We start from the raw sequence: 72,089 nt of genomic DNA, 5'->3' as shown, positions 1-72,089 counted from the left end.
ACACCAAGAGAGTGGAAACGTCTCCAGTCATTCAAATCGTGCACCACCACCCCCATGACTATCCAACAACAGTTGTAGTCCATGGCAGCAACGATGGCAAAACTGACACAACAGAACCAGGAGTTAACTAGAGAAGTTAATAGACAACGTCAGCAGCCATGTGGTGAAGAACAAGGCCAAAATTCAGAGTATGAAGGGCTGAGAATAATGCTGAAAGAGACCAGTCTAGAGGTACCGTTACTCGTAGGGTATCACATTTGGAAAAGGAGATGGACCAGATGAATAGAGCCATGGAGGAGATGAAGGATTCCATGAGGAGTTCAAATCATGTGGATGACCTCGTCCATAGGACTGATTACCCCTTCATTGTGTCCATCACGAGTCATCCCCTGCCTTCCAAGTTCAAAATGCCTACCCAGGATTCATATGATGGGACGTGTGGCACTTGCGATCATATTGCCATGTTCAAGACAACCATGCATCTCCAAGATGTTACAAACGAAATCATATGCAAAGCCTTTCCTACTACATTGAAAGGCCCAGCCAGAGTATGGTTTGGTAAACTATCACCAAACACCATAACTTTGTTCCAGGAGCTAAGTAAGTTCTTGGTCAACAACTTTATAGGGGGACAAAAGCAGAAGCATTCCTCATCCAGCCTATTGAACATAGAACAAGGAGAAAACAAAAGCTTGCGTACTTTCATTAGCCGTTTTAACAGAAAAGCCCTATTGGTGGACGAGATGGATGACAAAATCCTCTTAGTAGCTTTCTACAATGGAGTTAGTTTAGACCTGTTCATCCATAAGCTATATGACCAGGAGCCGCAAATGATGGCTGAATTAATACATTCAACCCAAAGTTTCATGAACACAGAAGACGCGATTATTGCTAAGAAAAAGAAGAAAGGTGAATGGCTGGACAATGTATAAACACCATCCAGAGTACGGTCTTCATCCAAAGAAAGCCAAAGTAGGGGAGAAAAGGGATCGCGATGGCAAGAAAGTAGGGTCATCCTCAAGACGATACTTTAACCACACTCCCTTAATTACTCCGCTTGACCAAGTGTTAATGCAGATCAAAGACGATCCATCCTTGAAGTGGCCCGAGAGGATGAAAAGAGATCCTAACAAGCAGAACAAAAGCAAGTACTATCGTTTTCACCAGCGACCATAGACATGATATGGACAAATGCTATGACTTGAAGTACCAGATTAAAGCTCTCATTAAGTAAGGAAAGTTAAAAAAATTTCTTGGGCGAGACCACAAGGATGAGAGACAGCCAATGAAGGGTAAAGCAGAAGAACCAATGCGTCCACCGCTTAGAGAAATAAGGATCATTGTAGGGGATACATCAACAGGAAGCTCGTCCAAAGCCAAAAAGACTTACTTATAGGAAGTCCAGAATGTTCAAATATCTGGACGACTACCATGAATGATCAAAGAAGATGAGCCAGCCATTATTTTCATAGGCGAAGATGCAAGACGACTGCACCATCCTCATGATGATGCGATTGTCATTACATTGGCGATTGCAAATTATACAAGTAGAAGGGTGTTAATAGACAATATGAGTTCAACAAACATCTTATAGTATCCACCCTTTTAGCAAATGAGGATTAATAAGGAATTACTATGTCCAGTGAATGTGCCATTGATCGAGTTTGGAGGAATGAAGGTTCTACCAGTAGGCACCATCTCCTTGCCAGTCATGGTTGGCTCTTACCCACGGGAAATCAATAAGGAAGTGAATTTCCTTGTTGTAAACTGTTCATCCTCATATAATGCCATTATTAGACGACCAATTTTGAACAGTTTAAGGGTTGCAACGTCCACCTACCACTTGTCTGTCAAGTTCCCAATAGAGTGTGGCATTGGAGAAGTACAAAGAGATCAATTAGCTGCTAAAGAATGTTACTTAGCAATGTTGGCCATGGACAAGCAGATACAAACAATGAACATTGAAGAAAGATGAACATTGGCTTACCCAATTGAGGTATTAGAAGATGTACCATTGGATGACTCCAACCTAGAGAAGTTTACTAGAATTGGGACGAGTATGGGGGAGAAGACAAAACAGAATCTCGTTGGATTCCTCAAGAAGAGCACAAATGTTTTTGCTTGGAGCCATGAAAACATGCCTGAGATTGACCCAAGTGTGATCACTCACTGTTTAAACGTGTCCCCATCTTATAAGCCCGTCCATCAGAAGAAGAGAGTGCTTGCCTTGGAATGAGATAATGCCATCAAAGAAGAAGTTCATAAGTTAGTCACCGCAAAGTTCGTCCGTGAAGTTTACTACCTTGATTGGCTAGCTAATGTATTGATGGTTAAGAAGGCTAATGGCAAATGGTGGATGTGCGTGGATTTCACAAATTTGAACAAAGCATGCCCCAAGGATAGTATCATCTTCTACACATTGATCAGTTGGTAGACTTAACGGCAGGACACTAGCTGCTAAACTTCATGGATGCATTCTCAAGGTACAACTAGATTAAGATGGACGAGGTAGACCAGAAGAAAACATCTTTCATCACAAGCCAAGGTTTGTTTTGTTACAAAGTGATGCCATTTGGTCTGAAAAAATGTAGGAGCTACCTACCAGAGGCTAGTCAACCAAATGTTTCATCCATAAATTGGGCAAAACATTAAAGTGTATGTAGATGACATATTGGTCAAGAGTGCAAGGGAGATGCAACATTTGGACGACCTTTAAGAAACCTTTGATACACTTAGGTGATATAAAATGAAACTAAATCTAAGCAAATGTGCCTTCGAAGTTGCATCAGGAAAATTCCTTGGTTTTATGGTTTCACAGAGAAGGATTGAAGCAAACCTTGATAAGATGCAAGCAATCTTGAACATGGAGCCCCTGAAAAATATCAAGGACGTCCAAAGCATCAATGGACGAGTAACTACCCTTAACAGGTTTGTTTTGAAAGCTACTGACAAGTGTTTACCATTTTTCAAAGTGTTAAGGAAAGCATTTGAATGGACAAACGAGTGCTAACAAGCATTTGAAGACTCGAAGGCTTATCTCGTTTCAACTTTACTCTTAAGCCCATCTAAACCAGGAAAAGAGTTGTATCTCTACCTAGCAGTGTCCCCTCATGCAATGAGTTTGGCCTTGATCAGAGAAGAGGGAAAGGTACAGAAGCCCGTCTACTACACTAGCAAAGCTTTAAGAGAAGCTGAAGGATGATATCCGCCAATGGAAAAGTTAGCTTTTTCATTGGTAACAGCAGCAAGAAAAGTCAAGCCTTATTTTCAAGCTCATGTGATCAAAGTACTAACAAATCACTCGTTAAAGAAGGCCATGAACAAACTGGAGGCCACTAGAGAATTGATCTAGGGGGCAGTGGAACTTAGTGAGTTTGACGTGTGGTATAGACCAAAAGAAGCAATAAAAGCTCAAGTCCTTATAGACTTCATTGCTGAATTTGCTCTTGCCAATGGGCTACAAGGTGAAGACTAGGGGACAAAGCAGTGGATCGTTCATGTAGATGGCTCATCCACACAGCATGCAGGAGGAATTGGGATAGTTTTACGCTCACTAGAAGGAGATCATTTGGAGTACACAGTCCGTCTACAGTTCCAAAGAACCAATAATGAAGCTGAATATAAAACTCTACTTTAGGGCTTGGAGTTAGCTAAATCACTTGGAGCAGATTTAGTCCTCGTCCAAGGAGACTCACAGTTGGTGATAGGCCAAGTAAATGGAACGTATGAGGCCAAGGAAGAACGAATGAAGAAGTATTTGGGCAAATTTAAGCAGTGCATCAAAAGCTTCACAACAACCTAGTTCTAACAAATACCAAGGGAAGAGAATGCAGAAGCTAATGTCTTAGCCAAGATGGCATCTGCGGATGAGATAATGGGTGATCAAGTTAAAGTCCAGTATATTCCAAGTATAAACATTCCGGAAGTGAATCAAATAGACGAAGTTGCCAACTGGACCTCCTTCATTGTATCTTATCTCAAGGATGAAGTTCTTCCTGAAGACAAGAATAAGCAAGGAAGTCAAGGGTCAGAGCAGCAAAGTTTGTTCTTATAGACGAAGTGTTATATAAAAGGGGTTTTCCTCAGTCCTACCTAAGGTGTTTAAATGCAGACGAGTCCCTTTACGTCCTGCGAGACGTCCATGAAGGGGCTTATGGAAACCATTCAGGGGCTAGGTCCCTCATCTATAAGATAGTCCACGCAAGATATTACTAGCCGTCCATGCAAGCAGATGCTAAAACTTATGTTTAGGTGTGTGACAAGTGTCAGCGCTACAGCAATATTCCTAGACAACCATCAGAGTATCTCACTCCAATGGTGGCCCCTTGGCCCTTTGCTTAGTAAGGACTTGACATCCTTAGTCCATTTTCCATGGGAACGAGACAAATGAAGTTCTTGGTAGTATGGATTGATTATTTTACCAAATGGGTGGAAGCAGAGCCCATGGCAAGAATCACTGAATAGAATGTCAGAAACTTCGTCTGGAAGAACATAATCTACCGTTTTGGAATCCCTAGGGTGCTCGTTTCGGACAATGGACATCAATTTGACAATACACATTTCAAAGAGTTTTGCGAGCAGTTAGGAATCAAGAATCACTACTCCTCACCTTTATACCCACAAGCCAACGAATAAGCTGAAGTTGCAAACCGATTTTTGCTAAAGATCATCAAGACTTAGCTTGAGGGGGCAAAAGGGATATGGCCAAATGGGGACTAAGTTAAGGATTTTTGTCCATGATGGTTGTCCACAGTTGTCAACGCCCCGACCTCAAGATGGAGAACCGTCGGGGCCTTCGTTCGACCACCCACTGTGGCGACGCTCCCATTGAAGGCCCCTCTCGATGATTGTGCGATTGTTTGCATGGAGTTTTGGGTGTCTCCCTCAGTGGAGGAGGGTATTTGTCTACCTTTGGAGGTATGATAGGAATCTTGTCTAAATTTTAAGAGAATTATCAAAGGTAAGTGAGGTCGCCACCAATCATTGGGTTTTTCTAAGGTGTGATTGGTCACTTGTTTCTAGTTGATTTTATTACCAATCCTAGGCTAAGAAAAAGGGCATTTTTCCTAATCTAATGTGGATGACAAAAAAAAATCTTAATTCTTGAATCTGGAAGTTTGGTTACGTGTGGGGAAGGTGTTAGGCACCCCACAACGCCTATCCAAGGACAGTCCTTTGTTTTGATAAAACCTTAATTTTCGGAGCTTGGCAGTAAAAACATGATTTTGGCATTGGTTTTCGGGGCTTTGCATGCATGGGGGCTTTGAGGTTTGGCTTTTGAATGGGTGTGGTCCCAATCTATGCTTTCCTAAGGCATTCGAGCAAAGTATTAGATTTTCATAGCGAAAATCCGGCGACATGTCACCTCACTTTCATGGCGGAAATTAGGCATTGCTTCGCCTTAGGTGACATGGATTGTGACAATCACATCGGAAAAGGTGAGCAAGCGTATATATATATATATACATACATCATGCACAATGCAAGCACACAAAGAAGGAAAGTAAATGCCTACATCCCTAGAGCATGGCCCAAAATATAGGTGTAGGAAAGTAAACAGGGGTTGCCATACTCTAGAGATGAGGACAAATGGTACATAGCATGATATACCTAATACAACCCATCTAAGAGAGAAAGGAGGGTGGAAGGGAGGGGGTTTGAAAGAGTACATAACCAAATGGGAGAAGCTAGACCCCTAAATCTACCGAACATAGCTGCTTGGCTTATATCCACATGCTCACATCCTCGCCCTTTTTGTTTGCACCAAGGAGATCGTGCCCTAACTCCATGCATCCTCACTCCATGTGTGTACATGCAAAGGGAAAGACAAGAAACCAACAAACCAACAATGGAGGGAAAAAGATGCAAAAAGCATAAGAAAGAGGTATAAAGCAACTAAGCATGATAGACTTGGCAAGCAAAGAAACAAGAATGCAAGCAAACAAGTGAGAAGGCAAACAAGTAAGAAAGCAAACAAAAGGTGGTGTTCACGAGGGACAAATGTAGGTTTAGATCGGATGTCCATGACTTCATTGTGTTGAAGTGTGGACGACAAACTAGCAAGCAAGACTCATGCATGAACATGTGAGAGTGTAAAGATGCATAGAAAGCCAATAGGTGGCACAAACAAGCATGGCAAGTGTATCATTGCATGGAGCAGAAAAGGGGAAAGGTATACACGAAGAAACCGACATCATGGTGATACATCCTAAATGGTTACATCCAAACAAGACCTCATGGGCGTCGGATGTAACCACATAACCATAAACTCGCTAAGGGCATCAAGTGTGGCAAAGCCTAGTACAAGAGAGGATATCACAAGCATAAAGCATAGAAGCAAGCAAACATAGACATGCAAATAGGATGATCCAAACCCTTTGATGTGGGCCTTGGTGTATGGACAATGACAAAGACCATAAGGTCTAGATCAGATCCTAACCATTAGGCCAAAACACAAGAAAATGCAACAAAAAGGAACAAAATGGTTACAACAACACATGGCATAACAAACAAGGTCTAGGCCTAAGCACATAAACAAGGCATAAAGCACGCAAGCACATAGATGATGGCATTAAGCATGTAGAGAACATCGATCTAAGCATGTAAACACACCGATCTACACATATAAGCGTGGAAATATGCATGTAGGCATGTAAAAGTACATCTAAGCATGTGGATGTAAGCATGAAAGCATGGAAGAACACAAATCCAAGCATACAAGTATGTGAAGGCATAGACATAGGCATAGGAGCATAGAACATGCACACAAACGTATAGATCTAAGCAAGGCATAGCCGAAGACATGATATCAAGCATGTGAGCATGTAGACCCAAACATCAACTCATAAGAAAGAAGGATCTAAACATGGCATAAAGCATAAAGCATGAAGAAAAGGCAACTAGCACTTAAACAAACATGGAAGCATATGGAAACAAGCTAAAAAAGCATGCTAAAGCAAGATAAAGCAAGAATCATGCTAGATAAAGTAATAAATCATATTATTAAGGCAAAAAGAGTAAGATAAATGCTAGAAAAGATTTAGAAAGTTAGAGGTGTGGTTAGTAGCTATAAAGCTACGTCCACACCTCTAAACCCCAAATCCAAGGTGTAGAACCAAAGCAAAGAAGATTGGGTATAAGAACAATACCTTGTATTTTTGGTGAAGAGAAGAATCAAGAGACTTTGATGTGTATTTGTGTATTTTTTGTGTTTGAAAGAGAGGAGAAAAGCTTAGAATTCGTCCAGGCGGAAAGCAGGGAGCCTTTTTTTTTCTTTTTGGTCTGGAGGGTGTCTGGGGCCTTTTATAACCTTGGCGCGATTTACGAGGTGGTGGCCCTTGTAGGGCCGCCACCTTCAAAAGGCCTTGGATCGGGTTGATCTTGACACCCTTAGAAAGATCTTCACTTTATGTTTCTGAAAAGGTATGGAACTTGAAAATCCAATGGTTGAATCAAAAGTTATGACTCTCGGAAGTTAGCGATGCATTAATCAGTGCGTTAACCTAGTTTTCATGATATCTTGGCCGTTCTAACTCCAATTTCGACCCATGAATAGTCATTGGACTGAGAATTTGATAATCTTTACAATGACGTTAGTTTCAACCCGTTTTGACAGTTGGATCAAAATTAGAGTTTTTGGGGCCCGCCAAGAGTCAACTCCGGGTCAACTTTGTCAAACTTATCGCCGACCCATGCAAGCCACGCCCCATCGTCGTCTTTGTGTGTGTTTTTTTATGTTGTTGTTGATTCTGCTTTGGGATTATTCAAAAGATCTTACATTTTTTGAAGTTTTGTTTGTGATTAGTGATTTTTGATGGTCTGGGTTGAGGAAAAAGATTGGGGATTTGGGTTGGGGTCATGCAACCCTTTTGTTTGGTTACTGAGAAAATAGAGGATATATCAATAATTTGATTTTTAATTGAAATTGGGTTTTGCTAGGTCAAATGGTATTAATGATTTGATTGTTGTGCTTATTATTTTTCAGCTTGTAAATGTTTGTATAGGAATTTTTTATGTGCAGACTATGGTTGTGGTGGATGTTTATGGTAGTGGATATATATTATTTTATTATAGTAACTATATTATTTTATTGTATTGTTTATATTATTTTATTGTATTGAAAGCTAAAATAGATCCACTGATGCTGAATGTTTTGTAAAGTGAGTAGGTAAAATAGATAAAGTAACTTTTTCTAGTACCAAATAGCTAAAAAAAATAGCTCCACCAATGTGGATGCTCTTATTTAAGTCTGGGTACATAATTTCAGCTCCACTTCCCTGATCTACCAAGACTTTTTTTTACATCATATCCCCCAATACGAAGGGTCACAACCAGGGCATCATCATGGGGTTGGAAAGTCCCAACTTTATCTTCTTCCGAGAAGCCTAAGGTTGGTAGTGCTTCAGACCTGACCCTCTTAGATTCTCAGACTTGCACCTCAAGCTCTGGTTTTGAGGCCACAAACATAACACCTGGACATGAACCTGAATTGTGACTAGGGGTGGCAAAAATCACATTGATAGTCCCCAAGGATGGTCGAGTAGCAATTTCCCTTTGGTACCCTACTTTGGTCTGACTCGCTTGTCCCAAAGGTTGGTGCATGAATTGCTTCAACTTCCTAGCTTTCACCACTTGGTCCAGATGATCACTCAAGGTTCTATAGTCCTCGATAGTGTGCCCTCTGTCTTGATGGTACCAGCAGTAAAGACTTTGATTACGCTTGGATGGATCTCTTCCCATTTTATTGGGCCACTTGAAATAAGGTTCATTCTTAATCTTCTCGAGGATCTGATACACCGACTCTTTAAACACTGAGTTAACTACTTGCGCATTAGCCTTTCATGATTGGTTAGCAAACTCTCTCCTGGTTCGACTATGATTATACCTCTCTGGCCGAGGATCTCTCCTTTTAGGGGGGAAGACTTTGGTTTTTCCCTTTCCTTGGGTTTAATCCTCCTCGACCCACTTATGCTCGTTAATGCGGTCTATGAGCTGACATATACTTCGGGCGGGTTTCATAGTTAAAGATTTTCTCAAGTTGTGTTCCATTTGGAGCCCAACCTTGAAGGTTCTTATGGCCACATCTTCAAAATTCCCGTCTATTTCATTAAACGTTTCCCAATACCTGTCAGAGTAAGTTTTTAAAGTCTCCCCTTCTCTCATCACCATGGATAATAAAGATTCCAAAGTTCAGGGAACCCTGCTACATGCCACGAATCTTGCTCCAAAGGCTTTAGTCAGTTCTTCATAAGATCTTATTGAACCTTCTTCCAGCCCGTCAAACCATCTCATGGCAACAGGCCCGAGGCTAAATGGAAAAACCTTGCACATAAGGGCCTCATTCCTCAAGTGAATGGCCATCCTCTGGTTGAAGTGACTCACATGTTCCACGGGGTCAGTCTTTCCATTATAAATAGTAAAGGTAGGCTGAGTAAAGCGATGGGGAAGCTTGGCCCTATCAATCCTTTATGTGAAAGGTGACTTAGAAATTTGGTGTAAAGCTTTACTCATTGCATCATTTCCCGTATTCCTGGAGGATGAGCTCTCACCTCGCCTTCTACTATGTTTCTTCATCTTATCTAAGCATGAAGATGCAGAGAAAAATTCACTGGTGGGAGTCATTGACCTCGGTCTATAGCTATGGTCTCCTTCATCATCAGATCCTGAGCTTAATAGGGGTGTTGGGTCTCCCCTAAGATGCGCCCTACGGTGTAGCTTTTTGCGTAAATGATCAATCTCCAATATGAGATTTCGGGTCTCTTGCTTATGTGATACGTGACTTCCAATCCTTGACTAACTCCTATCAGTGTGCTCTGTATGTTGCGTTTCCGCCCTAACGCTTGGAGATCGATTATGCTTTCAATCTCTCCTCCGCTCTAAATTGACAAAATGATCCACACATTGCAAGCCAACAGACTCCTCTCTATTTTATCAAGAGTTGGCCATAGCTTGGATAAAAAAGATTGCAGATGATCCCCATAGACAACACCAATTTTAAGGGCTCAGAAAATAAAGGCCCAAGCCCCCCTAGAACAGTGGTATCTTATTCCTTAAATCAATCCTAAACAATAGAATTTTTAAGAGAGTGGGCCACAAACTCAAGTGCAATACAAGTTTAGGTCCAAGTCTAAGACTGAACAATCCAAAGTAGTAAATAATGCAATTGGAACAATAGTTGAGGATAATATCCTTCCCGGGCAAATCTGAGGATCAGTTTTTGTATATAAGTTTAATTATGGTTCTTTACAAGGTCCTTCTCAATTCTCCTCACTGTTTTCTTTTTACTTAGAAATTGTTCATCCACTTTTTCTGGGGGGTTACCTTCCTTTTATAGTCCCTTCCTTTGCATCTGTGCCCTCCACATGTACATTCCAGGGCATTTCTTAGGATACTTGTCCCATCAGGACACTTTTGGAGATGGTAGAATGAGTTGCTAGCTGTGAAGTTATTGTTTAGGGGTCATTTCCACATTAATGCAACTAATGAGGTTGGTACTGGGCATTCAATGTAGAGGTGGGAGGTGTCTCCTTTTGGAAACTTCCTCCCACCAACCTTGTTTCAGTTGCTATCTTTTCTCCTATCCTTGGACTTCTAAAGGGTGTTAGTTGTCCTGATTTTCTTGCTCTCCTCAGGTAGGCAGAATCCTCGGAGTTTGCTTACCCATCTTGGTCTGGTTTGGGCAAATTAATCCTCGACTGAGATTCCTCGGTCCTCAGACCCCCCCACAGTATCCATATAGTACTAACAAAATATCAACCAAGATAAATACACAAAATCATTGTTTCTTAATACATTAAGATGTAATTATCTACCAACAAAGACAAAATAATATTATTTCTTAAGAGCATTAGCTGTTGCAAAAAAAATTTATTTTCATAAACCAAAACTTACTTTTGCTACTATAATATAGCATTTGAAATGTCTCGTACAATGATGTTTTTGGTATTTGGTGCTCTAAATACTAAATATTTATCATTTAGAACACCTGATACTAGTACTCTAATATTGGGCTAACTACGATTTTTTATTTTCTATTTTAAAGTTTTATTTTTGTTAAGTTTTTAAGTTTGATAGTTACTAGTTGGGCTAGACTAATTAAAAAGGAGGAGTCTAAGTTTTTGGAAGAGGGAGATGTAGCTCTAATATATATATATATATATAACCAATAAAGAATTTTTCTCTTTTTTTCTTTGGGCCAAGGGGGTCCAAATATTTTTTACCTTTTTTTCTTTGGGCCTGGGGGCTTGGGCCTCCTTGGGCTCCCCTTGGGTCCGTCCCTAATTTTATATGATAATAATCATTTATTTAGTTAGAAATGAGTTCTAAAATTATATAATAATAACTTGTAGGGACACGATCCTCGAACGGCCCAACGATGAGGTTGGGCTCGCGCGTGATGGATCCCACACAATAAAATTTGTAGAGAGTGGGCTTGAAAGGCCAGCGTTTGGTCACGGGGCGTTGATCCAGGCCGGACCTTAGATAAACCTAGACCAAAAAAGGCTTTAGTCCGGGTATCCAAGCCCAATAACTTTATAAATTGAGGGATTGGACTCCTCGGATCATGTCCGAGGAGCACTTGTGTTCCTCTCCGGTTACCCGGCGATAGGTTTTTCATGGTGATGCACGTATATAATCCGGGCATTCTCATTCCTGGAGTTTTTTCCAGGAAATGGGATGGGGGCCTCCTTCTAATTAGTTTACCTTTCCTTTTATACTAGCCTACGTTTGTTGTCCCTCGTCCACGTGTAGGGTCAATTTTTCCAGGACTGATATTTGTCCCGTCAATCTAATCCCAGAATTGCTGGGGATTGTTAATAAAGCCTAAAAATCAGGTTCTGTTAGGTGCAATGTCATATCAATGAGGGGTATTAAGGACAGTTTCCCCGAGATATTTTCTGATCTTTTAAATTTACTTATATTCCACTTTCATCTATGAGGCTTTGGGTCTGCCGAGGACTAAGCATTCCTCGGCTGTATCTTCGGGCCACTTTGGGCTTACTATTTTTGAGCTTGGGCCCTAGCCTTCTTTAGTTTGGGACCTGTGGACTCCTCATAAGCGAGCAGGCCGAGCCCACAAACTATTGTGCCCCACATAACTCATTTAGTTTTTATTTCTCAAAAAGAATTTTAAAAAAGCATGATTAAAGCCATGCAACAAACGGTACTTTCACAAGTTACTTTGAATAAATAGGGTTTTAAAATAATAATAATAATAATATGTACCGAAAGACTAGAAGGGTTTAGATAATCAGTCAAGTAATGACTATCAACATAACTTAATAAATCTAGGATATAAGAGCAATAAATGAATATTACCATTTTTTATAACTTTATTCGTACTGGGATTTTTTACCAAATTCTTCCAAGAAACAAAGCGTTGTACAAAACAATAGACTGTAAAGTCATTTTGAAATTATCTACCAATCGTTTAAATTCTTCTAAAACCTAACAAAAAAGTGAATGAAAGTCCAAAACAAGTCGTAGCTAGATGGTCATAGGACAAGACCGAAGTCCTCACTCACCCGCTAATTGTGGTATCTAGAACTAGAAGCAAGTTAGGCGGAAGCTACTAGATTAGCGTTTTGGACCTTTTGGTGCCATCAGTTCAGCCTGACAAGTATAGGTTACATTTATTTATATATACTAGTCACTAACTTACAAGTATAGGTTACATTTATTTATATATACTAGTCACTAACTTATGTGATATACAGAAAAACTATTGAATATAAATTATTATTTAATATTTGTTTATTTACTACCATCATCATTTCATCGTAATTTAACATGAAAACTTAATATTGTAATTTATTTATGAATGAATGTTGCACATTAGGATTCCAATCTCAGATATCCCTATTCTTGATATGAAACATTTGTTACTAAATGGAAAATAAATTACATAAATCTCTATCATTAGAAATCTTATAGTAGCCTTGATTGATGGCTATTACATAAATCTCCATCATTAGAAATTTTCACTTTCTTTTCAGGGATCCTTTTTTTTTGGGAGGGGGGGGGGGGGGTGAAGAACCTAAAAAATTTCACCACTAACCTAAAGCATCACCATTTTTCATTTTGGAAACATGGTCCTACAACTATACTTCTTAAGCAAAGTGATTCATCAAAATCAAAAGGTAGCCAAAACAAAACAAAAAGGAAAGGAAAAAAAATCAAAATCAAAATTCCAGAGGTAAAGAAGCAAATAGCCATTCCACATCCACAAGAAGTATAAGAAAAATAGTCATTGCAGTTTTAAAACTAATATTCACAAACAAATATCCTCACCAAAACTTTAGCTTTGGTAATTGATTTTTTGTTTTGGAATCAATAGCATAATTCTTCTCAAAATCAAGCACGAACTCTGGGTCATCCAACCTCCGGTTCCTATAGTGCTTCATCAAGAAAACCTAGAACAAAAATGCAGCTTGGTGATGTTGTTACTAATAGTAAAGAATCAGAAAAAGAACTTCATCCATTCAGTTCTTAATATTATTTAATTAGCATCTTAAGAGAAATCAACTACAATATTAAAGGCATTGTTAAAATGACCAAATTATCCTATCATGCCATGCTATCAAATAGACATCCTGAAATTTATTGGGTAGTTGAAGGTTTGGCCATACTGATATATTCAATTTTCTCGAAGTATTTGAACTTTAGGATTTATCAAACATATTGCATGTTTGTCCAAACAAAAGATTATGATATCAGGAGCCAATGGAATTGCCAAAATTGTTCATATGCAAATAGCAACTTTGGTTTAGACATTTCTTTAAAGCTTGAACATAAAAGAGAACCAAAAAAAAATTTTGAAAAGATATGTGCCTAATGTTTCTAATAAATCTTAAAGGTAGGTTTGCCCATGCTATGATAGAGGCTAAGGTTTTTTACTTTCTTATTAAAGAATATGATGGGTAGTTGAATATGTTTTATCGTCCATATAAGCCGTCCACAAGAACAAAGCCCGTCCAAAGATATGATCTAAAAGGGAAAGGACAGCACTAGGGAAAAGAGTCGTCCAAGGGAATTACAACAAAGAAACTCGTCCAAGAGGAAAAGATGGCAAGATTATCAAACATCGAGGAATAAGATCATCTAAGGAAAATAGGTTGTCCATACTAAGAGAGAAGGTATAGACAAACAACAAACACTTAGTAAATTCTAAGGTGTTCTTCATAAACCAAGGATGGTTGCACCATGATCCACTACCACAAAACGTGGGATGAATTACACATCTCCCATGACATTAGTGGTGCCTAACAAGTAGACCCACTCCAAACTCTCTATAAAAAGGACTCAACCTTACCAGACGAAGGTATGTTCTACTATTCATCCATTCACTACATTTGAGTCCTAGAGAAAAATCTGACTTAACCATCGGGGGGTCCTTAGCCGGTTTACCCTGGTCACCTTCGATAGTTTTTTTTCTTCTTTTTAGGTCATTCGCCCGCCGTTGAAGTCTAGAGCATACAACCAACTGATTTCACCATAATTAGTTGGTGCCATCTGTGGGAAGAAAAGGTTAGTGACTAGCCACTTTTCTCTCTAAGACAAAAGACTATATGGTTCAGACTAGGTCGATGGCCTCAAGTCTAAAACACCCAGAGAATGGAGACGCTACCAACCATTTGAACCACGTACCAGACCCGCCACCAACGTTCGTCCAATAGCAGTTGTAGTCTATGGCGACTGTAATGGTAGACTTAACACAGCAAAACTAGGACTTGACTAGGAAAGTCCACAGAAAAAAGCATTATAATAATATCGACGTATAGAAAGGGAGGAACCTAGATAGAACTAGAAGGAAAGAAAGGCAGAGAATGGTGCTAAAGGAGAAGATTAGTCCAAAGGCACTGTCACCCGGAGGGTGCCATACTTGGAGAGATAAATGGACCGGATGAAGATAGGCATGAAGGAAATGAGGGACTCCATAAGGAAGATGACTCATGTAGATGACCTCATCCACAGAACCGATTCTCTTACCGCGTCAATCACAAATCATCCCTTACCTTTCAAGTTCAAGATGCCTACTTTAGACTCATACAATGGAAAGCGAGATCCTTGTGATCACATCGCTACATTCAATTCGACAATGCACCTCCAAGGCGTTCCAAATGAGATCATGTGCAGAGCCTTTCCTACCACATTGAAAGGCCCAGCTGGGGTATGGTTCAGCAAACTACCACCAAATACCATAACTTCATCACAGGAGTTAAGTAAGTTGTTCGTCAACAACTTCTTTAGGGGCTAAAGGCACAAGCACTCCTCGTCCGACCTACTAAACATAGAGTAAGGGGAAAATGAGAGTCTACGGTCTTTCATTGGTCTCTTTAACAGAGAAGCTTTGTTGGTAGACAAGATGGATGAAAAAATCATTTTGGCGGCTTTATACAATGGAGTCACTTCTGATTTATTCATTCATAAGCTGTATGACCGAGAGCCTCAAACGATGTCTAAGTTGATACACTCGCCCTAAGACCTATGGAAACTAGACATCTAGACCTTTCCAAGGACACCAAGTTTGAAGATATTTGGGCTCGAGAAGATCTCCAAACAGCAGCCTTAAAATAGGGTTGAAAAGAGGAAAAAGGCGAAAAGTGAAATTGTTTGTGCATCAAGACAATATGCGGCTAGGTGAGATGTTGCATCTCACCCCTCTATAAATAGACCCCCCCCCCCCTCCTCTTGGAAATTCATGCAAAAATTATAAAAAAAAAAAAAAAAAAAAAAAAACTCCTCTCTTTCTCTCTCTCTCTTAGGAATTTCTCTAGCTTTTAGTTTCTCTCTTTTTTCTTTAGGAAACCCTCTTCGAAACAGAAACTCTTGGCCCTCTTCTAGCATTTTTACACCTCCAAAAACTCTTAGGTAAGCTTGGTAAGCCTTGTAATAGAAATGGGTATCTTTTTTCATAGCTACACCATTTTCTTTACTTATCTCTTTGTAGATACATCATTCTATATACATTGAAATGCTCTCTTTTTATGTTGTTCATCTATTCTTTTTGCTCTTTACATATTGTTCTATATCTCTCTATTTGTGTATGTTTATTGTTTATTGTTTATGTTCTTTATTCCTTAAAGCTTTTTCTACACTTGTAAAAAAATTGTTTTCTACCCTTTTCTCTTTGTTGTCTTCTACCCTTTTCCTCATCTTCCTAACTAGAACATTTGTGGAGGATTTCTCCTTGTGCGTGACCAACCTTAGTGGGAAGATGGTGATTTACCATAAGTGGGTCTCTCTTAAATGGGTTCTAAACCTTGTTCCTAACCACAACATAGGTATGTTTCTGAGAAAATGGTAGAGGTCTCCAAGACTCCCATTTCCCCACATGGAAAAGAACTCATAAGCTTGGACATGACAAGATTAAGGCTTATTTAGGAGAGATTTCTTTAAAAAGAATTTTAAATCAACCCTTTTACATTATTGTCTTGCCTTTAAATTCCTTTAAATTCAAGCTTCAATATTATTGTCGTGTCTTTAAATTCCTTTAAGTTCAAGCTTTTTCATTCTTGTCTTGTCTTTAAATTCCATTAAATTCTAGCTTTTACATTATGTCTTGTCTTTAAATTCAATCTTTTACATTATTGTCTTCTTTTTAAATTCCTTTAAATAAAAGCTTGCTCTTAAATTCTTTAAATTCTTGTTTTATCTTCCATTCCTTTTCTCTTGTGTAATATAGTTTAAGGGTGTTAGCTCTCTACCTAGCACCAAAAAGCTAGCAACCTTAAACCCTAGATTACCAAATAGTAAAAAGTTTGGGTAAACAAACCTCTAAAAAATTGTAAAAAAAAAGGAAAAAAAAAGAGAGGTTCCAATGGCCATTCATTTTCTTAAAAATAAACATTTTCAAAGAGAAATTTTCCTTTTAAACCCATAAAAGCCTTCCAAATGGGTATTTTTCAAAGCCTTTTCTTAAAATATTTTTTCTCAAACCCATAAAATATTTTTCAAATCCTTTTCTTTTAAAATGATTTTAAGCCTAAAAAAGTTTGGGCATCTACTTTCAAAAAAAAAAAAAAAAAAAAAACTGGAAATCCCTTTTTGAGTTTCTTTTAAATGGATCTTAAACTTAGGGTCTTAAACTTGTCCCTAAGTACAATATGGATATGTTTCCAAGAAAATGGTAGATGTCTCCAAGACTTCCATTTCCCAACATGGAAAAGACTCTATAAGCTTGGATGTGATAAGGTTTAAAACTTATTTAAGAGAAATTTCCTTAAATTTTTTTTTTTCTTAAAATAACCTTCTTATATTATGTTCTTCAAGATGAATAAAAACCATGGATTTTTAACCCTAAAACCCCTTTTATGAGAACATCCATGGAAACCATTTTCTTTAAATCAATCATTTTCTCATGTTTTAACAAAGGTTCTAAAAATCATTTTTCTAAAAAAAAAAAGATTTTTTTTCTTTGTTTTGAACTTTCTTTACAAACGATTTTTAATCTTAAACTTTATTTTCATGAAAACTTTTTGGCTACTCTTCTTTATAAAAAAGACAAAAAGTTTAGTTCACTTGGAAAGTTTGGATGAAAACTGTGGTTTTCAATAAACCATGGAAACTCTCTTAAAATAAAATGGCTTTTAATGTTTAAACATTTCATCCTTTTAAAATCTTTTTTAATCAAGTTCTTTCTATCTTCAAGACTAAAAAAAACCATGGAATCCATTTTCTTAAAAACCCAACTCTTTTTCATTAAAAAAATGCTTTTGTTTTTCAAATTCAATTCCTTAAAATTAACACATTCTTTATTCCTTTTACATCAAAGAAAACAATTTTTTGTGTTAAATTAAGAGAAGCCCCTTTTCCAAAAAAAAAAAAAAAAAAGTGTAAACCTTAGTGTGGGGACTAGAATTGTGGCCTAAGCTCACTTAGAACAGTGTGACCCAACACAACAAGCCCAAAACAATAGATTTGTAAGAGAGTGGGTTTAATGAGCCAAATAGAATGCCAAGCAAATTCAGACTTGAGAACAACTGGGTGAACGTTATTAATATAAGTGTAAGAGACACAAATTCAGTGTAAAATGTTCCTCGGGCAAGTCTAAGGAGTTTGCTGCGACTTAAATAATGCTCCGAAGTACAGGATTGTCGTGAAGTAATAACTCGATAAGTCTGAGATCGAATCCACAGGGAAAAGGAAATTAATTAGCAAACCACAAGAGAATAAAACTAAAATAATAAAGTTTAACTAAAGAGATTTGTGATAGTTTAGTAAATGTAATTTAAATTGAGAGAAAATAACAATATATTAAGGCGTTAAGGTTTAGAGATTCACACACAACACATCTATTAGTAGTCTTAACAATATTTATTTTATAACTCAACTAAAATTTATACAAAGGATGATCTTAGTCGGATGATTTAACAATAAAAACTCAAGAATTAATTGTCTATGGTAGATTCATGCACTTGATTGATTTTAAGCAAAACAAAACTAGTGAATTAGTTCGCAGAGAATACTAAGCATTTAACGTGCCCGAAGTCTATGATAAATCAAAGGATTATACAAAACTAAACACTTTTCTAGATGAGTAAAACAATCAAAAACATAAAAATATAAGCATTAAAACCAATAAATGATTGTTAAGAACATACCAATAAACGGTTGGGTTTCACCCCTTACCTTAGCAAGGCTTCTAGCAAGCCATAACACAAATAGAACTCTAAAAACTATAAAGAAACTTTAAGAAAACCTAAATTATGTTCTACAGTAGCTCTCCCCTGAATTTTGCCATAAGGAGCCTTTAAATAGGTCAAAGAATTCTATTACAAGTTGAATTCCCGTATGGAGAAAATCCCAAGTTTTTTAAGCTTCATTTAACCGACGTTTTTGGCCCATTTATATTCAGAATTAGGACTTTTGGTAAACTAAAAAGTTGTAGCCTTTTAAGTTAGCTTTCCATTGCAATTTGAATAATCTTGATTAGATATTTGAGTCAAAAGTTATGCTCCAAATACTAACTGGTGTGCAAGCTGGAATCCTAATCCAAATTGGACTTGGATTAGGTGCAAATTTCCTTTGATTCCTTACTCCAATTGGACTTGAATTTAATTGAGTTGGCCTTCTTTGACTTCATCATGGCCCTTGTAAAATTAAAGTCCATTAGCTTTCTTCTTTGCACAAATCCACTTATTAAATCTCATTATCATACAAAAGATAAATTCACGCATTAAAATTCAATTAAGCACAAAATTGATTATATAGCATTATTCCAAAATCAACTATAAAATGCACGAATTAACTCAAAATAAGTATGATAATACTTTCTAATAATGATATAAATATGCAAAATTAAGCTATTATCAGAGTTGTTCATTAAAAGATTAGGGATGTTCTTTTTACAGTGAGGTTTTGTATTCTCTCCTTTTCTCTCCCTTCGTGTCAGATCAGTATCCCCATTTTTGTGGGGATCCTTTCCTTATATAGTCCCCTCCGTTGCATCTCAGCCTTCCATCTATACAACTCAAGGAAACCCTTTGGATGCTTGTCCCATCAAGACCCTTCTAGAGGTGGTAAAGAGGGCTGTAAGCTGTGAAAACATTGTTCAAGTGTCTTTTCCTTATAAATGTGGTCAGTTCAATTGGTGCAGTGCATTAAATGTGGAGGTGGCAGTCACTTTCCCAGATATTTCTTCTTTCCGTTGCTTACACAACTCTGTTGTCTTCCCTAAAGCTCTACTTTCCGATATAGGCAATTACTTGAAGTATTCACGAAGTGCCTTTGCTCCTTGGGATCCTCGGTCAGTAGACCAGTTCACCTTTTCTCCTTAGACCTCTTACCTACATGTCAGATTTTGGTTCATGCACATATGGATCTTTAATCATCCTCGAACAGGGCCCGAGGCCTAAATATGTGCTCAGATCATTTGCTCCCACACTTAGTTTCTAATTAAATTTTTTTCAAAAGTCATGAGTGTTCCTAAAAGAAATTGCTCATCTTTCCAAAGATTAGTTTTAAAGGTCTTTTTCATGTGCATTGTTTAGAATCTGTTGGAATTGCATTCTATTTTAGGTTTGTGTCTATGGTTCTCTTCCATTGAACCAATAGACCCCAATAAAGCTAACATATTCCTCCTTCCGCTTGGCACTAATGTTTTGGTTCATTATATTTGTGCATGAGAATGAGAAAATGAAGGATAAATTTGCTAAAATGTGACATCATTCCTTCCCTTTCCTTTTATTTTATGTTGTACATATTCACTTGTTAGATATGTAATAGATATTATACTTACATGCTAGTTATACATATTTAAATTTAGTTTCTCACATGTTATGTACATATATTTCACATGTTTTGTTTGTAAATAATTCTTTGTCATAAATATTCACATGATATGTTATATGTAAATAAATACTCATATATATATATATATATATATTGTATGTACAAAAATCTTTTTCAAAAACCAAATGTCAATTATCTGATTTTTTTTATCTAAATGTTGGAATTAAAATTAAAATGGGTTATTATCCTTTGGATAGATGGTATAGGGTGCCTAACACCTTCTCCATCAGTAACCGAACTTCCAAGTCTAAGATTTTTGGTTTGAGACTTTGGTTTACCTTAATTAATTAATTACCCTTGAATTGGTTTTTAGTTAATTAGGTAACTAAAAAATGAATTAGACAAATAGGTGACCAATCACACCTAATACAAAACCAATAGTTGGTGGCAACTCTTTAGAATAAAATAATAAATAGAGACTTACACACCTCACCCTAAAAACACATGCACACAAAGTGTTACGTCTCCAAAGACCCAATGTGTGACACAAACCCTGAGAAAGCGAGAGTTCGGCATCCACAGGTGGTACTATGGATTTTGTAAATTTTTTAGGTTAGTTTAATGGGTTATATGTATTATTCTAGGGTATGTTTGGTTGGGTGGATTTTAAGGAGGATTAAAAAAAAGGAGAGAAAATATTTTTAGTGAGTGTTTGGTTGAAGGGAGGGGAGGAAAAAAAATTGGTAGGACTCGGGTGTTTTCTCCTCAGGCTCACCAAAATGTTTTCTCCCCAAATTAGGGAGAAAATTAGAGAGAACAAAAATGGACTAGAGCACCCCCGTGCAACTGTGCTGTTGCACAATGTTAACCGAGTTTTGCTTCTTTTTTTCTTTTGATAAGCAAACTGGGTTTTGCTTGGTTTCTTCTTTGGTGTTCTTTTCTTTTTCTTTTTTTTTAATTTTTAGTTTTGTCATTTTCTATTCAACTGCTACTTTATTAAAAAAAATATATTTAATTTCCTTATTTGATATAGAATGCAATGTTTTTTTTTTTTTTTTTTTGACAGAGAGTTTCAACTTATGGCGTTCGCTCCTGATGATAGCCCTTTATCATCAGACCAAGACACCAATCAGTTTTTGATATAGGTGGAGATTAAACCTCAGATCTCTTATTTAACAATTAGAGACTTTACCAATTAAGCTAGTTAGAACTTACGAGTGTAATGTTAAATGTTATGTTAAATAGATAAAGTAATTTTTTTGTGCGTTAAAATATAGTTTTTTTTTTGGAACAATTAATGCTGATGCTTTTAGGAGCTAGAGATATATTTTATAGGTTGGTTGTCCAAATCATCCAGCAAGGAGTTAGGGTCAAGCTCTCTACCGTTTTGGTATGGTAAGGAATTTGAGAGAAAGCCTTGAGTTGAAACCTCCATCTATTTGTTTTTGCTAAACCGGAATTGGGCGTATTTGTTTGGTTGCTAAGAAAAGAAACCAAAAGAAAAAAGAATTGTAGATTTTTTTCAATTACTTTTGTTCCCTTTTCTTTTAAAATTAAGGAAGTAAGTTTTCTTTTTCCTTTATGATGTGACCCATATCGAATAAAACATATTAAGCAAAATCTTATTCATTTAATAAAACCTACTTTATATTTTTTTTATTTAATTAAAATGTTAACGTAGCTTTTAATGTTAATTAAATATATTTTTATTATTTTATTGATTATGTGTGTCAGGTCAGCATGTTAGCAATTTGCTGAATAAAAAAGAGTCTTTGATATAAGAATAATACAACATGTATCACGGAATTATGAGCACAAACTATTTGTTGAAGTACTACTGTTCAAACTACTCAACTCTTTCTAAACATTATATGAAGCTATACAAGAACGACTCTTACAACCAAACTACACATCCCCTTTATGAGTAATGTTTTCAAAAATGAGTAGGGGCAGAGCTACTTAGCTCCTTAGGGGGGCCGTGGCCCCCCCAAAATTTTTAAATTTTTCCCTAGAGTGTATAAAAAAAAGACATGAGCCCCTCCAAGAATTAAATCCGGCTCCCCCAAATTATTTTCAACAACCAGTCCAATACAACTTCAAATAAAACAAAAATATTTGTTCACATTCAGCCCAGCCGACCAGCCCAAAATCCTTAATCATACAAAATTCTTCTCCTCTAAAGTAAAGACACTTCTAGTCCAGCCCAACCCCAAATTTGAAATCCCTAATCCTAATCAAACAAAAATCACCTCACGCTTCTGCCTAAATTCCTAGTCTTCATGTAGTCACACCTCTACGCTCTGCTTGACAACCTTAGTTCATGCCGCCTGAATTCCCAAACCTCACGTCATGCGGTCACGCCTCTCTGGCTTCCCGTGACACTGTAGCTCCACTAGCCGCTGACCTCACCTAGCCTTCATCGCTCAACCTCAAGTCCTAAAGCCCTCACCTCAATTCCTCAAGGTATCTCATTCAGTCATTCTCATCTCAGTTCTCTCTCTTTTTCTCTAGAACTGAACTAAATACTAAATAGCATAATAGAAATATCAAGTATGTGTATGTGATATCTTTTGCCAATAAAGCATTTATATTTATTTGACTTTATCTTTTTGTGTTTATTGTTATTGGATTCTTTATTCTTGACCCACTGACTCTATGACTCAGCCTTTTTGGCTTTTGTGTTGTTTGTCTCTTAAGTGTGTTCGGGTGGGGTGAGGGCCATGAGACTGTGTAAGAATGAATTTTATATGATAATTTATTATATCTCTCTTCCAAGTTAGCTTATCATTTTTTGAATTGATTTTGGGGGGGGGGGGGGGGGGATTGAAATTAGGTGCCAAATAATGAGCAAATGACAAACAATTAATGCATTTTTTAAGAAAAAATTGTATGTCATTCAAAACTTAGGTAATCTGTAGAAACAAATGTCGATATTTCAATGTCTGTTAAGCATCCCTCCAAATGTTCAATAATTTAATCTAAAGGGATAGACCATGATCTAGGATCATGTAAATAAATATATGAATTCTCTATCAATGAACAAGATGAAATTTGACCTGCTTATCTTATAACAGGTCCCTATCAACCTAAAAATATAGAGTATCCATACAAAGGACCGAAAAATTATCGTCGTAGTTTTCAATTTTCATGGTTTGAATCACATGAAAATTGGTTGAATTATATTTAGTATATCTCTACTACAACCCGACTCCCCAAGTAATTATTCCTAGCTACGCTCCTGAATATGAGTGACCAAAATAAAAATATTCCAAAATATAAGGATTCCCAATATATTGTAATAAACTCGTATCAAGCTTCCATGGATAAGGCCATATTAATACGAGTGCCATGTTGTCTTATTAGTTACCATTCCCCAAGGAAACAAGAACGTTACATTCCCATCCCTTGTGGACCGATCAATTCTTCTGTATTTTGAATCTTCAGCGTCCAATATTTTTGACTTTCACAATCAACACAAGATTCAGAACTTCAACGTTACATGCATATATCAAAGGCAAAGCTGTGCAGCTGTGCCACGTTGCATGCAGCACGACACGTTCTTGGTAAAAGCTGTGAACCTCATTAATTAATGGTACAGGTCCTCTTTGCAAATACTGTAATTCCATTGGGTACATTAATGGCAACCCAACTACCCATGAACAACCTTCATTTAAATCTCAGACACGGACACTTACTGAACAACTCCAAATTTATCTGAACCGTCCAATGGTAAAGGGATGCTGACGTGGTCAGCCCAGATGAAATTATAATATTCAATCTACTCTGCTACCATTAAATAGCCACCTCACTCATAGCTAAAAGTCCAGACTTCTTAATTTTCACACCTAGCCTCCTTTATTACACTATATAGCAAAGCTAGCTTTCTTCACTTTTCCAAGCGTTCAAACTTGAAAAACTAACAAAGATGATGAACAAAATGAAAGGGCAATCCCTTAAAATGTCCATCTTATTTTTTGTGTTGTTGTGTGGTTTGATTTGTGAGGTTAGTGGAGCAGGTGTGGCAGAAAAGTGTAGCCAGCAATTGTCGAATGTGGCTCAGTGCCTGAGCTTCGCATCGGGGAAAGCGGAAACGCCAACGAAGGAGTGTTGCACATCGGTGAAGGGAATGAGGGACAGTGACCCGGAGTGCTTGTGTTTCATGATTCAGCAGACTCACAATGGTAGTGAGGCTATCAAGAATTTGGGAATCCAGGAGGCTAGGCTGCTTCAGCTCCCCACTGCATGCAACTTGAAAAACTCTAGCATTAGTGATTGCCCTAGTGAGTCTCTCTCTCTCTCTCTCTCAATGTGTGTTTGATACAATGATTTTATTTCTGACTGCCTTAGCACTCTCAGGATGGTGATTTTGATTAGGGAGTTTGTAGAAATAATTTATATATACCATGCATGTGATTTTGTTTTAAACTATTTTAAAATAGATGGTAGTGTGAGGAATTGAGAATATGCAATACAGGTACAAAGTATAAATATACAAGAAGTTAGATGTGGGACAGGAAGACTAAAAATGAAGGAAAAGAAAAAAAAAAATTCATGTCACCCCAAAAAAGATGTTATTACCACTCCACTATGATTTAAAACCGAAAACTTTTGTTATTATTATCTTAGACTTGAGCATAATTTTCATATTTTATTAAGTAGGTAATTATTCTAATGTTATTTTGGGTATTCAAAAGATTTCATCCGAAAAGAGTAAAGGACTGGAATAGATTAATAAAAAAAAAAAATTGGAATAGATACATCATTCATTAAATAGTAAGGAATAAAATATTTATATTTCTGCTGGATATTTGGAAGGAAATGAATTTAAGAAAACCAGAAAGGAGCTTGTTATGTAATGTAAAAGACTAAAAGGAATGAAAATGAAAATTTTATAATAACATTGCTTATATATACCCTTGATACAATTAAAAGAAAGAAACCTGTAAGCCCAAATCCAGTCAATGCATATGCAAAATATTGTTATAATCATGTAGGCAATATTGCCCCAATTTAGTGCTCAGGTGGTCCCGTGCCACCAATTACAAGGTTAAAATGAAGTGGGGGCAATGAACACATCTGCGATTTCACCCTTTCTTTGTTAATAAAAAAAACATTTTGACAATATTGCCTTATGACTTTTATTAATTTGCTAATAACATTTTTTCTTTTGAGATATCGCTAATAACTTGCTATTAACTTCTCAGAGGTAATAAAAACATTAATGTAATTAAGGAAAAAGAAAACCCTAATGTGGTGGTATACTATATATGTGAGCATATATGATATACCACATAGGAATATTCATTAAAATTTCCATTCCATTCACCAAACCCTACTCTCATATAAACCGTAAATTAGTATAGATAGCCTGTCACCGCATGTGGTGCATGGAGAAATTTTTCTTTTAAGCAAATTGCACAATTCATGGCGGTAGTTCTGCCACAGTCCTAATGGTATGAACTATTTCACCTTCAAGGTTAAGATGAATCACTTTGACAATTGGAGACAGCATTACTCAACATAATTTATGAGGTGAGCCGTGAACTTGTTTTATATAATTCCCCAAGCCCACGCTCTAGGAAATGAGAAAATAATTGAGTTAAACCTACCTCTTTTTTTTTTTTTTTTTTTTTTTAGCAGAAGAAAATTATGCTTTTACATTTAATGTTTACATGCACTTTACATTATTGTACACTATTCATGCAAATGTAACGTAAAAATGTTTACATACACTTTACTTTATTGTACCCTGTTCATATTCATGCAAATGTAACGTAAAAATGTTTACATACACTTTACATTATTGTACACTGTTCATGCAAATGTGAACAATTTACATAAACAGTATATGTAAATATATCACTGTAGGATTGATTATTGCTGTTAGCAAAATTCCTAGAGTGATCGAGGAATAAATTTGAAAGGGCCTCTAAGAAAATTACAAGAAGTACAGTCCAACCGCTCCCAGTGTCTAACTGTCCCTCTTCGTTATTTAATGAAGGACAGCAAGACATCTAGGCAGGTAGTGGTTGCTGGTTAATAGTTAGGGCCTTTATGCTGCTGTCAGTTGTAAGTTGTGCACTTATTATCGAGTTCAAATCTTCTTTTCCACACTTTCTGCTCCATTATATATTCTACAAATAAAAACATGTCATATATCCATCTAATTTATTAAATGCTAAATTTATACCTTCTATTATTTCAATTATCTAAATATGATGGGTTATTTATTTATTTATTTTAGGAAATTGAAATAATAGAAGGCATAAATTTAGCATTTAATAAATTAGATGAACATGTAGCGTGTTTTTATTTGTGGAGTATATAGTGGAGCAGAAAGTGTGGGACAGAAGATTTGGACACCTTATTATCGGCTATATATGATGACTTAACTAATTTATTTGTAATTTGTTAATGCTGTCGATGGTTAAGTTTGCAGTGGCTATAATCAACATCATGGCTGCTAGATAAATATTGTTTCTATCATCTCCCTCAAATACAAGGGTGAACGGTGTTTTCTGCAAGAGAATATCTATGGACACAACTTTTGCTACAATTTTTATGTGCTTAATTAGAGAAAAAATGGTGAATTAATATGAAAATGATAGACATTCACAGACTACCACTTTAGAGCTATGACAAAAGTTGCGGTTTTAGAAAAAACTCCTTTTACAATTAAAAAAAAAAAAAAAAAAGTTGTAAATCAACTAATACTTCTTACTATTTCTAACAGAAACGTGTTCAAATCCTCTCCACTTTTAGCTATCGAATCATCAAAAGAAAATTAAATACAAAATCGAAATATTGAAAGTGACCTTTCAATTTTTCAAACGTTGATTCCGTCGTTAATCTTAGTATGTAGTATCAATCAATGAAAATTCAATGTCCACCATAGAATAAAGCATCTCATTTATGATGTATTAAATATATGCATATGCTTTCTTGTAGTGTCTCAAATCAATTTCATATATGAAATTATGGGACCCATATTGTGAGAAGAGTGATACATATATCTAATATAGAGATTGTGACCTTAATTTTTTTTAACCCTAATGCTGTGTAGTCAACTTCATTTAATTTAGAGCCAATAACTTTATGTCTAAGCTGTAAGAAGTTCCATACTTCCATGTTTTCATTCTCCTTTTGCCCTTTGGCCTTCTACGTATTAAAATTTGAGAGCTGACGAAGTAGAATCAAAGTGTGACAGAGTTAATTAATTGCTAACTTTGTATCGTGTCTTTTGGATTGGACAGAGCTGTTAGGGCTAGCTCCTGGCTCCCCAGACGCTGCGATCTTCACAAATGCTTCAACAGCAACACCCACTCCAACATCATCGTCGTCGTCAGAAAAAGCTAACGCTAGCGACACCAATTTCGGAACTAGGCTTGGACCTCACTTGACTGGTCTGATGGCGATGGCTATAGCCATTTTTCTCTTGGCATTCCCAGCTGGGTCTGCAGCCACTAGTATTGAGTAGAGTGGGAAAGGTTCAGCTAACAGGAGCAGCGAAGCTTGCAAGCTCCTTTATCTCGGTTGTTTTGCTCGCCTTTTTAGGACTTTTTATGCTTGATTGTATTGTCGTTGCATCAATTTGTTTTCGGGGTACTCGCTATTACATTTAGCTCAATAGTTTCCTATGTATGCGTAATTATCAACCTTTCAGACTTTTCTCATTGGGTGTGTGTGGCTGACGGGTTGTGCAAAGGTTTGAATACAAATGCACTTGTTTCACTTCATTTTATGTTTCACTAATCGTCGTATACCACTAATCATGGTAGTGTCTAAAACGTTTATAAGTAGACACTATGCTTTTTCAAGTCATGCAATTAATTTTTTTTTTTTTTTAAATATAAAATTATTCCGTAGTTTTTACGTAATCCTAAATTCCCACCATCAGCCCCACACAAATACAAACAAACAAAAAATCAGCTAATTATGGGTAAGTTCGTAAGTATGATACTCTTTAAGCATATAAACAAACAAAAAATCTCTAATATTATTCGCTGATCGTGGATAAGCTCGTAACTATGATACTCGATTTAAGCATATAAAACTGTTGGTACTTATTTTCGTAAAATCTTACAAGCCCAATGCAAGCTAAGTCCAATTTATTATTCTTGGACTCGATTCATGTTTTTTATCCCAATTTATTCTTTTTTGCATGGCCTGAGCCACTGCACCTTAAGAGGGATTTAGGGGAGAGTGGTTTGTTTGGTGTGGGTAGATTCTTTAAACCTTTTTGCATGATCCCTGAATATAGGTTGTGTTATGAAAGTTGGGGAATGCTTACATGACCTAGTTTTCATGGAAAATGTTACATGTCCAAAGTTTTCACTCAAATAGAGACTTGTAGCTCTTGTTGTATGTGGCTAAAACCTTCATACGTTGCCATTTTAGGTTTTTGGACTAAGCTGTCTTCTTGGCTGACTTTGGCTGCATCATGTCAGCATGGCTAGCTTCTCTAGAGGCCCAAAAATGGCTAGGAAAGATTACCCAATCCCAATTGGTTAAGTCTTTCCTTTTTTGATGTAAAAATCAAGCCAACCATTTGCCTAAACAAAAGCAAACTGAGCTAAAACTTCAAATTAGCACCAAAGAGGTCCATGGCCTCATCCATTATCTTTAAACCAGTCATTAGAAACCTCCAAAGCTTGATATAAAACCCCATCTTCAAATTCAAACAAAGGAATGATGTTTTCTTCACAAAACCATAATTTTAATGCAAAAACTCATACAACAACTGCATATGAGTCACATTATGAGGTAGGTAAAGATTTCCTCAATACTCATAAAACTCTATTATTCAAACTTGCTTGGACGGTATTGACAAAGAAGGATTGCAATTGTGCAAGGATCCTGAATTCAAAGTACTTGAGAGGTAAACATTTCCTTGCACTACAACAAAAGTGGGCAATGGTGACGAAATCTAGTGAGGATAAACAATTTCGTCACCAAATGATAACATTTAGTGAGGAAAAGAAGAATTCGTCACCAAATATTATAAAAAATTTAAAATTTCATCACTATAAGTCATGAAAAAAAAGGCAAACCTAGGGCAACGAAATATTCGTGTCACCAAAGACTTACCAAAGGTGACGAAATTCTGAATTCGTCACCCAATATTAGGATGTAGGTGTTTTTGGTGACAAAATAAATTTTCGTCACCTATTGTTTAACCAAAGACTAACCGAAGGTGACGAAATTCCAAATTCATTTTTATAATTTCGGGTTATTTTGGTCATTTTTTAGGTTTAGGGAGTATTTTGGTCATTTTATAAGTTGTAGGGGTATTTTGGTCATTTTTTAAAGTTTCGAGGGCATTTTCAGTTTTTTTTAGGTTTATAGGGTATTTTGGTAATTTTCATATTTAGAGGGTATTTTTGTCATTTTTAAGTTTCGGGAGTATTTTGGTCATTTTAAAAGTTTCAAGAGTATTTCGGTTATTTTTTAAGTTTAAGGGGTATTTTGTTTTTTTTTTTTTTTTTTGTTTTTTTTTTTTTTGTGTTTCTGGGGATATTTTGGTAATATTTTAAGTTTTATGGGTATTTTGGTAATTTTATGATTTTAGAGGTATTTCGGATCATTTTTTAGGTTTAGGGTGCATTTCGGCAATTTTAGAGGATTTTAGGAGTACTTTGGTTATTTGCAAGTTTTAGGGGCAATTTGGTAATTTTTATTATTGGGTAATTGGGTGGATTGAGGTTTACCCATAATAATTTGGTTGAGTTAGGTTTGGGTTAGATTTAATCAGTTAAATGGGTAATAATGGGTAAATGGGTAATATCCAAACCATATCCAAATTGTTTGCACCTAATAATGGGTAAATGGGTAAGAATTTTTTACGGACTAAAAAAGCTCTCTCAAAAAATCTTATTTTGTGATGGAAAAATAAAGTCATCGCAAATGCTTGGTAAAATGTGAAATATTTGTAACCAACAAGAAAAGTTGTCACAATTATGTGTTATAACCATCACAAATACTAATATTTTTTATGGAACTAAAATATTAGTATTTTTCATGTTTACATTATTTTCATATATTTTTCATGCTTACAAAATTTTAAGGTGATCAAAGATTAATAGGCATGTCATCAATTAATTGTCTAAATTCAAGTTTTTGTAGTTTAAAATAACGCATAAAAGATGAGTTTAAAGATCAAATAGTAAATTACATTCGATTGGCATGAAAATTAGCATGCATGTTAAGAACATATAGAACTTGTAATCCAACAGTTGGATTTTCAAAATATTCATTCAATAATAAATTATTGGGTGGCGTAACACTTTTTTGAGTTACATCAGGTGTAACTTGAACTCAATCCTATATTTCTTAATTCGATGTGAATTTTAACAAATCTACCATTAGATTACATTATCTTCATATATTTTTCATGTTTACAAAATTTCAAGGTGATGAAAGATTAATAGGCATGTCATCAATTAATTGTCTAAATTCAAGTTTTTGTAGTTTAAAATAATGCATAAAAGATGAGTTTAAATATCAAATGGTAAATTACATCCGATTGGCATGAAAATTGGTATGCACATTAAGAACATATAAAACATGTAATGCAACGGTTCGATTTTCAAAATATGTATTCAATAATAAGTTATTGGTGCTGTAACATTTTTTAGAGTTATAGTAGGTGTAACTTGAACCCAACCCTATATTTCTTAATTCAATGTGAATTTTGATAAATCTATCGTTAGATTACATTATCTTCACATATTTTTCATGTTTACAAAATTTCAAGGTAATAAAAGATTAATAGGCATGTCATCAATCAATTGTCTAAATTCAAATTTTTGTAGTTTAAAATAACGCATAAAGATGAGTTTCAAGATCAAATGGTAAATTACATTTGATTGGCATGAAAATTTGCATGCATGTTAAGAACATATAGAAAATGTAATCCAATGGTTGAATTTTCAAAATATGAATTCAATAATAAGTTATTAGGTGGTGAAACATTTTTTTGAGTTACATCAGGTGTAACTTGAACCCAACCCTATATTTCTTAATTCATTGTGAATTTTGACAAATATACCGTTAGATTGCATTGTATTCATATATTTTTTATGATTACAAAATTTCAAGGTGATCAAAGATTAATTCTCATGTCATCAATTAATTGTTTAAATTCAAGTTTTAGTAGTTTAAAATAATGCATAAAATATGAGTTTATAGATCAAATGGTAAATTATATCCAATTGGCATGAAAATTGGCATGCATGTTAAGAACATATAGAACATGTAATCCAACGGTTGGATTTTCAAAATATGTATTCAATAATAATTTATTAGGTGTTGTAACATTTTTTTGAGTTACATTAGGTGTAACTTGAACCCAATCCTATATTTCTTAATTCGATGTGAATTTTGACAAACCTACCGTTAGATTACATTATCTTTGTATATTTTTCATGCTTACAAAATTTCAAGGTGATCAAAGATTAATAGGCATGTCATCAATCAGTTGTCTAAATTTAAGTTTTTGTAGTTTAAAATAACGCATAAAAGATGAGTTTAAAGATCAAATGCTAAATTACATCTGATTGAAATGAAAATTGGCATGCATGTTAAGAACATATTGAACATGTAATCTAATAGTTGGATTTTCAAAATATGCATTCAATAATAAGTTATTGGGTAGTGTAACATTTTGTAGAGTAACGTCAGGTGTAACGTGAACCCAACCCTATATTTCTTAATTCATTGTGAATTTTGACAAATATACCGTTAGATTACATTATCTTCGTATATTTTTCATAATTACAAAATTTCATGGTGATCAAAGATTAATAAGCATGTCATCAATCAATTGTCTAAATTCAAGTTTTTATAGTTTAAAATAACGCATAAAAGATGAGTTTAAAGATCAAATGGTAAATTACATCCGATTGGCATGAAAATTGGTATGCACATTAAGAAAATATAAAAAATGTAATCCAACGGTTGGATTTTCAAAATATGTATTCAATAATAAGTTATTGGTGGTGTAACATTTTTTAGAATTACAATAGGTGTAACTTAAACCTAACCCTATATTTCTTAATTCAATGTGAATTTTCATAAATCAACCGTTAGATTATATTATCTTCATATATTTTTCATGCTTACAAAATTTCAAGGTGATCAAAGATTAATAGGCATGTCATCAATCAATTGTCTAAATTCAAGTTTTTGTAGTTTAAAATAACGCATAAAAGATGAGTTTAAAGATCAAATGGTAAATTATATCTGATTGACATGAAAATTGGCATGCATGTTAAGAACATATAGAACATATAATCTAACAGTTGGATTTTCAAAATATGCATTCAATAATAAGTTATTGGGAAGTGTAACATTTTTTTGAGTTATATCAAGTGTAACTTAATCTTATATTTCTTAATTCAATGTAAATTTTGACAAATCTACCATTATATTACATTATCTTCGTCTATTTTTCATGATTATAAAATTTCAAAGTGATCAAAGATTAATAGGCATGTCATCAATCAATTGTCTAAATTCAAGTTTTTGTAGTTTAAAATAACGCATAAAAGATGAGTTTAAAAATCAAATGGTTACATCCGATTGACATGAAAATTGGCATGCATGTTAAGACTATATAGAACATGTAATTCAACGGTTGGATTTTCAAAATATGAATTCAGTAATAAGTTATTAGGTGGTGTAACATTTTTTTGAGTTACATTAGGTGTAACTTGAACCCAACCCTATATTTCTTAATTTGATGTGAATTTTGACAAATCTACCGTTAGATTACATTATCTTCATATATTTCTAATGCTTATAAAATTTCAAGATGATTAAAGATTAATAACCATGTTATCAACCAATTGTCTAGATTCAAGTTTTTATAATTTAATATAATGCACAAAATATGAGTTTATAAAACAAATGGTAAATTACATCCCGACATATACTTCTCAATCTTCCTCTCCTTCTCTCCTCGCCTTTCAATCTCTACTAACTCTTGTCATCTTCCCCAGTTTCTCAAACACAAAGTAAAGCAACAACTTATCTCTCTTTCATAGCTTTAGCCTTCACTAACTCTACCTCTTTCTCTCCCCTCCTCACTCTTTCTTCTCTAAACTAAGAATAAATCTAGTGAATAGGTAGTTGCTCTTTACGAAGACCTAAACTACTTTTTGCCATTTTTATTGTTAAATTTTCTAGGAAGAAGAAGCTGGAAAACCCGCTTTCGGTTTTGAAAATTCACGTGGTTTGCCTGCGATTTGAGAGGCTTACAACAAAAGTATAATTTCCGGTTTTATAATAAGTTTAGAAAATTGGAATGATGAACCGTTCCGATTTTATAATAGTGCCCATGATTTTAAAAATTAGTACGATCAAAGAATCGAAAAAGGGAGTGGTTATCGGTTTTGTGGTTCAACCGGTAGTAGAATTGGTGATGTCATAAATATTTAATTAATAATTATAAAAATATATAATAAGTTTATGACTAATAATATATCTTATTATAATATATAATAAATTTTTTATAAAAAATTTAAGTGAGTTTTCACCTTTTATATTAAAAAAAATATGTAACTAAACATAGTAAGTATTAACATTACAATATCATCCTTAAAACAAATTAAAATAATTAGTGGCACAAACGGCAATCACTATAAAAAAGTTGGACTCAATTATCCATCGTTAAAGCTTGTATAGAAGTCTTTATTTTTTTTTATGACATAAATTGTAATTGTTGATTAAAAAAAAACATAAAAGTGCAGTTTTTTATTTTTTGATGGTAAAGTGTAGTTGCTAATCTCATAAAGTATATTATAAAATTATTAATGTAAGAAAATAGTAGTTGGTTTTTTATGAATTCATTTTAAAGAAAGTTTAGTAAATTTTTAGTTATTTCATTTAATTAACAAAAATAATCCTCTTAAAAAAGAAAAGCAAACAAACATTAAAAAAAAAAAAAAAAATCGTTCTCATGAGTTGCAACTTGCTTGTGCAGTTGTGCCAAAGGTCAAAAAGGACCAAAATTATCCACCTACCCCGTTGAACAATAATATTTTCAATAAAAGAATAATAAGATAGATGAGAATAATATTATAAAAAAAAAAAGTACTAACAAGGGTGTAGTTAAAATTAAATTTAGAGGTGTGCCTGAACTTTTAAATTGAATTATGCTAGGGACACAACCTTGGCACAACTTTATATCACAACTCGCCACATGGCATATTGTGATTGGTAAGGGTATGTTAGTGGGTCATGTGAGAACACACCCTTACCAATTACAACTTATCATGTGACGAGTTGTGACACAAAGTTGTGCAAAAAATTGTGTTACTAGCATAATTCTTTTAAATTTGTTTACACTTTTTTTTTTTTTGAAAGGAATTTGTTTACACATTTCAAATGTCAATATTTTCAGCTTTACTCTTTATATGTGTTGTCAGACACACAAAATAAAATTATGAGAACTGTTGGGCTTTAGAGAGCCTAGTTTATATTTGATTCGATTGACGACCTGACCCGACCCGATCCGAATAATGTTGCGTGGTTTTTTATGGGAGATTTTCTAAGAACCCAACAGACATGTTGACTAAGGGTGTCACTATTGAGAAATTGAAGCTATGTGCAGTTTCAGTTGGCCTTCTAGCTTGAGGACAGAAAGATGAGTTGCAGGGATGAGTGATTGTTTTTGGAGGATTGCGGTTGATGTTGGTGATTGAACTAGTCTCCAAGTGGGAGATTTGTTGGGTTTTGTGGAGCTTAGTTTATGTTTGATCCGGTTGACGACCCGACCAGACTCGAATAATGTTGTGTGGTTTTTAATGGGAGATTTTCTGAGACTTAGTCCATGGAGCGGAGGCTTGGGCCGATAAGCCCAAGCTAGAGCGCAGGATGTAGAAAACGCAATTTTGGTAATTAAGGTTTGTTGTTGTCGTTGTTAAGAGTGGAAAAAAAAAAAAAATTGTATTGCAGCAACTTTTGTATTTTTTCCCCTGATAATAGTGAAATCTTTGCAATTCCATAGATGTAGGCAAATTGCCAAACCACGTAAATATTGTTTTGTACATTTTTTCTTTGGTGTGTGTTTTCTCAATTTTTTTTGTTTCTCACAGGTTAGGAATTTCGGGTTAATTCCTTTCAAAGAACCACACAAAATAGCAGGAAAAAAAACAAGCCAGTTATACACTTAGTCAAAGGACAAAACCAAGACTTTCTTAGTTCTCAGCCACTTTACAGTGTATACTAAAGACAAAAAAAAAAAAAAAAAAAAAAAAAAAAAAAAAAAGGGAAAATGGAAGGTGGGTTTGCTGCTACTACGAATGGAAATGAAGACAGCGCAAAGAAAGGGTTGGATGGCACAGGTTTGGATCTTCCACTGAATCGCCATGGAAACTTGAAAAGTACTTCCAATGATCAAAGCCTCAAGGAGATTCTTCTCCAAATTAAGTCTTCCAAAACCCCTGTAAGCACTCAATGAAGTTTTTTGTTTTTGAAATTATATTTGCTTGTTTAGTTTTCATGTTTTGATTAGCTTCAGTGGCAAAGGATAGTCCTGGTTGATTGTTTTATTTTTCAGATCTTTAATGGTTCATCTTGCTATTCATGTGTTGCCCCCTTTGCGGAGAAGGTGATGAATCTGCTTTGCATCTTTTCAAAAAATGTCTAGTTTCTAAGTTGGGTAAATTGCAAATTACACCTCTAAAGTTTAGGGTTGACTAGATTTTATACCCCAAAGTTTCAAAATTTTGATTTTACACCCTAAAGTTTGGTTCCGTTAGTGAGTTACCCCCCACAGTTAATTTATGCTGTTAAGTGACACATCATCATGCTGATGTGTTTTATTTTTGCCAAATCAACCTCAAAACTATGTAGTTTTAATGATGACTAAGCCCTCATTTTTAGTGATGACTAAGCAAAGAGGCGGCATGCATCAAAACTACATCATTTCAAGCCTAAACTTAAAACAAAAAATCTCTCTTTAAACAACACAGTTTCACTCAAAATCCTAAAATCTAAAAACAAAAACCACGAGCAACTCAAAGATCACAAACAACCAAACCTCACAAACCTAAACTCCTCATCCTAGGCAGTAGTGGCGGTGGCGACAATGAAGGCTCCAACAATCTTGACGGTGACGTCTAGACCTCCCTAGCTCCGATTTTAGTGAACCTAGATAGGTCGAACTCAAACCCCACGAAGCTGATATCGGCTCTTGTGAACCTCGGCGGCAGCGGCAACAGCTTTAGGCAACTTCGATGTGTCTCTTCTCATGTGTCTCTTTTTAGATTTGGCCTTTGTAAGTCTTAGCTTTTTAGGGGTTTTGTTGATTGCATTTGGTGGGGTTTTTGTAAAAAATTTTGGTTGATTGATTTGCTGATAGAACTGTCTATATGTGTATGATTTAAACTCACCGTACAACTTGCTTCTCTATTGAAATTGTGTGTCTTTATAGTGAAGTTTGTTTCTCTTTTTTTCTCCTTGATTTTTTTTTTTTTTTTTTTTTGGTTTTTTTATCACTTTGAATATTGTTGATTGGGATTAGTTTTGTATTAGTTTGTTGTCAATGGATTATAATATAGTTGGTTGTATTTTGTCTAGTTCTGGTTACTTTATTGATCTTTATTTTTGGTGGGTCAACCTCTTTGGTAATTATAAGCTATATGTATTGTCTGGTATAAAATAATGCATATTTTTAATTGGTAAATTAACTGAGTGCAATGGTTGTGGTCCCACTGAGCAGTCCCTATGTTGTGCTTTATGCCTCATGTCTGCATGTGTGTTTTGTTGCATTTATATGTGTATTATATCTTAGTAACCTATTAATTCAAGGTTATATTTTAGTAATGCATTTATATGTGTGTGCAGGGTATTAAATATGGATCAACTATTTGATATGTGTATACATCATGGAGGGGTATTCATTACACATAATGATACACATGTTGAATATATTAGAGGGACTGAATCAAGGGTCTCAAATGTTGATATTGACATTCTTGCTATTTTTTATATGCCTAAATATGCCAAAAATCTTGGTATTACGAATGTAGCATAATTTCTTTGCCAGATTCCTCAGATGAAACTTCATAATGGCTTATGTCCATTGAATGAAGATGGTGATGTTAGGGCTATATGTGACTGATTAGAATTTGCACTTGAAAAGTTAATACACATATATGTGAAGCATGTTAAACAAGTTATAGATGAGGATCAAGGTAATGAAGGTGATGATGGGCATGAGTTTTATAAAGAAGTTGATGAAGGGGCTAGAGTAGATGACAAATTTTATTATAAGAACTATGTTGATTTGGTAGGTGACAGTGAATTTAATAGATATGAAAAACCATCCTCCCCTATTGACCCATCCTCCCGCATTGACCCATCCACCTACATTGTCCCCTCCACTCCCCATGACCAATCCAACCTAAATTCTTATGAGTAAAAAACATCAAATTGGGCACTCACTTGCTTTAGTGATGAGAAGCATGATATAAAAAGTGGGGAAAGTGATTATGGTCACTCTGATGTCTTGTGCACACTTGTCAACTCTAAGGATGATGAAGAGCACCCTAGGTACACTGAATTTAGGACTGAGGTGAATATGCCCGACCTTGTTTTTGAGAAGGAGATGTTGTTTAGTGACCACAAGGAGTTTAAGAGGGATGGGCAATCTTATAGAATCAAGCATGAATATCCATTGTTAATTGTTAAGAACGAATCTTGCAAGGTGAGTTACAAATGTGAAAATTGTGAGTTGTATATTTATGCCTCATGGGACCGTGAAGAAAACTTTTTGTTAGTGAAAACCTCATGGAAAACATACATGTTCTGGGGCTTTTCATAGTAGGATAGTGTCTGTAAGGTTGATTACAGTTGCATGGCTAAAAGTGTTTAGAGGGAGACCCAACATCAAGAGTACTGAGATAAAGGAAGGTATAATGAGTCAATTTCAAGTAGACATATCCTTAGACAAAGCCTTTAGGTCTAGGCAAATTGCATTGGAGATGCTTACAGGGAGATTTGCCTACCAATTTGAAAGAGCTAGAGATTATTGTGAAGTGCTAAGATCTTCTAATCTAGGCAAACAACTAAAATTAATTTACACACACCCACATTACACTTCAAGCGAATGTATGTGTCTCTAGCTACTTGTAGAACTGGATTTATAGAGGAATATAGGCCAATTATTAGTCTTGAAACTTATCATTTAAGAGGGTTTTTAAAGTGGCAACTACTGGTAGTTGTTGGAATTGATGGGAATGACGAAATGTATCCAACAGCGTTTGCTGTTTGTGAGGGCGAGAACAAGGACAGTTGGTCACTGTTTTTGGAGTTGTTACTAGCTGATATTAGTCCTGTGAGGGAATGTGGCTAGACCTTTATTTCTGATAAACATAAGGTATGTAATTATTTGTATAAGTTTAATATTATATTTGTTGTATAATATTAGACTTAAATTTAGTGTTCAAATTATTTAATATCTACATACTAACCAATTTATTTATTTGGTTTTTAATATAGGGTTTACTTCTTACTCTTGTAAAAGTTGCTCCTGAAGCACATACAATGTTCCGTGTTAGGCATCTATATGCCAACTTCAAGAAGGAGCACAAAGGCAAACTATTGAAGGATTTAATGTGGGCAGTAGCAAGCCTAAAATTCCAATATTTAATAAATAGAGGCTAATGGTGTTTTAATAAAAGAGAAATCAAAATACCATAACTGAAATACAAGAAAATGTAGAAAAAACACACAAGTCCGAAACTTCAACCCACAGTCAGCGAGAAGAGGAAATCAAGAGAGGTTGTGAGAAAGAGAGGGAAGGTTCCCCTGTACCCATATTTCCATTCCTAAGCTTCAGAATTGTGAAATGTTAGCTGGCTGAATGGGCTTTTGGTCTCAAGTTTCAACTCTGTGAGGGAAAACGTAGTTGGTTCATCTTGAATCTGATTGGGGCTTTTTGCATTCAGTTTGGAGTGCTCTAAGTGACTGGTTTTTGATTAATAAAAGAGGTTTTGAACCCCCAAGGTCTCAATCAAAGAGGTTATGATCAGATTTGCTTTAATTAGCTAAGAGGGTTGACTTGATTTTTGCATAATTTGGGAAATGGAGTGGCCTAAATTCATGGGCTGATGTTTCCTAGACATGGCAGGCCCTTGGAGTCTGCATTTGATTGTTGCTGTAGACAAGGCTAGCCACTTAGGGTCAGCTATATGTTTTAGGCAAAAATGGTAGAGCTAAAAAGTTGGACCATAGTCAGTCAAAACATAAAGGCTCTTTTAAGGTGAAAATTTCAGATACAAGACCTCTTTCATAATCCTAGTGTGCTACCAGTATCTCTTGCCCACTTGGTAGCACACATGAGCTGTGATAGGAGTGACCATAGCACTTGGGTTGTTTCCTTGGCCGAGGAGTGACTATTTGAATGAAGGAGGCTGCCAAGAACTAAATTGAGGATGAATCGATTGTATAGCGTATTCTCTACTACCTTTGATGCACTGTCGATACATGGTTCAAGTGAGGCTTGAAAGTTCAACTTGCATAACTTGGCAACCCAATTGTTGGGAAAAGGCAGAAACTTGTTGCAACAAATTCATAGAGAGAAATCACAGGTGAGTGTTCTGAATGTGAAGGCTTTAGATATTGTTGTAAGTCTTGATCTTCTTTAAGTCTCCCCTTTCTTTTTTGCTTGTTTTCCTTTTGTATTTGTTGGAATCTTTTAGAATTTGAGATGGTTGTAATGTGCAATAAGGGTTGCTGCCATAAAGACACTTTCATTTGTATTTAGCTTTTATGGACAACCCACTTATGCATGATCGTGAGTATGACAGAACAAAACATAAGTGTGCAATGATGACAATAAGAACAAATACACAAGTGTGCGCCCAACCCCACCATTGAGATGCAATAAAGTAGAGAACAACAAAATCCTAAACCAAAATTAGTATATATAGATATATATTCAAAGAATTTTCAAATGGCGATTATAACAAAACCCTAGAATCACGCGCATGCGCATTCAAAGTCAAAGCTTTAACTCGCAAAACAGATCTAGAATATTCCGCAAATTCACGAAAATAGAGGAAACTTATCCCGAAATCACACGAAAGTTTCAAAATCGAATCAAAATAGCAAAAACACATAGAGAGAAAGAGAGGGAGAGAGAGAAGAAGTACCTGAAAAACTTAAAAGGGGATGGCGATGGTCAGTCGTACGAATCTCCAGTGTGGCGCAAGGTTTTTTTTTTCTCCTTCGCTTTCTCTGTATCACAGGGTCGCTAGGGTTTTTTTAGATGCAACGTTTTTTATTTTATTTTATTTTGACCGGGTTTTTATTTTATTCTGACTCCTCTATTCTCTATTTCATCTCCGTGTCCCAGGCCTCATCGCCTCTTTCTCTATTTCTCTCCATGTCCCAGGCTTCTTTGTATCGCTAGGTTTTTTTAAGTTACTGCGTTTTTTGTTTTTTTTTTTACTTTAACCGTTGTATATATATATATATATACACGCAAACTATTTTTAACCGTTTTTTTTGTCAACACTCCCTTAACCTCCTTGATGGTAGGAATCCACTCTCTCAATATGATATGATGATATATATAGATTCATCCTAACTAGCGACTACATGCTGCTTCGTTAATTTCAAGAAGCCCCCACATATGGGCTGCGTTCTCGCACATTGTGGCTCATGGTGCACTTGTTTGTCATCGTTTCATAGAGGCTGATTGCGTTCTCACAGGCAGTGGCTTGAATAAAGCTTGTATTGCTATCATCATTTGAAAATATCACATTCTTGCATGTAGAGACTTATAAAATGCACAATTTTGCCATTTTCTTGAGGAGTTTTATCCTTACGTATAGTAAATTACCATGTGGCAATGAGGTATTGATTTGTTGCATCGACTTTCCCATATTCTTGAAGGATGGTTATGTCCTCACATGTAGTGGATCATCGCGCTTGAATTATAAGATATTATGTTGGCTTCCTTACTACTTTGTAAGGCTTGACGTTAAGAAAATATTGGCTTTCCCTACATTGTTGAAGGCGTGTACCCTCGCAAGTAGGGGGCTTGTCATGTACGAATGATATGACATCTTGTTGGCTTCCTAATCATTCGATAGAGTTATCTTTGAGGATGTATAGGCTTTCCTATCTTATCGAGGGCTAGTTGCGCCCTCGCAAGTAGGGGTATCGCCATAATGAAACATCTCGTTGGCTTCCTTACTATTTGATAGGGTATATCATTGAATGAGTACATACTTGGCTTTCCCTACCTTGTTGAGAGTTTTTTTTTTTTTTTTTTTTTTTTTTAACTCTCGCATGTAGATGTTTTGCCATAAGAGTAATTTGTTGGCTTGCCACTTTGCAAGGCTTTCCATTAAGAGAAAGCATTGGCTTTCCCTACCTTATTGAAGGCATTGCACCTTCGCATGTAGGGGTCTCACCATGCTTGAATAATATGATAGTTCGTCGGTTTCCTAATATTTTATAAGACTTAACTCCAAAAATTGGTATGAGCGAGATATATTGTTGTCGCTTATAATCTTATGTGAGATGCCGAAGCGACGAATGACATGCTCCTTGATGGAGTTGGCTATGGCCACTCCCATTGCTTTTCTTTAAGTGGAATTGATTCCAACCACTTAGTAAATTACTTAGTGCGGCAAAGACTCGAATGTACCCATTCAAAGGTGGATGGATAGGTCCGATGAGATCAAACCCCCAAGCATAAAAGGCTATGAGGTGCTCATGTCTCGAATGTTTATAAGTTGTGTGCATACAAGCTTGGAGTGCACTTGGAAGTGCAGCGACTTTTAGTGAATTTGGTTATGTCAAACCAATGGTATGCCATTGCCAAGAGTTGTTTGGTGGGATTTCTTCCTCCTTTAGTATTCTCAATATTACTTGAAGATAAGTTCTGAAAATTGGGGTCCTCCCATTCACTATATAGAGGGCAGAACATGATTTCTCTTTGCTGAAGATATGTTATGCCACAAACAGTGACTCTATACTTCGCTAACTTGGCTTCTAATTTTGGGACAATGATAGGCTAAGCATTAGAGATGTTTGTATAGGGTTGTTTCATTCCTAGCACAACAATTTTTTTTTTTTTTTTTTTTTTCACGTTTTGGTTAGCCTCTTTGTCGAAGATACATGGTACCGCAAACAACGGCTCCATACTTTGCTTGTCTGGCTTCTAACTTTGGGATAATGATGGGTTAAGTATTAGAGACGTCAGTGTAGGGTTGTTGCATCTCTAGCACAATAATTTCTCATTAGCCTCTATGCCGCTTATTCCAAGTTTCCACATTGTACTAAGATTCCACTCAAAAGTCTTTGGAATGAGTTTCTAGCAACTTGCATGCAATTTTTGAGCTATTTGACATCAATATCTAGAGTGAACTCTAGCAAAGCATTCTTCAAAGGTGAATGCCAAGAGCAATTTTCTTGAGGATGGCAACATTCATTTCTCTTCGAGCATAATCTTGAATTCAAGATTGGTCAAGAAGTCGCCATGGCGTGGAATGCATGCGCTTGTCACGACTTGAGATATATAAACATGCCATGGCTTGGTGTGCACAGATCTACCATGATTTTGGATGCGTGAGTTTGTCATGGTTTAGAGTGCATGAGCATGTTACGACTTCGGTAAGAGGGAATAGAGTCCGACTTTCCTTCTTTGTCGGATGCTCTGAGAAGGTTTCTGTTTTGTCCCCTAGTGTAATTATCATTTATATCAGTAAACAATAGTTATGTCTAAGCATTAGCATAAATGACTTATATAATAAAATTTGATTGAAATGGTTTAAGCGATATATAAAAAATATGAGTTAGCAAAGAGAAAGCTTGAGAGTCTTATCTTAAGCATGCTTTGACAATAGTATATCGCTTGTATTACTTCAAAACTTGGTTTATAAAATGTCGCTACTTGAAGACTTTGTGTGGAATATCTAGTGACTTATGGTGGGCTTAACTATGGCCTTTAACAATTTGGCGAAGACTTTACTTAGCGGTGACGCAAAAAATATTTAGCTGTAAAGGGTTGCACACAATATCAATTATACTCATCCCAAAACAAGTCAATCACCTGCGACAGCCCCTATATGCTCAGCGCTAACCCCAGCAACATAAAGGAGACACATGTTGAGGAGATATTGACAAGGAGCTTTTAGCATTGTCATTGGGGGTTATTGGGTTGAAATTGATGTCTAAAGCTTTGCTTTGTTGATTATTTGCTGAAGCTATCATTGCCTTCACGGTTGGACTTGCGATTCACCATTTTTGCATTTTCAAGCTACAAAAAAAAAATGTTCACAAATATTATATAAAGCAAGAGATGCGGGATGATTTATCCATAATAATGATAGCTTAAAAATAATATAGATGAGTAGAAGAAACTTTTTCCCTTGAATAAGAAAGTTGATTCTCCCCCCATCCTTCACTTCTTGGATGGCTTTCGAAGGTTGGAGCAATTTCGTCACATGATTTGGAGCATCTCCAGCAGCTCAATGAGCTAAGGATAAAACTTTTTTTAACTCAACTTCACCAGGCTCTTCTTGCACAGCGAAGCATCATACGGTTTCTCTTGGAATGACAAGTTAGTGTGAGAAACACCATCTTTTTGCTAGTTTCACATCTTCAGATACATGACTTTTCTTGTTTCAGCTGCTTGATTCCCTAGTGAAGTCGATAAAATGTCGGGGTTGTTTTGCGACAAGAGCCAAAATTGCAAGATTAGCCCATATCTCCCCTTGTGTTCTTTAGAATTGTTTATTTGTGGAGAATCAAGCCCAAAATTCCAATATTTAATAAATAAAGGCTAATGGTGCTTTAATAAGAGAGAAATCAAAATGCCATAACTTAAATACAAGAAAATGCAAAAAAAATACACAGGTCCGAAACTTTGACCCACAGTCAGCGAGAAGAGGAAATTGAGAGAGGTTGTGAGGAAGAGAGGGAAGGTTCCCCTGTACTCATATTTCCACCCCTAAGCTTCAGAATTGTGAGAATGTTGGCTAGCTAAATAGGCTTTTGGTCATAAGTTTCAACTCTGTGGGGGAAAACGTAGTTGGTTCATTTTGAATCTGATTGGGGCCTCTTGTATTCAGTTTGGGGTGCTCTAAGTGACTGGTTTTTGGTTAATAGAAGAGGTGAACCCCAAGGTTTCAATCAAAGAGGTTATGGTCAGATTTGCTTTAATTGGCTAAGAGGGTTAGCTTGCTTTTTGCATAATTTGGGAAATGGAGTGACTTAAATTCATAGGCTAATGTTTCCTAGACATGGTAGGCCCTTGGAGTCTGCATTTGGTTGTTGCATCAGACAAGGCCAACCACTTAGGGACAGCTATACGTTTTAGGCAAATAATGGTAGAGCAGAAAAGTTGGGCGACAATCAACTAGAGCATAAAGACTCTTTTAAGGCAAAAATTTCAGGTATAAAACCTCCTCTATGAGCCTAGCATAATACTAGTGTCCCTTACCCATTGGTAGCACGCATAGGCTGGGCTCATGCAAAATATCCGAAAGAAACCGATCCATACCCTTCAAATCACACTTCCTCAATTTCCCCCATATGTTGCATGGGCATGGGTCATGCTTAAAAGAATAAATAATAATATAATACATGAATTGGGCCCATAATGAGGTCGAGCTCGATTGAGTCGGGTTTATAGAAAATGTGGCACGAAAATGGGTATTAACACTAAGGATAAGTCCATATTGACTATGTGTAAGATAATTAGGATGTATCTTATGAAAAGGATCCCAAGAAATAGGGATACGATGTTGAAGAAGTCTAGCCCAATTTGTCCTAAGATTCATGATAAATTAGAAGTTAACAAGGAATCAACTAGGGATTGCATATTTACATGGTCTAGTGGATCAAAGTTTGAAGTGCATTGTAAGGGAAAACCGTTTGTAGTTGATTTGGAGAAGCATACATGTGCTTACTACAGATGGGATTTAACAGGCATCCCTTGCAAGCATGTAGTTTCAGTAATTGCTTACAAGAAAGAAAAGGCAGAAAACTATGTGCATAGCTATTACAAGGTTAAGACTTACCTTAGAACATACTCACACCTCATCCAGCCTACCTACCAATAGTGAGGACTTTTGGACAAATGTCGCAGGTGATAATATTCTACCTCTAAAGATGCTAGTACAGCCTGGAAGACCAAAGGAGAACAAGAGGAAGAAAGCTACTGATGAGACACCAAGGATTTCACATAAATTAAAGAAGTCATCTACCGCATATTTACAAAATGTGGCAATTGTGGACAATTGGGTCACAACAAAAGAGGATGCAAATTACCCCCCAAATCTAATAATGCTAGTGAGGGCTAGACTGAGCAAAGACAAGCAGCAACAACGAATACGGGAGCCAAAACTATGTATTAATACTTGCTAATTGCTAAATAAGATTTTTATTGTGCTACTTACCTATTGTAGTTGATAACTACAAACTTTTTGAACTTGTTGTTGGTTAGGAGAACAGGAGGCGATCATGTGTTTATGGGCTTAAGAGTGGAAGAGGATCATCACCCATCAAGTGTTGCTAGAAGCCAATCCATTATAGTAATTTCCATATTAGATATATACTACACATTCTGCTTGTTATTTTCATATTGCTAGTATTTGTTCATTGAGTTTGTTGTGTATACATACTTACCATACGATCCAATGTATCTATTATTACAGGTCTCAACCCAAACAAGTGTAGCTAGAAGCAGTGAAGTTGGTAGATATGGAAAAAGAAATGGAATTGTAGTTGGAAGAAGAACTGGAAATGGAGCAGGAAAAGGGTGAGGGGCAGCAGTAGTACTAGCTTATTGGACCTTTTATATGTTAGGACATTTGATTGTTAGAACCTTTTGTGGTTACTGTTTTGTAAAGTTGTCCATAAGCTTATTTGATGGTGTTAATGGAGAAAAGTAACCTATTTTGTGTTGGTCTTAGATAGGACCTTTGGTTTGACAAACATTATTAGTCACTGTTTTGTAAAGTTTTCCATAAGTTTATATAATGGTGATACTAGACATATGTATCCTATTTTTTGTTAGTCAATAGTTTACAAAACCTTTATGTGAACAACTAAATATTAAGGAAACTCTACTAAATTTATTTATCTTACGTGATGTTTATGTGTATTATATCTGATTAAGTCATATTCAGTTGGTAAAGATTTAAAGAATTGCATATATATATATATATATATATGCATAATTGCACTCTACAAGTCTACTATAATTGCAATTTACAATTATGGATGGCCATTTCAATTATAATAAACAATATTCCATCACCACCTCTCTCAAATTTCCTTCTTACTCTATCTAAGAAATCATTTAATAAATTTAACCCTCACGTAACCTTTGTTTTAAGGGATTGAAGAAGAGCACTTCAGTTTTTTTCATTTGGCGCCACTTATGCAAAAGTCACATGAGTCACATGTGATATACTTTCTCATCCAAGTTAGCTATCCAATAAAGATAGGGTGTAAATTAAACCACAAGTTATAGTTTAAGGTAATAATTGTGCATTTTGAAAATTCACGACTAGTAAATTCATGTTAAAGCTGCGTTTGTTAAGATTTAGTTTCCTTTTCTAGCCATAGCCCTCCACCCTTCCAATTTCTTTCTTCCGCACACGCCTGGCCAAACGCAGCATAAGAAAAAAAATACACTAAACGGTGCGCGTCGTGTACGGACCCAAGACCTAAATAACGGTGTTAAAAAAACACCCCCCCCATCTGGCATTAGCATCTTATCGACGCTTGCGCCTTGCGGCTTTGTCTGTGTTTTTTCTTTTATCTATCGCCTTTGTCTTCCAACTTGAAGGGCAAAATTCATTTTTCCGGCTTCGAATCTACGCACCTAGATCTCGCCGTACTCTCTCACTCTCTTTCCTCATCAACATGTCACAGGTACCATCTCTCTCCATTTCCTTTTCTTTATTTATTTATATCTTCCCATTCTCACAGCTTGTTTTTAACGCTATCATTCCAAACCCTAGCTCATCCTAAAAGTACTGTATCAGATACTTGAAATTAGGTTCATATCGATTTTGTTTTGTTTCTCAATCTCTTGATTTTTCCTTTTTTGATCGCGCTTAAATTAGATTTGATTTGGAATGCAAAACTTGTGGCTTTTGTTTTGTTGTGGTTTCATTCGAAGTCTCTAGGGTTTGATAACTGTATTTTTCTTTTTTGTTTGGTTCAGGTTGATAACAGAAATTCTTCAGCTGCCAAGCGTGCTAGAACTGATGGTAGGCTGTTTTTATTTATTTATTTATTTTATTTTAAATGTGGTTATTGAACTATTCATGTTTTGTGTTAATCTTAATACTTATGATGTTAAATGTGCATTTGCAATGTACTACTTTTTCTAGGAATCTTATTTGAGTTTTATGTATAAAGAGAATAATGGTCCGCGCTTGCATATTCAGCACCAGCTGAATTGGGAATATTTCTGTTGTGATTCAATGGGCCCATCATATTTTTTGTCATATCTCAAGTATTGGGTAAAGCTCAAGTTGAAAGTTGAAAATTTGAATGACATGGCTTGTTGCTCAGATGTTTAGGCAGTAACCTAGCCATTTTGTTTTAAGAAGATATGAAAGCGCCTCTCTATAAGAATAATACATTCAGAGGCATGAAGTGGGGGAGGGTTAAACTTATGGAAATTTGGATTGAGTGATATATCAAAGGATATGCGTGTATGTTGTAATTAACTTAGTAGTTGATGTGGATTTTCCATGTGATCATATATTGCAACATAAATGTATATTTCTGGGTTGAGTTGGTACGGGTTGAGTTGGTTGACAGGATAAAAAAATAAAAAATAAAAAACCCCCCAATGGGGTAGCAGTAGCACAACTGGCTAGGGACTACGTCTCATGGAGTTGAGTTTACTAGTTTGAAATTTGAATCTCCCCTTCCCCTTTGGGTTTGTGACTGCCTGTTTGAAGAATGTTATTTATGTTTGCCAGAATATCTGGGCCAAATGGCATCTCCTCCTTCCTTAGACAAGGGATGGAGGATGAGATCATGGATTCAAGTTCAACCCATTTGGTTGTGCAAATTCTATATTCCTATAAAAAGTACTCTCTCTCTTTACACTGTGACAAGTAGTATGATCTTCACATGCATATTACACATACACACATTGATACTAGCCTCATCACATTTGTGTATTGTAATGTTTCTTATTTGAATTTTTATTCTTGTAATGTTTACTCATGCTCTTCTGAAAATGGCCCTAATAATATTAATTGTTTATCTTAGGTAGTGATATATCTTGCTTTTTTGGTACTGATATTTGGGTGCATTAAATAATGTGTGGTTTGTAGGTAGTCGTAGGGAAGATGATTGGACCTGCCCTAGCTGTGGTAATGTCAATTTTTCATTCAGGACAACTTGCAATATGCGTAATTGCACTCAACCGAGGCCCGCTGATCATAACTCAGTAAGATATAAACTACAGCTGCCCTGCGTTGTCTAGAATGAATGCTTGCTAGATTTTTTGGTTACAAATAACTCATAGTTTTGATAATTTTCTTAGAGGTTTGATTCTAAAAAAATAAAAATAAATAAAAATCTTAGAGGTTTATGTATCATATTCTATAATAATAACTCATAGTTTTTATAATTTTCATAGAGGTTTGATTCTACAAATTTTTTTTTAAAAAAAATCTTAAGAGGTTCATGTATCATATACTATATGATAAAAGTTGGGTCCTAGAAGCTGTGTTACGCCAATTGACTATCTTCTCTTTATGGCAAGTGGCTATACTTTCCTTCCACCAAGTGGCTAGACTTGTACCAACCATTATTAAAGAACATTTTCTTAGTTTACATATGTTATTTTATTAATCAATGCATTGCAGGGTATAGTGCTAATTAGGTTAAAGATAGAGTGTGATTCACGTATTGGCTTGCATATTTTTTGTACAACATAATCTATTGTTTTTCTTGATTATTTTGTCTATTTATCATGGTTGCTGATTTGTGCATCAACATACTGTCATTTTAATCATGCAATCTATTTTTGATTATGCTTGTGTGTGTTTTTGTTAATTGGACCTTTTCAGAACATAATTCAAATTATTGGATTATGTTCACTAAAGGTTTCTAGGGTTGGATCTGGATCCAAGTAGTTGGTTCATATTTGATTGGGTTATATAACAAATTTCAATTTTAAAACACTTTATCTTTTCTCCATCAAAATTCTGGAGATTTAAATGTAGCTGTAGTAAATATATCCTACCTAGTGCACAAATCTCCCACTTTTTTGGGATTTAGGGAGAGGTGATTGGTAGGCAACCTTAACCCCCAATTTTTTTGTCGCTTTTGGTGAAAGACACTTGCCATTGCACTAAGGTCAACCTTTTTAAATGGAGTTGCAGTCTTCAAAAAATGAGAACTTGGGCAAGTGGTAATATTGATTGTTGGACTGTATGTATGAATCTTTCTTTTGAATTTTTAGTCATGTGTTCATTTCTTTCTATGTACTGCTTATAGCTTTTTATTCTAGTGTACAATGTTTTAAGGGTCATCATGATTTTGTTGATTAGGTTGTTATGAAGTGTTTCATGGATTATTTTCTATTTTTTGATTCTGTTCACCTTTTTTTTCTTTGCTTTTTCCAAGATTGTATTTAGTTTATTTCAGTTATCATACAATCTAATGTTTTTATTTAATGACCTCTCTTTTTAGAAAACTGCTGCCAAGCCTGTTCAAGCCCCACAGGGTTACACATCCTCAGCTCCTTATGTAGGTTCTGGTGCACCCTCTTCAATGTATCTGGGTGTGCCACCCTATGGTTCTTCCATTTTCAGTGGTTCATCTATGCCTCCATTTGATGTACCATACTCTGGGGGTTCAGCATACCACTACAACTATGGCAGCCGCCTTTCTACTGGTAGCCCTTACAGACCTCTACATTTGTCTGCACCAGCACCCTACTCAAGTGGATCTATGATCGGGAATGGTATCTTCTGCTACCTTTGTTCTGTATGATAGTGCAAAATCACTATTTCCTTAAAGAACGACTAAACTGAAATTCTAACTAAGCCATTGTTTATCACCCCATTATGTTCCATGTTACTGTTATAACGTGTGCATGAAGTTCTAATTGTGTTGGATTACTGCCATTCATCTGTTCTATAGTATGTGTGTGTGTTTGTGGTGGGGAAAAGGGAGTGGGGGGAGCCTCTTCTGGTATAGCCTAAAGTTAGTGGTTTAATCAACCTTTTAATTCCTGACTTTCCTTTTTCCATATAGTTTATTTGTATATTGGATGGTTTCAATTTTGCTGCTAAGCTCTACCTCAAATGGAACTTACTCATTCCATAATATTGGGTTGGAGGGGAAAAGGGAGTGGGGGGAGCTTCTTCATGTATAGTCTAGAGTTAGTGGTTTAATCAACCTTTTAATTCCTTTTAAATCCTGACTTTCCTTTTTCCATACACTTTATTTGTATATTGGATGGTTTCGATTTTGCCGCTAAGCTCTACCTCAAATGGCATTTACTCCTTCCATAATATTGGGTTGGAGGGTATGGTTGTGGGTTCAAGACCCCACCGGTACCTCCGTAGCTAACCAATCAAAAAATACTGGATGGTTTCAATTTTCATGATTTAGAGGGCATGATGTGAAAATCAAGAAGACCTTTGATAATTAATAATCCTTCTCTTTGGATTGTGTCTTGTGTCTGTTCCTAATGATGTCTTCTTTTATTGTTTTTTCCTTTTTACTTGTCCTTTTCAGGTGGGATGTACGGTATACCCCCCCTGATGGATCGTTATGGCCTGGGTATGCCCATGGGCCCTAGTGCTATGGTATGTTGCAAAGATTTCTCTATTGTCGGGACTGGGAACTCAGGATACATGTGTAACATTTTATTTTAGTTTTTTCTATATGATAGTTTATTGGAATCTGAGATTCTCTGCAATTTTGTTGTTTGCATCTGCAATAAATTTAAATTATGTTTATCGTCATAAATAATGAAATCCACTTTTGGCATGCCTCTCAACAAGTGGCATTTCAAATCCCTTCCTTTTTCGGTGTTTCATTTTCACATGTATTATAAAAACCTAAGTAATAGACATACAAACGTTGAGCTATGGTTTCTTTTCTAATGGAGCATCTAGATTTTGTTCAGTTTTGGGTAGAATTGATTGTACCAAGATGTGAATTAGAATTAATGAGAATTTTTTATTTGCACAGGGGCCACGGCCAGGATTTTTTCCAGATGATAAATCTCAAAAGAAGGGTGCAGGTTTGTCACCTTTAGGCTGTTGATGAATGTCTTAGCCAATTATTAGACACCTTGACATCTTCTCCTGGTGAACTAACTTTGTCCTTCTCCCCCTTCTGTAATTAAATGCACCTCTAGATGCAACACGTGATAATGACTGGACATGTCCCAAATGTGGAAATATCAACTTCTCATTTAGAACGGTTTGTAACATGAGAAAGTGCAACACACCAAAGCCCGGATCCCAGGTCTGTTCCATATTACCGCACCATGTCATGGTCCTCTTTTAATTTCAATCCTTTATCACCCCCACCACCACCCCCCCCCCCCCCCCCCCCCCGCGCGCGCGCGCGCGGGAATATCCTTCTTTTAAAAAATCTGTTTTCTTATTTTATTTATTTGTAATTTTTTTATGTGTAATAATGTTCTCTTGCATATGCAGGCTGCAAAATCTGACAAGAACTCTAGTAAGTTGACAGGATGCATCTCTGCCAATTGATTGCTTTCTCTTTCTTTTAGACCTGCAAATGTTATTGGTTTCATGTCGTAAATGGAACACTTATTTATCTGTTGCCTTACAGAACAAAAGACGCCTGAGGGAAGCTGGAAGTGTGAGAAATGTAATAACATAAACTTTCCATTCAGAACCAAGTGCAACAGACAGAATTGTGGGGCCGACAAACCAACTGAGTCAAAGAAGTCGCCTTCACCATCGCCAGATGAAAGTAACCAGGTTTGTGGTGTGACATTTTCTCTGTATATTCATTTTTTGCTTGAAATTGTCAATAAGTTCGATGATAATTTGTGTACACATAATAAAATCAATAAACATTCAGTTTTATTAAAGCGTGTGGATTCCTTGCAAGGGTTAACCCCCTCCCCGTCTCCCTCCCTCCCTCCCTCTTTTTCACTATCTTCTCTCTCTATCTATTCCTTTCACCCTTGTCTAGTGGATTTTTTTTCAACAGCTGTAGTTTTATTTTATTTTCTACTTCATTGCATCCATTAATTTGCAATTGTCTAATGTTCCAGTGAGTACTAGGACATGTTTGAGGGTTGAGAAGGTTCAGAGTTGTCGTCCGGCATTGCTCAATATGGGTGTCTGAAAGTCAGTCTTGTCGTCGTCATGTTGCCGCGGTTGTCAAGTTACTCTACCTTCTCATGATCTGTGTCAAGTTGTTGTATTAACTGAAATGGTATTTATGGTCTCTATGAATTGTTCTGATGCATTATGTGTCAGCCAGCTTGATCTGGCAAGGATTTACAGGTTGGTTCTGGTTTCTGATAGTTAGGATTTGTACTTTTGGAATCAGCTCTCCTATCCTAGTTGGTATGCTACCATGCATTTTAGATAAGTTATAAGTGGCATAAGGATACTGCAGTCTGTGCATTTTTAGTTTTCATTTCAATCTGAATTGTCTCTATGTCGTTGAAGTATCTTTGTTTTAACAGATGCTTCTGTTTAAAGCTTATGAAGTCCCTAGTTCTGAAGATCATGTTAATAAAATTTGGGGTCTAGAAAATGTGTCTTTTGACTAGTCATTTGCTTTATGATGCTATAAATAGGCCTTTTCTTTTCTGTATGTTGCACATGACATGTGGGTCCACATGTTATGGTCTCAATGGTTGTAGTTCTGTTGCTATAAAAACTTTGTTAGGTCTGTTAGGTATTTGGCGTTGGTCTCATTTTCTGGTTTGTTGAGACCTGGGGAGTAACACATCCTGCTACTTCCATGAATTTGTTGCCGGAAAGTTGGGTCACATTAATTAAGTTGCCTTAATACCTAACCATGCATTTGAAGTCATGTTGCATGGGTCCTTGTGTTATCTCAGGGTCTAATATGTCTCCTTCCCTAGCCACAACACAAGGACAAGACTTTATATTTGCATTGGGTCTTGGTTTTTTTATTTTTTTTTGGGTGTGTGTGTGTGTGTGTGTGTGGCTACAACTGTGCATCTCCTTGTGGCTGTGGTTGTGTGTGTGTGGCTGTGGTTGTGTGTGGCTACAATTGTGCATCTCCTTGATAGGATAGGAAAATGCTAAAGCCACAAACTTTTTTACAAATTGTTGATGTAGTGAGTGATTATTAGTAAGTAAAAATTTGATGTTAATGATGAGCTCAGATAAGAACCATTAAAAATTTGTCACATTAATAGTTTGTAAAAATATTGTAAACTAGTGTGTTTCTGTAGCATTTCTCGACAGGATAATATATAGATTGAAATGTGAAAACATTCTGCATATGCTCCAATGCGTCATTTCTCTGTTACTTGGGTATTGGACTCTTTCAGAACATTTGTTTTGTTATAGCTAAAAATTTGCTACAATTGTGAGTTCAACTACATATCGCCTAGTTACCCAGTCTAGGCCCGAGCCATTAAGGTGTTTCTTTAAAATAGTGATTTTTGTGCAATTTTTAGTTAACTTTACACTACTCTCCTTTCAACCAAACTGGCCAATAAGGTTGCAAAGTCCAAGTTTGAGGTAGTGAAGCATTTGTTAAGCAAAACTATGGTTGTAAAGTTCCTTTAAGAGATTCTTCCTTAAAATGTCGGCTTTTTTTCGGAGAATCTTAAAATGTTGGCTTTTAGGCATCTGGGCTCGTGCTTGCACCATTGGGCCGAATAAAGGCTGAATAAAAACCGAAAAGAAAAGGATAGAGGGAAAAACAATAAGGAATCTTATGATCGTCAGCATTGGTAATACATATGGTGACTTAGCCCTCGAATCTTGGGTTTGTTCTTGGCTAATACTATACAAACAAGTTCACGTGCTTCTATCAACTGTGTTGTATTATCACCGTGAAGACTGATAAAGACTGACCGTGTTATGGGTTGGGGCAAAGTCAGTTGATATGTCCCTATATCAATTGTTTGATCTCTAGGACCTGTCACAATATGAAAATTTAATTTGTAAGATATTTTATTATTTCAGTGCACGTTTTTTATTACTAACTTAAATGTAAAGTGAGCTAAAAGCCTACAAGTAAAACACACTAACCTGTACATTATTGGTATATCGTAATTATACTTGTGATTTGATATGGCGGCAAAACTTGCATGGGTAGTAGTGGAAAGTGGAAACATTAGCATGGCCTCGGATTGTAGAGACGGTTTTTATTTGAAAGAAAAATTTTAATATACCTATCGTACATGATGGCTTGCGGTTTGGTCCGTGGATTTTGAAAACAGATTAGATGTACAATATGATTGATTGGAGAGTAATATTGGGGGGCAGTGACTTCACAAATAAGTACTATTTTAACCATATAACCCTGGGTAAAAAAACGAATATTTTAAGACTAAGAAAGCGAAATAGATTCAGGACAGGGCCTGTTAAGGTACAGACCAGCAAAGTCATAACAAAAGACCTCTGCCAAGAAAGGCGGAGGGGAACTGTAAATAACAAACTCCAAAGCCTGATTAGCACCAGGCTTAGCTAATGCATCAACGCACCTGTTAGCCTTCCTATAGCAGTGAGTCATCTTCAGCTTGGGAATATGGGGTAGCCAACAACCTGCAATCATCAAGTAGAGAAGCATAGGGACCATTAATGGTTGTAGCACTGGAGAAAATACCAATAATAGACTTAGCATCCAATTTAACTTCAACGGAAGAAAGCTGGATATTTTTGCAAAGAACCAACCCATCCTTGTGTGGACCATTATCAACTCTCTATATTTGCACTAAATTTTTTCTTTTTTTTTTTTTTAAAAGAGAGTTTTATCCTTTGGTGTTCGCTCTTGATGATAGCTCTTTATCATCAGACCAAGGCACCACTTGGTTTTTGGTGTAAACAGAGATTGAACCCCAGACCTCTTATTTAACCATCAAAAACTTTATTAGTTGAGTTAACTAGAACCCGCGTCTGCACCAATTAGAGCAAAGTTATGTACATAAAAAAATTTCATTACATTTGAGTTGCAAGTTTTAACCAATTTTTATTCAGGCAAATTTTGTGTGTTTATAGACTGTCCACCAACAATTCCAATTAAGTAAACGGAGCAGAGATGAAAGGTTGCCCTTATGAATCTTACCAAGAGGTTGTCAACTCAATATTACCACTTCCCAAAACCAGACTGGGTTCTTTTTTTTTTTTTTTTTGGGGGGGGGGGGGGGGGGGGGTGGTGTGTGATGTATTTGTGGAAGATGGATGCTGTTGCACAAAGCAATAATAGATAAATTGCACGGGTAGGGTTTTCAAAAATTGAAGAATTTGATCTCTCGAAGAGTCGTATTCTACCTTCACGGGGTGCTGCTGGTCATGGCTTACATGCAATAAATTTAAAACAATTGAAGCTTTCATGAGCTTTCTTTCATTAAAACTTGGAAATTAGAAACTGCCACAATCTTTAAATTGAAAAGTAAATAGATAAAACTGTGTACATTTTTTAAACTTTTTTTTTTTTTTTTTGAGATTTTCAACACAATCAATCCTAATGATATCTCTTTATCATCATATCAAAACACCAATTAGTTTTTGGTGTAGGTTAGAATTGAATCCACATTTTTGAATTCTAGCTTGTGTCCAGATACAACCCTCAAGTAAAAAAAAAAAATATATATATATATATATATATATATATAGGAGCACAACAAGAATTCACAATTTTTTCACCATATTCCCAAATTAATCCATCACTTCATACACGGAGTCATCATAATTTGCAATTTAATTTAATAATGTTTTGAAATTGTTGTTGTGTCTTAGGAAAAATACTTGGATAGTCTTGGAGCACTCCAAGCTCTCACAAGGGAGAGTGGGCCCCACATGTGAGTCTCACTATGAGGCCCACTTCCTTTGTGAGAGCCCAGAGCAGTGCTCCAAGACTATCTAATTATTGCCCCAGTCCGAGAGCTCATTAAAAAAAATGACCACATTTTGGTATGGTTTCATGTCTAGAGTCGTGTTCCTATGCCAGTTTTAACTTCTAACCAAAAAAATGAAGCATGAGTAAATGGAATTCACTTGGGAAGCCTTGCCCTAGTAAGTAGTCATTTTGACCACATTTATTAGGATCAAGATTCAAAATTACCCAATAATGTTGGATCCCGGAAATAATGCTGAAAGTCAATAAAATTATACTGGCTTTCTGCTACTTCGGAATTTCCTACGCATGAGTTTTAAAATTTTGGGTAACTATTAACTAATGGTTTGAACTGGTTCTAATCAAAAACTTCTTTTAACAGAGAACTCAATGTTACGCCAATGTGCAATGTTCCCATACACAAAAAACACTTCTAATAAGCGTTTGATGAAGCTAGAAGAAACTTTTAGCCAACTTCCAGATGAGTCATAAAGGCGTGTCTGCATTCGCATATACATGTTCGCTAACCTTTTAGGGGTAACCTAACATCTGATAGGCTGTAAGTTAAAGGAAAACCAGGAGACAAAAGAAACTAACCCGAATATGTGTAACGTACTTTAGTCTACGAACTGTTGATTGGGTTTTGAGTGGTCAATCCAATCAATTGGAATAAAAGCCAAATTCATAGGGTTCTTTGAACAGCTGGAATTCTTGAAAATGGCTGCTGCCATTGTTAGGTGAACCTAGGATATGAACTTGGGACTCAGTGGACTGTTGCTCGGTCCGCCAGTGTTCTGATGAAGTATGTGGCAAGCCTTGGGTCATAGCATGCGTAAGAGGCTGCGGCATGTTAGATTGACTTGTATGGTTGGAGTGTGGGTGTCTAGCTGGTTTTGACTCCTGTGAATCCCAAGAATTTGTTGACAGAAGAGAGAGAGCACGTCGAAAATCCTGTGATGCATCCAGATCAGTGGACATCATGGATTCTCCTAAACCTGCAAAAATGTTACTTGCACCTCTTTAGACAAATATGAGATTGAAAGGTTTAACATAAGAATTCCTTGTCTGTCAATTGGAAAAGGCAACATTAAGTTTTGTTCCGTAAACAACAATTTTAGAATCTTAACTTCAGTGAGCTAAGCTTCCAAATATTTTCTAAATCTACAGTTTCTCAACACTACTAGCGTTCCCCCCCCCCCCACTTACCAAAACTAACTTATCAAAATAAATAAATAAAAATACCAATTTGTTTCACCCTTCTTAGAAGTGGATGCACAGTCCTTCTGACATATCTAAATTATTTAACCAACTTCCTTAACACTAGAAAACTATGTTTTTGCCACCAGCTAGTTGACAGCAGTAGCCACATCCTCTTACATATTTTCATAATACGCCAGAATTGGGCAAATACAGTCTATTGTACAATGTTCTTAAACATGCTTGTTAGCCACAAATTACCAATCAAGAATCTCTGCACAAGAATCTGCAAAACGTGAATATTGCTTTCTTGAACGATCCTACCATGTATATATTAGATCTTCCCTAGAGTTAAACAAAATTTATTGCTGTCATGAATCTATTCACTTGTAGTCATCAAAAACAAAACGATGAACAACCTCATTGCATCAATTTATGATTCATCAGTTATGGTAAGAGGTCTTCCAATCTCTACTGCACATACTAGGTTTGAGTTCTCAAGCTTTTAACCTTTCAAATGCTTAAAAAGACAAATCTTCAGTAACTCCTAATTTCTGGATGCCTTTCCAACAAAATCTCATTTTTGCTAAAAGTTGGTATGTGGATTGGGATCTTGTTAAAAGAGAACACAGATAAATCAGGTTAACCAGATCATCTATTCATCTGACACATGATGTTAGTTCAGATTTTCTAACCAGAAGTATCTCACAAGGCAAGTATGGTTATTGTAGTTTTCATTTTTCTTCCTCTGTAGAAAAAAAAATAAGATACTGAAGGCTTTCTATCATGTAGTAAAAAAAATTTTGTTTTTTTGTTTTCTTTTTTTTTTTGGTTTTTGTTTTTTGTTTTTTTTTTTTTTCTAATGGCCATTGAAGCATGCATGATAGTATACTCCAGTAAGCAATCTTGACATGGCCAGATTATAACCCTATATGACTGTGCAAGCAATCGGTCCAAGGCTTGGCAATCCAAAACCATTTCATAATTTAATCTGAAATTTAAAAAAAAAAAAAATTAATAATGCTGAGTCACTTGAAGAAGCAACAGACCTGGGTTGAGAGCCTCAGCTATGGTTCCCTTGGATGGCAAGAGCCTACTCGAATCATGACAAAGTGTATTGATGGAACGTGGCAATTCATTGCTGGGCAAATGCAATTGTATATCACTGTCTCTTGCTTTTGCAGGCTTTAGAGGATACTCTTTTGTTTGGTTAATCTTGGAGCTGCACATGTCCTCCCATGTAAAACCAGCAGACCTTGGGTAAGCAAGGGGACCTTTGTTGAAGACAAGGCTCATCTGTTGCTTCCCATCTGTGGAGGTAACCAAAATTTATAGCAAATTCAATGGCTCAGTTTTTGTTAAATAGCAATCCTAATTGAAATATTTTATGGAGTTCAGATCTATAAATTCTGTATTGATAGACCGTGTTGTGCGGGGCATTTATTAGAAAGTAACTCATATGACAGAATAGCAATAGTGCTAGTAACTGGTGGTTAACATTGAATAGTATAGATCTTAATTGAACTAGATGATGAATAAAGATAAAGGCAATACCATGACATTGACTATGAGTGACTGAATTTAATCCTCTATAACAGAGCAACAAAATAACTAACTAGTTAAGAACTAAAAAGTAAAAGTCAATACCAGACAACCAGGTGGCAATTATTCACTTATCAGGATAAGTACAGCAGTTGTCCTAAATAATTTCCTAATACTGTGTTTAACTTTAACTGTTGTTCACAGAATTACATCTAAATTGAGACTGCGGGTGTCTTCTACAAAATACTTAATCATTATGCACAGATCTGGTTCCACTAACAACCCTTCGAAGTACACAAGTTTTTTCCAACTACAACTATTCAAGTCTTCCTACAAGAGAAGACCTGACCAACATTTCCCTTACCTAAGTTTGCAGCTATTATGTGTCTTTTATTTGGTTTTACATAAATTTGGCATAGGGACCACATCTGAGAGTCTGAAACTCTTTTCCAAATGTAAAACCCCCAGCTTCCTATCTCCTTCTAGCGAACCAGGAGAAAGGCTGGTTCAAGTCCTGTATTTTGCTTTACCTAGAAATGATGGTAAGTAAAAGTATAGATTTTTATAATAAGTAAATTTTCATTTTCCAACTTTTTTGGAAGACAACAATGCTGTACTAGAAGAGCAGCAATAGGTCAATAGTTGCAGTGCCCATAAAATTCTGCAATCACATTGACATAAAGCGTGGACGACGCCAAAATGTCATTATATTATATTTTGGGTAAGTTTATCAATTTTAAAATTGCCCTATCTAAATAAATTGTGATTTTTCATTTGTGGTTTTTAAATTTAACAAACAATAACAAGATTAGAGATTTTAAATATCCATTCAATCTTTTTATCAGGTAAAAGGGAAAATCATTAAACTTCAGAGGAGTTTCATAAATAAAGACATTAATTTCCTAGGTCCATGTAACTTCAGGAATTTCTGTGATACGGTTGTCATATCATGCTAATCATTATATATATCCAGGAGACATTATATTTCCACAAATTCACCAGTCAAACAGTTCAATACCATTTTGAGTAAAACAAATTTGGAGATGATTATGTTACAACTTGCTAAAGAAATCACTTCCATGCCTGATTTATGGTTTAGAAAGTGGACAAGGTATCAAAATTAATACCAATATGTTTAATAGCATGTAGTGTGAGAAATTAGTCTCATACGTCCAGGTAAATAGAGAGGGGGAGAGAGAGAGAGAGATGGGGGGGGGGGGGGGGGGGGGTTCGATTTTGAATTTGAAACTAGTACCATAAAGTGATGAAGGCAGCCTTGCTGGATTTAACCGGACTGCTTCTGGCTGTGGCTTGCGCCGCCTAGCATTATGATCAGAAAGACGCCTGCGACAGCTTCGCTTCTTTTCATCAAACTCTGACAGACCATGGAACCTTCGGCATATAAAATATTGTAGTTATTAATATCAAATGCAAGATGAGCTTGGACAGTAGAAAATAACATGGTTATTAATATTAAATTTATTCAAGATGAGCTAGGACTTAAGCTCATTTTGATTGATTAAATTTAAATTAGGTTATGAACCAGGGCACATGTGAAATTATTATCATCCAAGAGGTCTTTAGAAAAGAGCGACTATGAGTGGACAATAAAATAATCAATAATTGTTGCTTGATTTCATTATACTCCGATATATAACTACCATTTTATAACAAGCTCTTACCTGCTACATTGCTGACAAAACCGACGTTCCAGACCACCTACAATGACCTTGGGGGATTTGGAATGACTTTCACAAACTCTATGTTTGCGATGGTAATCTTTAGCTGATGAGAGTTCAAGGTTACAGCCTTCAACTTGGCAGCGTGGTGTAGTACTCTGAAAACTGGTCTTACATTTCTTTGCTGTGGTCACAGATGGCATGGGAATCATAGAAAAAGTTGAGGTCTCTGTATTGCTTCCCACACAAGCGTCTTCAAAGTATATCTGCTTACCAAGCTTTAGACTGAGCAATGGCTCACCACAGCCAGATGAAGGCTCAAGTGTTCTAGAAATTCTCTTTGGCTCAACCTTGGCTAATTCTTTCTTGTTGCTCAAATCATTTGGGAAACCTCCGAAGGCCTCAAAAGTGAGTTTGGATGGCTTACTTTCGCCCATTGATGAAGAATTGATGGAAGCTGATTTCGAGCTCTTCGATGGAGAAGCATGTCCCAACTCAGGGCCAGACCCATCGCTCCCCTCACCACCCACAGACGAATAAAAAGAACCAGAGTTAATTCCCTGATCTCCTTGCATACCCCATTCTATTTCTTGCAACTTGGAATTTTCAGTGGCTTTAGCATTGAACATGAACAGATTCTCCCACTCCCACTGTGAGGGGGATTTCTCATTCCACTCCATCAGCAACAGGGAATAGCCAAAAGATGCACAATAAACTGGTCACTGCATCCTGCAAACATTACTCAGATAATTAAATTGGATTTGTTCAGATTCTACATATAGAAATCGATGCACCATATATTCAAAAGAGCAGTAACAACATATTGCTTTAGTAATTAACAAAACCAAACGCATTAAGAAAGAGCAAACTGTAATAGGAAACCGAAAAAAGAAGCAGAAGATAAGCCTAATCAAGCTCATATCTATCAAGAATACACAATACCTTCCAAGCTTTCTTCTTTGCTTCTGATGATTGGTATATCACAGAAGGCAAACCCAAATGATCTTTCAGAAAACAATGTCAAAACACTACACCTACGGCTCAAATATGCAAGAGGGAAGCATCCCAAAAGAACAATATTCGACCTTTTTGGCCTATAAGACTCATAAATCAATCTTCATCCCTATAGGTCAAAAACACCCAGATTTTCAGAATTCCAATCTCAAGATACACCTAAAAGAGTTCCTCTTTCATTAGGACCAAGAGATAGAACTTATCTGCAACCTTTTGTATTCTAGAGATCCTATCCATTACTTCTGAGTTTGGTATTTATAAAGGGGTCACCAGTCCCCACCATTCATAAAATGTTATCACCTTCAATTCAATTCAGTAAAGACAGTTAAGTGTTTCCCAATTCCCTGCAACACTTACAATTACTCAACTTCCCTACGGTCAAAAATTCTACAAATATTTACCAACCCCTCATTCAACACAACCATTCAGCATTGACACCACCTCTATCTCTCTCTCTCTCCAATAATTCAAGGAAAAAAAAAATTTAAATAGTGAAAGAACACCGATAGGACATATTACCACTTTTTTACAAACCTTTTAATTACCACACCTTTCACTTTTCAATAATTCAAAACACAGAGAGCCAGCCTTACACTTTCAATAATTCACTCTCTCACTATCATCAGCGTTTAAAACTCAAAAGTCGGTCATTGACTGAGACCCACAACAAACCCATCTAGAAAGTGTTACTTACAAGCCCCTAAACAAATCAAAATCAAATAGAAACTCCTGCAAACTAAACCCAAACAAGATCTCTGCTTCATTGATGCAACCAACCTCTCCAAATCCCATTCTTCCCACCTAATCATATGCACCAAATACCAATCAACAAACTCAATTATATGAGACCCAAATGCCCATTTAATAAATGCTACACTAACCCACTAGGCCCCTTTCTTTAAACCCAAATGAAAAAGTTATAAATTTGCATTGAACCCAACCAACAACCCAAAAAAAGTAAAAATAAAAAAACACCAAATTAATTAGTATTTGAAGAAAAAACAGGAGGACAAGAACTTTTTGGGCATGAATAGGAAGTTGTAATAATAAGTCCATTGAAGCAAACAGTCAAAAAAAGACATTAATGAAAGCTCAGTATCAAGTAAAAGACTAAACAGTACAGTGCTTGCTGGTCCCAGCTCTAGGGTTTATTAGGTTATGGCAAAAAGTTTCTGGCCCCTTTTTAGAGACAGCACATGCACAACAACAACAACAACAACAACAACAAAAGAAGTAGGAGTTTTTTTTTTCTTTTTTTTCTTTGGTTGAAATTTTCTGTGGATAATTATTGAGAAAGTGAAACGGCGTCGTTCTTCTTTCATCGCACAACTTTTCCGGAGAAAATGAAATCCAAAAGAAAGAATCTTTTTTTTTTTTCCTATTTTCCAAAAGTCCAAACAGAAGTTTCCAGAAACAGATAACAGATTTGTTTTTTTGTTTCTCCAAATTTAGAAAATATCGGCAACTACACCTCTTCATTTATCATTATTATTACTGCTACAACAACTTTTTTTTTTCTTTCTTTCTTACAAGTCTATAGATGGTAATCAGAAATCACAGCAAAAAAGGAAAGATTTTCCCTTTTTACTTTTTTTTTCCATCACTCATCACTCTCGAGAAAAATAGTTACAGCCAAAAAAGCTAAAAATGTGTTCTTTTTTTCTTTATAATAAAATAAAAAATCGAGGTTCTTACCAGTCTTAATCGGAGATAAGGAAAAAATAGAAGACACAAAAAAAAATGTTAAGATGGATTTGGATTTTTAGAAATCTGAATGGTAAAAAGATGGGAGAGAATAGCTTACTTGGAGAAATGAAAAAGTGAGAGTCGGAGTTGGATGTGAATGGAATTTGAGCTACAGCTACAGCTACAGGATTTGGATTCTTCTTCATATCATTCCGTTCAAAAGCGACATTTGGACGCGTAGTTTTCTCTCTCTCTCTCTTTCTCTGTCTGTTTTTCTCGCTCACACAAATCTTATGCAGCTAGCTCTGACTATGGGCCGGTTTGTTTGTTTTTACTTTTTGTACTGTCTATTACTACTGCTTTTTGTTTTTTTTGTTTTTTAATTATTATTTTTATTACTTTTTCTGTTGTAGTACAAGAGCAGCAAGAAAAAGGAATATCAACAGCGATAGTGTGGGCGGGTCACTACAATTCGCAGCGAGTCGACTCAGCTCGGAGGTTGACCCGACTCCCGACCACCACACAACTTTACGGTCAAACGAGGGTCAGGTCAGATTTACTTTTACTAATTTTTTTTTATCTCTATCTGTTTTGACAGGGTTTATTATTAAAAAGTGAAAACTGAAAATATTATAATAAAATAATTTTTAAATATGAGGGTTAGGTATTTTTGATGCTAATGGGTCCTGTGAATAGTATACGAGACCCATTAAAAAACGTACAGCTGGAAAACGTGCAAAATGCACTTTCCAAACGTGCATGTAGTCTTAACAAATCACAGTCATATTTTTGCCGACAAGATTGCCGATAAGAGTTCAAACTTTTCAAATTCTTAAAATGTGTTTCAATTGTATGTTACTTATTATTTGATCAATAAACTTATTTCTTAGGTATAATTTTACAAAAAATACTAGTTTCACAACTCTTGCTACAACTTGCTCATGTGACAAGTTGTGAGCAGTGGAGTAAATGGTCCTAGCATTACTCTAATTTTATACCACAAAAACTTAAAATTTAAACAAATTTTGCAAACATACCGCATATAATAAGAAAAAGCAATCTAACAATTATATTTTCAAAATTCACTTTCAACAATGAATTCCAGTTAACTTAATTGATAAAATCTTTAATAGTTGAATAAGAGATCTGAAGTTCAATTCACGCCTGCACCAAAAACCGATTGATGTCTTGGTTTTATGAAAAATTTTAAACTTATAGTATAATGATAAAGAGCTATCAGCTATCATTAGAAGTGTTAAAAAATTTTCAAAAAAAAAAAAAAATTATCTTCCCATACAAAGATATAAAAAGTTTGAAGGGTTTTTCCAATTAATTTAGAGATAAACAATTTTATTATTATTTATTTTTAGGAATGTAATCATCTTGAACCCAAAGTGTGAACCCAAAAGAAAGCTGCAATAATTTCAACATCTCTGATGTTGACGCAGCATCTGAGGCAGTTCGCTGAGTATGTACATTAATATATATAGTAAGCCACTGTTTGAAGTTACTTAAACTTTAGAAATGTGTCGGTTATATCGACAAGTTGACATTAAAAAGGCCCAATTGTTGGGATAAAATTAATAATAAACATAAAATCAGCATAGGATGTTAACGAAGGCGTGGAGTTATTTTACTAATCGGACGCACATGTGCATAGATATATGGTGTACAGTGAGAGGTGGATTCACTGTATATATAAATATATAATTATTGAAGTGGAATATGGACATATTTATTAGTTTTATCTACCAGCATGTTTATAATAAATGTAGACTGAGGTTGGCACCAGTTGGATTCGTCAGATGAGAGGGTTATTTAAGGTTGCAAGATCTCTTATTAAAGATTTTATTTCCACGTGACCACGTTTCACGTTATGACTGCCTCTCAATCCCATCAAAGTTTTAAATATGTGTTTAACGGAGGCTACTGTCATTGCGACATGCCGACATGGATTATGATCATTTCTATTTGAAATAAATCAGTTTAATGATTCAGCTTAGATGTTATAAACATAAAGATCTATCTAATACCATATCATTACTTTTAAAATAAATAAATAAAATTTAATAGCAGATCTGTTTAGAATAATTTATTTAGTTTTTTTGCTGATAGTATGTTAAAATATATTTATATTTTAAAATTTTTTTAAAAAAAATATAGAAAAAAAAATAAGATTTTAAAAAACTATACATAAAAGTTAATCTGATGTCAAACTCACCCATCACATTGCTTAAAGTTTTACTGTGAAATTCCTACACAATTAAATTCAAAAAATAAAACCCTAATTATGAAATAAATTCTTTTTTTTTTTAATTGAGAAGTACGACTGCAGCATTTACAATATTTTCACAATAAACTATAAATGGTAAATTATTATTGGTTATAGTTTGAACACACTACTAAAATTACTATAATTTAAACACACAGCATGTTACTTAAGATTTGTTGTAAAAATATTATTAAAATATTGTAATCATACCGTTTCTCTTTTTTCACTAACAACCTCCATTTAAAGTGAAATAAAGAAAACACTTACCCCACAACATAGCTAGATAGAAAATCTTAGGCAGATTTGTCTCACAAACTTGTACCCCGGGGTTATGGTTATTGGCTGAAGTCTCCCTTTACCCAGAATTATGTCCTTGTACATAATGGGATTTAGTTGGCCTTTGGGAGGTGGGTAGGGTTGGATCGGAGTAAATTTATGAATATTTTTTGAACCCAAGGCACATATTCCTGGTTAAGTATACGATCCACCTTCATTTATATAAAATTCAGGGTTTTTTATTTTTTTTTTTAAGTTGAAAGCAAGGGCCAAGTTGAATTGATACTTTATACTTTACTACTTTTCGATAGTAACGATCCGTTATACAACTCAAACAAAAAAGAAAAAAAAAAAGAAGAAGAATCCATGATGCAAAAGTAGGGAGAATTCAATATATATATATATATATATATATTTGCATTAGAGGATCAGTTTGGGTCTCATCCAGGACTTCTGGTTTGTATTTGGTTAAAAGTTATAAAAAATAAATAAATAAACGCACTTGCAATTAAAAAGGAATAGTTTGAACAAAGCACTTACTTACCGGTTAAGAGTTCGTTTGGATACAGCTGAAAACTGAAAACTGAAACTAAAAAACACTATAACAAAATAATTTTTAAATGTGTGAATAGTACCGTGTGACCCATTTTTATGAAAAAATTGCTGAAAAGTGAAATTTGTGAGTCTGTAATCAGTGCACGGTGTGCACTGATTGGCTGAAAATTGTTTGACAAGTCAAACTTTGCGGCTACTGTTCATACAGTGCATGAACAGTATTCGTAACAGTAAAATTTGTTCAAAACGCATGAAAAAAAAAAAAAAAAAAAGAACAGAAAAACACAAACGCAAACGCATCAACCGAATCCAAACGCACACTAAATCTTCTAAAATAATTTACTGATTAAAAAAGAACAATAAAAAACAACGATAACGACTATGAAAACAACATTAACGACAACGAGAATGACTATGAAAACAAAAACAACAATGACAATGGTATGTACTCCTTGTTATATTAAAGTTTTAAAAACTTTTCTTATAAAACAATCTTGAGACACAACTTTGTTATAACTTGTATATGTGTTAGGCAGTGATTTGATTACTTTTGTTCCCGACTCATGATCGTTCCATATATAAGTGATGTATACATAGGTGGAATTAAGTGGATGCCAAGGGGGTCATGACCCCCTTAACTTTTGAAATTTTCCATTAATTTTCTTTTAGATTTAATAATAAATTTAAAAATTATACAAAAATGTATTCACCAGCCCTCCTTAGAAAATTTCTTGACTCTACCCCTTAATGTATACAAAGTCAATTCATGTATGCGGTGGAACTACAATATTGTCAACGTATTTACACCTTGTTCAATTAAAGTTTTTTTTTTTAGAGACTTTTAACCTATGGCGTCCGCTCCTGATAATAGCTCTTTATTATCAGACCAAGACACTAATCAGTTTTTGGTGTAGGCGGGGATTGAACCCCAGATCTCTTATACAACCATCAGAGACTTTACCAGTTGAGCTAACTGGAACTCACTTGTTCAATTAAAGTTTTAAAAACATTTCTTATAGAAGAGTCTTGGAAACAAAACTTTATTATAATTTTTATTTATATTAAGGGTTCATTTAGATATAATTTATTTTGTTAAAAACTGAAAATATTATAGTAAAATAATTTTTAAATATATAAATAATGCTATAAAACCTATTTTTAATACTTTTTGAATAAAATGGTGGTGGATTCTATAAATAGTATATAAACAGTATATAAACAGTATTTAACAGCACATAAATAGTGTTAGTTGTCTCCTAAAGCTGAAACACATAGAAAAAAGAAAACGTGAAACCACTTAAACGTCATAAACGCAAACACAAATAGAAATAACCAAACGCACATTAAGTGATGATCCGATTACTTTTCATTGTACCCTCAACTCGTCCATTTATATGTGACGTATACAAAGTCATTTCTTACATGCAGTAGTAGAACTACATTAAAAATTACGGGTCAATCATCTATCCTAATCACTAGGCGTTACATACTATGCATAAGGATCTAGCCTGTTAATTCAGTAGCTAGTAGGCTAGAAGCCTAGAACTGCCTTGGCAAAGGATCAAAGCTGAAATCACCACGACCACGAGTATAATTGGATCCAACTTTTTCCAAAATTACACCAAAGATGCTCTGTACTCTGGCAACAAAAGAGTAATTGGCAACCTGACTAAACTTGTACTTACGAAACCGTCGGTTGAAAAATTTAGGGAGTCCTTGAGTGCCGGCACAGGAAAAGCTACAATTCGTCTATGTGTCAATGTTAATTTTTTTTTTTTTGTCATTTTTTGTGGTACAAAACTTTTCTAAATTTAAGGGTGTTTAGTTTGTGTTTTCAAACAACAATTTTTAGAATATGTTTAATAGAGTATCTTAAACACATATTTTTAGTTTTTAAATAATATTATACCTATTTTCATACATTTTTTCATCTACAATATTTCAAAAAAATACAAAGAATATTACTCAAACTCCTCTACCAAACAGGCCATCAGTTTTTAAACAACATTACACGTATTTTCACACACTTTTTCACCTACATGTATTTTCACACATGTTTTTAAACAACAATTTTCATTTTTAAACACATGTACCAAACGGGCCATTTGGGTTTGTTTATTAAGAAATTTTTAATAACCTTATTTAAGTTTTGTGAAAATACATATTGGTAAAAAAATATATAAAAATATGTGTTATGTTATTTAAACAATAGTTTTTTATGGATCAAACACCGTTACCAAGTGTAATATTACTTAAAAATATACATTAACACCAAATATTTCACAACCTATTTTTTAGGCTGTGTTTGTTTTGGGTGAAAATCACTTCCGGAAATACTTTTCTATAAATGCGGGTGTTTGGTTGGTTTTGAAAATAGAATTTTCCGGAAATCATTTTCATTTGACTGTAAAAAAGAAGCTTTGACTACAGAGATTCATTTCCGTTCCTATTTTCACTTCAAATGGTTTCCGGAGAGAGAGAGAGAGAGAGAGAAGAGGGAGCCTAGATCATGACTTCGACGTCGTCGGTGAACCCCGAGCTCCAGTCCGACAACCACACGCTCCAGATCGCACCGGTCTCGTCAATTGCAGCACCGCGCCGATCGCACTGCGTCGCTTGATCTCGCGAGCTCCAGTTCGACGATCGCACGCACCGATCTCGTCGATCGCAGCACCGCGCCGATCGCACCGTGTTGCTCAATCTCGCCTTCGATCTCGCCTCTACGCGATCTCGCCTTCGACCCAGAGCCTTTGACCCACTGACCTCTCTCTCTGTGTGATTTTGATTTCTGTGTGATTTTGATTTTTGTTGTTGTTATGGTGGTGTGGTAGTGGTGTTTTGGTGGTTATGGCTTTTGATTGCCGGAGTTTACTGTTGTGGGTTGAATTGGAGTTTCGGTGGTGTGTGGTGTTGGGATTTGGCTGTGATTTTGAAATTTTCTATAATAAAATTTGTTTGGATGCTGAGAAAATATGAAAAATTGGTAGGAAAATAGCATTTTCAGAATAGAACCAAACACATGAAAATATTTTCTACAACAATTTTCATAATACAACAAAACACTTGAAAATATTATCATTTTCCAAAAATAGTATTTCTAAAAAATATTTATTTTTCAGAAAATATTTTACGGAACCAAACACAGCCTTAGTTATGGTTATGATATTGTACAACACAAGTGCTAGATAAAAAATGATGAGACGCATTTTGCCATTCAAAAATGCCAAAAATAAATTGAAAATTAGTTTGTGACCTAAAAGTACCACTGAGAATACCAGAGGATTTCAAGGGAATTGCAAGTTTTATGTCTTCAAAAGATAATTTCAGCCCCTAATCCTAGACTCTCTTGTCAGTTTTCACTTTTCACAGGCCTGCAAAAGGGTTTATTAATCCTGGCGTCTCCTTTCATTGACTGAATCCTCCAAAAAGGGTTATTAAGATAGAAACTCTAAGCCACAAATGGGGTTAACGAGTCATTCACTGCCTTAATTACCTTAGTTACTGGAGGTTGAAGAAGAAATTCAAGAAATCAAATACCATAAAGTACAAAGGTTATTTCCAAATTAATTTGGAGAGAAAATTTTCAAACTTTTTATATATATCTTTTTTTTTTTTTTGTGAATTTTGAAAATCTAACTGTTGAATTTCTTGTTCCTTATGTTCTTAATATGCATATCAAATTTCGTTCAAATTGGATATTATTTACTATTTGATCAATAAACTTATTTTGTATACATAATTTTAGATCATAAAAATCTGAAATTTTAACATTTGTTTGATGAGATAGCAATTGATCTTTGATCTTCTTGAAATTTTACATGCATGAAGAATATAATAAGAACATGCAATCTAACGTTTAGATTTTCAAAATTCACATTCAATATAGAAATATATGAGGAGTTTGTAGAGTTTCTCTCCAAACTAGTTTGGAGAGAAACTTTGTTCTACCATAAATGAATGCATAATTTTTGCCATGACTCTCAACATGGCAAACGGTAAGTGGTAGAAAAAATATGGTAGGTTTATATAAAAGTTACTAATAATCAATTATAATCTTCCACGTAAAAGAGTTGTAACAAAAGTTATGAATTTGTTTATGGTACTAGAAGAACTCGACAAAATTTGGTATTTGCTTAGTCATAACTCAATAGAAATTATGAATTTGTTTATGGTATAAGAAAAACTTGACAAAATTCGGTATTCACCTATTCTAATTAGGGCCCGCCTTATACCTAGGGCCCCACTAGATAAAGACTTTCAATTGTGGGAGCAACAAGTGATTTATTTATTTTGAGATCTAAAAAAGTTTTGTGAATTGCACATTTTTTCTCCACTTTTTAGAAAGCCCAAACAATTATAACGTTAAAGATAATACAAATTTAAATATATAAGTCTTACAAAAAAATGTGACATCAATAACAATAAGTAATTCAAATAGAAAAATGTTACAGATATTATAAATTTTACAATATAACCTTCACAAATTGATAGGACAATGAATATGATAGGTGAACTTCAAAACGTAATAAATGGATATTTGAAATACTTTTTATGATTGATGAAGCACCTTTGTAAGCTTCATCTTGTAAAATTTGTAGTATCTCTAGTATCTTTCATTCAAATACTCATTTTTTATCTTCTTAAAGTGTCACCAATCACATTCATTGTCACTTTAATTAATAAGTTATTTTTTTAGTAAAATTTGTTATAACTTTAGCATTTTCTCAAAAAAAAAATTATGGATTAATAGAAATCTAACCTAATTACTATTTAGTGAATTAATCATATTAAAAAGTAAGAATAATGGATTTTAAATTTAAAAAAAAAATTATAATATAAAACACTAGCTATATATATATATTATATATTTTGTTGAAAAAAAGCTAAATATTATTTAAGTGATATTTAAATATAAAAATGTCGATTTAAAGTTATCACCTCAAGCCTCTAAATTTGTTGGGCCAAACTACTATTCTTCAAAGGTGGACACCAACTTCTCTATTCAAGCAGAAGTGAGAATGATTAGGCAGGCTATTGTTTTAGCTTCGAACCCTAATTTGATCAATGCTTACATTAAAAAAAAAAAAAAAAAAAAAAGTGATAGTAAAATCTTGTTTACTTTGGTGCTAAGACTGAAGTTCCTTGGTAATGAAAATCAAACAAGCAAACAAAACAATAGTGGGGTTGCCATTATACTTACTAGCACATCTCCTCCAAAATTACATTTATAAGAGCATCAGGGTTATTCACTAAATCAAAGGATCCAAAATCATAATTTAACATAGACCATCTAGCTAAGGAATTGACTGCTCTATTTGTCTCGTGGTTAACCCAATTGACACTGGCATCGTAGAGCTCTCCAATAGTAATCTCACATTAGCAACAAAGTTCTTAATTCTTCAAGGGATTGTAAGAAACCATAGAACCGCAATCCCTTAATACAACTTCTGAGTCACCTTTAAGCATGATTTTAAAAATTGAACCAGTCAAAGAACCGGAAAAGGGACTGGTTCCTGGTTTTCCCTATTTCTTGACCAGTTTTCCCTGGTTTTACTAGACCGGTTCCATGGCCGATTCCCAGTTCAACTAGT

At 35.3% G+C, this 72,089-nt stretch overlaps 3 protein-coding genes across 6 annotated transcripts; 2 read left to right on the top strand and 1 right to left on the bottom strand.

Moving 5' to 3' along the window:
- The first annotated feature begins 24,076 nt into the window (after positions 1-24,076).
- LOC126718154 (non-specific lipid transfer protein GPI-anchored 1) lies at positions 24,077-27,968 on the top strand. The gene is made up of 2 exons (XM_050420237.1): positions 24,077-24,512; positions 27,486-27,968. Exons 1-2 carry the CDS (start codon positions 24,158-24,160, stop codon positions 27,707-27,709), a joined length of 579 nt encoding a protein of 192 aa, XP_050276194.1. The 5' UTR covers positions 24,077-24,157; the 3' UTR covers positions 27,710-27,968.
- An 18,976-nt stretch (positions 27,969-46,944) lies between these two features.
- LOC126718153 (ranBP2-type zinc finger protein At1g67325) lies at positions 46,945-52,906 on the top strand. Its single transcript, XM_050420236.1, has 10 exons — positions 46,945-47,136; positions 47,432-47,477; positions 48,561-48,676; positions 49,927-50,200; positions 50,980-51,050; positions 51,439-51,490; positions 51,608-51,717; positions 51,912-51,936; positions 52,051-52,202; positions 52,502-52,906. Exons 1-10 carry the CDS (start codon positions 47,128-47,130, stop codon positions 52,502-52,504), a joined length of 858 nt encoding a protein of 285 aa, XP_050276193.1. The 5' UTR covers positions 46,945-47,127; the 3' UTR covers positions 52,505-52,906.
- A 1,805-nt stretch (positions 52,907-54,711) lies between these two features.
- On the bottom strand, positions 54,712-63,688 carry LOC126718151 (squamosa promoter-binding-like protein 2). Of its 4 annotated transcripts, none has more exons than XR_007652849.1 (6): positions 61,638-62,635; positions 60,699-61,424; positions 60,272-60,408; positions 58,524-58,784; positions 56,875-57,272; positions 54,712-54,986 (listed from the first exon to the last, which is right to left on the bottom strand). XR_007652849.1 is itself a non-coding variant. In XM_050420235.1 (6 exons), the coding sequence occupies exons 2-5, from the start codon at positions 61,373-61,375 to the stop codon at positions 56,938-56,940; spliced, it is 1,410 nt and encodes a 469-aa protein (XP_050276192.1). In that variant the 5' UTR covers positions 61,376-61,424; positions 61,638-62,636; the 3' UTR covers positions 54,712-54,986; positions 56,894-56,937. The 4 variants fall into 4 exon arrangements, 3 of the variants coding, with proteins under 3 accessions (XP_050276192.1, XP_050276191.1, XP_050276190.1); XM_050420235.1 differs by having other exon boundaries at positions 56,894-57,272; positions 61,638-62,636; XM_050420234.1 differs by lacking the exons at positions 54,712-54,986; positions 61,638-62,635 and adding an exon at positions 63,514-63,688 and having other exon boundaries at positions 56,631-57,272.
- Between the last annotated feature and the right edge of the window lie 8,401 nt (positions 63,689-72,089).

The sequence above is a fragment of the Quercus robur genome, chromosome 3 (genome assembly GCF_932294415.1).
Source record: "Quercus robur chromosome 3, dhQueRobu3.1, whole genome shotgun sequence".
Taxonomy (NCBI): domain Eukaryota; kingdom Viridiplantae; phylum Streptophyta; class Magnoliopsida; order Fagales; family Fagaceae; genus Quercus; species Quercus robur.
The sequence above is the reverse complement of the archived record's forward strand: the minus strand, read 5'-3'. Positions and strand labels throughout refer to the sequence as shown.

Excerpts from the sequence above, each read along its gene's own strand:
- LOC126718154 (XM_050420237.1), top strand. The coding sequence starts at position 24,158 with ATGATGAACAAAATGAAAGGGCAATCCCTTAAAATGTCCATCTTATTT. Across the intron at positions 24,513-27,485 it reads TAGCATTAGTGATTGCCCTA|AGCTGTTAGGGCTAGCTCCT; the intron begins GTGAGTCTCTCT and ends TGGATTGGACAG.
- LOC126718153 (XM_050420236.1), top strand. Across the intron at positions 51,718-51,911 it reads CACCAAAGCCCGGATCCCAG|GCTGCAAAATCTGACAAGAA; the intron begins GTCTGTTCCATA and ends TTGCATATGCAG. Across the intron at positions 51,937-52,050 it reads AAAATCTGACAAGAACTCTA|AACAAAAGACGCCTGAGGGA; the intron begins GTAAGTTGACAG and ends GTTGCCTTACAG.
- LOC126718151 (XM_050420234.1), bottom strand. The coding sequence starts at position 61,375 with ATGGAGTGGAATGAGAAATCCCCCTCACAGTGGGAGTGGGAGAATCTG. Across the intron at positions 60,409-60,698 it reads TTTTGTCAGCAATGTAGCAG|GTTCCATGGTCTGTCAGAGT; the intron begins GTAAGAGCTTGT and ends TATATGCCGAAG. Across the intron at positions 58,785-60,271 it reads GCTGCCTTCATCACTTTATG|ATGGGAAGCAACAGATGAGC; the intron begins GTACTAGTTTCA and ends TTACCTCCACAG.